Below are 72,089 nucleotides of genomic sequence, written 5' to 3'. Positions count from 1 at the left end.
GGACTTTACTATGAGTTTGTGTGTTTTTCTGTGATTTCAGGTAATTTCTGGCTGAAATTGAGGGACTTGAGTAAGACTCTGAAAAAGGCTGACAAAAGGACTGCTGATGCTGTTGGAATCTGACCTCCCTGTACTCGAAATAGATTTTCTGGAGCTAAAGAACTCCAAATGGCGCGCTCTCAACGACATTGGAAAGTAGACATCCAGAGCTTTCCAGCAATATATAATAGTTCATACTTTATTCGGAAATTGATGACGTAACTTGGTGTTGAACGCCAAGTACATGCTGTTGTCTGGAGTTAAACGCCAGAAACACGTCATGATCCGGAGTTGAACGCCCAAAACACGTTATAACTTGGCGTTCAACTCCAAGAAAAGCCTCAGCTCGTGAATAGATCAAGCTCAGCCCAAACATACATCAAGTGGGCCCCGGAAGTGGATTTATGCATCACTTACTTACTCACGTAAGGTTTATTACTTGGACGACCCAGTACACTTGCTGGTTAGTTGAACGAGATTGTGGAAAGAAAGTGCTGAGTTAATGTTTTTATGCACATGCTAAAGAGCCATTATTGTTGATCACAATTTTGTCCACCAAGTTTTTGGCGCCGTTGCCGGGGATTGTTGAGTTTGGACAACTGACGGTTCATCTTGTTGCTCAGATTAGGTAATTCTCTTTTCAAAAATCTTTTTCAAAATTTTTCTTTTCTTTTTTGTTTTTCTAAACTTTATTTTCGAAAAAATTAATAAAAATCCAAAAAATTCATAAAATCATAAAAACCAAAAATATTTTGTATTTCTTGTTTGAGTCTTGAGTCAATTTTTAAGTTTGGTGTCAATTGCATGCTTTAAAAATTTTTCTTGCATTTTTCGAAAATCTCGTGCATTCATAGTGTTCTTCATGATCTTCAAGTTGTTCTTGACAAGTCTTCTTGTTTGATCTTGATGATTTCTTGTTTTGTATTGTTTGTTGTTTTTCATGTGCATTTTTCGTTTGTTAGAGTCCATGCATTAAAGATTTCTAAGTTTGGTGTCTTGCATGTTTTCTTTGCATGAAAAATTTTTCAAAAATATGTTCTTGATGTTCATCATGATCTTCAAAGTGTTCTTGGTGTTCATCTTGACATTCACAGTGTTCTTGCATGCATCATGTGTTTTGATCCAAAATTTTCATGTTTTGGGTCATGTTTGTGTTTTTCTCTCTCATAATTAAAATATTCAAAAATAAAAAAATATCTTTTCCTTATTTTTCTCCAAATTTTTGAAAATTTGAGTTGACTTAGTCAAAAATTTTCAAAATTAGTTGTTTCTTACAAGTCAAGTCAAAATTTCAATTTTAAAAATCTTATCTTTTCAAAATCTTTTTCAAAATTATATATTTTTCATTTTTTTCTATTTCTCGAAAATTTCAAAATTTTTTTTCAAAATAATTTCAAAATCTTTTTCTTATCTTTATATCATATTTTTGAAAATTAGCTAACAATTAATGTGATTGATTCAAAAATTTGAAGTTTGTTATTTTCTTGTTAAGAAAGGTTCAATCTTTAAGTTCTAGAATCTTATCTTGTAGTTTCTTGTTAGTGAAGTAAGTAATTTAAAATTTTTGAGTTAAATCTTTTTATCTTTTATCTTATCTTTTTCAAAAATTTTTTTATCTTTTTCAAAAGTTGATTTCAAAATATCTTATCTAGCCTCTTATCTTCTTATCTTTTCAAATTTGATTTTAATATCTTTTTCAACTAACTCTTTGACTTTTTGTTTGTTTCCTATCTTTTTCAAAACCAACTAACTACCTATCCCTCTCTAATTTTCGAAAATACTTCTCTCTCTTTCAAAAATTCTTTTTAATTGTTTAAATTTTAATTTTAATTATATCTTATCTCTGATTTTCGAAAATCACTAACCACTTTTTCAAAATTATTTTCGAAATTCTCCATCTCTTTTCTTATTCTATTTAATTATTTATTTACCAACACTTCTCTTCACCTCTCTTCATCTAAAAATCCGAACCCATTCTTCTTCACTCTTATCCCCTTTCTTCTTCTACTAACATAAAGGAATCTCTATACTGTGACATAGAGGATTCCTCTTCTTTTCTTGTTTTTTTCTCTTTCATATGAGCAGGAACAGGGAAAAAGGCACTCTTGTTGAAATTGATCCTGAACCTGAAAGGACTCTAAAAAGGAAACTAAGAGAAACTAAATTACAACAATCTAGAAATAACCTTTCAGAAATTTTCGAACAAGAGAAGGAGATGGCAGCCAAAAATAGTAATAATGCAAGGAGAATGCTTGGTGACTTCACAAAGCCAACGTCCAAATTTGATGGAAGAAGCATCTCCATTCCTGCCATTGGAGCCAATAACTTTGAGGTGAAACCTCAGCTAGTTGCCTTAATGCAACAAACTGCAAGTTTTATGGACTTCCATCTGAAGATCCTTATCAGTTTTTAACTGAGTTCTTGCAGATCTGTGAGACTGTAAAGACGAATGGAGTTGATCCTGAAGTCTACAGACTCATGCTTTTCCCTTTTGCTGTAAGAGACAGAGCTAGAATATGGTTGGATTCACAACCCAAGGATAGCCTGGACTCCTGGGATAAGCTGGTCACTGCCTTCTTGGATAAATTCTTTCCTCCTCAAAAGCTGAGCAAGCTGAGAGTGGATGTTCAAACCTTCAAACAAAAAGATGGTGAATCCCTCTATGAAGCTTGGGAAAGATACAAGCAGCTGACCAAAAGATGTCCATCTGACATGTTTTCAGAATGGACCATATTAGATATATTCTATTATGGCCTATCTGAATTTTCGAAAATGGCATTGGACCATTCTGCATGTGGATCTATTCACCTAAAGAAAATACCGGAAGAGGCTCAAGAACTCATTGACATGGTTGCAAACAACCAATTCATGTACACTCCTGAGAGAAATTCCGTGAATAATGGGATACCTCAGAAGAAAGGAGTTCTTGAAATTGATGCTCTGAATGCCATATTGGCTCAGAACAAAGTGTTGACTCAACAGGTCAACATGATCTCTCAAAATCTGAATGGATGGCAACATGCATCCAACAGTACTAAAGAGGCAGCTTCTGAAGAAGCTTAAGTTTCTGAGATCCCTGCCATGGCAGAGGTTAATTACATGGGTGAACCTTATGGAAACACCTATAACTCATCATGGAGAAATCATCCAAATTTCTCATGGAAGGATCAACAAAAGCCTCAAAAAGGCTTTAACAATGGTGGACGCAACAGGCTGAGCAATAGCAAGCCTTTTCCATCATCTTCTCAGCAACAGACAGAGAATTCTGAACAAAACACTTCTAATTTAGCCAATCTAGTCTCTGATCTGTCAAAAGCCACTTTCAGTTTCATGAGTGAAACAAGATCCTCCATCAGAAATCTGGAGGCACAAGTGGTCCAGCTGAGTAAGAAAGTCATTGAAACTCCTCCCAGTATTCTCCCAAGCAATACAGAAGAGAATCCAAAAGGAGAGTGCAAGGCCATTGATGTGATCAATATGGCCGAATTCACAAGGGAGGAGGAGGACGAAAATCCTAGTGAGGAAGACCCCCTGGGACGTCCCTCAAGCAAGAAGGAATTTTCTATTAAGGATCCAAAGGAATCTGAGGCTCATATAGAGACCATAGAGATTCCATTAAATCTCCTTCTGCCATTCATGAGCTCTGAAGACTATTCTTCCTCTAAAGAGGATGAAGATGTGACTGGAGACCAAGTTGCTCAATATTTAGGAGCTATCATGAAGCTGAAGGCCAAGTTGTTTGGTAATGAGACTTGGGAAAGTGAACCTCCGTTGCTCCTTAATGAACTAGATACCTGGATTCAGCAAACTCTACCTCAAAAGAAACAAGATCCTGGCAAGTTTATAATACCTTGTACCATAGGCACCATGACTTTTGAAAAGGCTCTATGTGATCTAGGGTCAGGGATAAATTTTATGCCACTCTCTGTAATAGAGAAGCTGGGGATCATTGAGGTACAACCTGCCTTGTTCTCATTACAATTGGCAGACAAGTCATTGAGACAAGCTTATGGAATAGTGGAGGACGTGTTAGTTAAGGTTGAAGGCCTTTACATCCCTACTGATTTCATAATCTTAGACACTAGGAAGGAAGAGGATGAATGCATCATCCTTGAAAGACCTTTCCTAGCCACAGCAGGAGCTGTGATAGATGTCAACAGAGATAAAATAGTCCTTCAATTGAATGGGGACTACCTTGTGTTTAAAACACATGGCCATCCTTCTGTGATAAAAGAGAGTAAGCATGAAGAGCTTCTCTCAGTTCAGAGTCAAGAAGAGCCCCCACAGTTAAACTCTAAGTTTGGTGTTGGAAGGCCACAACCAAACTCTAAATTTGGTGTTAAGATCCCATATCCAAACTCTAAGTTTGGAGTTGGGACTATACAACATTGACCTGATCACCTTTGTGGCTCCATGAGAGCCACTGTCAAGCTATTGACATTAAAGAAGCGCTTGTTGGGAGGCAACCCAATTTTATTTATCTAATTTTTATTTTATTGTTATTTTGTGTTTTATTAGGTACATGATCATGTGGAGTCACGAAAAAAATATAAAAAGTAAAAACAGAATCAAAAACAGCAGAAGAAAAATCACACCCTGGAGGAAGCACAGACTGGCGTTCAACGCCAGTAAGGAGCATCTGGCTGGCGTTCAACACCAGAACAGAGCATGAAACTGGCGCTGAACGCCAGAAACAAGCAACATCCTGGCGTTGAACGCCAGGAATGTGCCTAGAGGAAAAGCTGGCGCTGAACGCCAGTAACAAGCATGAAATTGGCGTTCAACGCCAGAAACATGCTTTACATGGGCGTTGAACGCCCAGAACGTGCACCACTCGGCGTTTAAACGCCAGAATGGTGTGCAAAGGCATTTTACATGCCTATTTGGTGCAGGGATGGAATTCCTTGACACCTCTGGATCTGTGGACCCCACAGGATCACCTCAGGATCTGTGGACCCCACAGGATCCCCACCTACTATATTCCCACCTTACCTCCTAATCCTATTTTACTCTTCCCCATGTCACACTTCCCAAAAACCCTTCACCAATCACCTCAATCTCTCTTCCCAATCACCTATTCACCACTCACATCCACCCACTCTTCCCCATAAACCCCACCTACCTTCAAAATTCAAAAACATTTTCCCACCCAATCCCACCCTAAAATGGCCGAACCTACCCTCTCCCCTCTCCCTATATATACCCTTCCATTCTACTTCATTTTCACACAACACTACCCCCTCTACTATACCTTGGCCGAATCCATCTCCCCTCACTTCTCCTCCATATTCTCTTCTTCTTTTTTCTTCTATTGCTTGAGGATGAGTAGTATTTTAAGTTTAGTGTGGTCAAAGCACAATCTTTTTTGTTTTCCACTACCATCAATGGCACCTAAGACCGGAGAATCCTCTAGAAAAGGAAAAGGGAAGACAAAAGCTTCCACCTCCGAGTCATGGGAGATGGAAAGATTCATCTCCAAGAGCCATCAAGACCACTTCTATGATGTTGTGGCAAAGAAGAAGGTGATCACTGAGGTCCCTTTCAAGCTCAAGAAAAATAAGTATCCGGAGATCCAACATGAGATCCGAAGAAGAGGTTGGGAAGTCCTAACCAACCCCATGCAACAAGTCGGAATCTTAATGGTTCAAGAATTCTATGCCAATGCATGGATCACTAGGAACCATGATCAATGTATGAACCCGAGTCCAAAGAATTATCTCACAATGGTTCGGTGGAAATACTTAGATTTTAGTCCGGAAAATGTGAGGTTGGCATTCCACTTGACCATGATGCAAGGAGATGAACGCCCCTACACTAGAAGGGTCAACTTTAATCAAAGGTTGGACCAAGTCCTTACGGACATATGTGTTGAAGGAGCTCAATGGAAGAGAGACTCCAAAGGCAAGCCAGTTCAACTAAGAAGACTGGACCTCAAGCCTGTGGCTAGAGGATGGTTGGAGTTCATTCAACGTTCCATCATTCCCACTAGCAACCGATCTGAAGTTACTGTGGATCGGGCCATCATGATTCATAGCATCATGATTATAGGAGGTAGAAGTTCATGAGGTCATATCCAATGAAATCTACAAAATAACCAAAAAGCCCTCCACCATGGCTAGGCTAGCTTTTCCTCACCTCATTTGCCATCTATGTTACTCAGTTGGAGTTATCATAGAAGGAGACATCTCCATTGAAGAGGATAAGCCCATCACCAAGAAGAGGATGGAGCAAGCAAGAGAGACCCTCCACGGTTCTCAATAGATGCATGAGGAAGCTCATCATCAAGAAATCCCTGAGATGCCTCAAGGGATGCACTTTCCTCCCAACAACTATTGGGAACAACTCAACACTTCCTTAGAAGATTTGAGCTACAATGTGGAACAATTAAGGGTGGAACATCATGAGCACTCCATCATTCTCCATGAAATAAGAGAAGATCAAAGAGCAATGAGGGAGGAGCAACAAAGGCAAGGAAGGGACATAGAAGAGCTTAAGGACATTGTTGGTCCTTCAAGAAGAAGACGCCACTAAGGTGGATTCATTCCATATTCTTATTTCTTTCTGCTTTTCAGTTTTTATGTTGTATGTTTATCTATGTTTTGTGTCTCTACTTCATGATCATTAGTAGTTAGTAACTATGTCTTAAAGTTATGAATAATCCCATTAATCCTTCACCTCTCTTAAATGAAAAATGTTTTAATTCAAAAGAACAAGAAGTACATGAATTTCGAATTTATCCTTGAATTTAGTTTAATTATATTGATGTGGTGACAATACTTTTTGTTTTCTGAATGAATGCTTGAACAGTGCATATTTTTTATCTTGTTGTTTATGAATGTTAAAAATGTTGGCTCTTGAAAGAATGATGAACAAAGAAAAATGTTATTGATAATCTGAAAAATCATGAAATTGATTCTTGAAGCAAGAAAAAGCAGTGAAAAAGCAAAAGCTTGTGAAAAAAAAACAATTGGCGAAAAAAAATAAATAAATAAAATAGAAAAAGAAAAAGCAAGCAGAAAAAGACAATAGCCCTTAAAACCAAAAGGCAAGGGTAAAAAGGATCCAAGGCTTTGAGCATCAATGGATAGGAGGGCCCAAGGAAATAAAATCCAGGCCTAAGCGGCTAAATCAAGCTGTCCCTAACCATGTGCTTGTGTCATGAAGGTCCAAGTAAAAAGCTTGAGACTGAGTGGTTAAAGTCGTGATTCAAAGCAAAAAGAGTGTGCTTAAGAGCTCTGGACACCTCTAACTGGGGACTCTAGCAAAGCTGAGTCACAATCTGAAGAGGTTCACCCAGTCATGTGTCTGTGGCATTTATGTATCCGGTGGTAATACTGGAAAACAAAATGCTTAGGGCCACGGCCAAGACACATAAGTAGCTGTGTTCAAGAATCAACATACTTAACTAGGAGAATCAATAACACTATCCGAAATTCTAAGTTCCTAGAGAAGCCAATCATTCTAAACTTCAAAGGAAAAAGTGAGATGCCAAAACTGTTCAGAAGCAAAAAGCTACAAGTCTCACTCATCTAATTGAAATTAATATTCATTGATATTTTGAAATTTATAGTATATTCTCTTCTTTTTATCCTAATTGATTTTCAGTTGCTTGGGGACAAGAAACAATTTAAGTTTGGTGTTGTGATGAGCGGATAATTTATACGCTTTTTGGCATTGCTTTTAGGTAGTTTTTAGTAAGTTCAAGCTACTTTTAGGGATGTTTTCATTAGTTTTTATGTTAAATTCACATTTCTGGACTTTACTATGAGTTTGTGTGTTTTTCTGTGATTTCAGGTAATTTCTGGCTGAAATTGAGGGACTTGAGCAAGACTCTAAAAAAGGCTGACAAAAGGACTACTGATGTTGTTGGAATCTGACCTCCCTGCACTCGAAATGGATTTTCTTGAGCTACAGAACACCAAATGGTGCACTCTTAACGGCGTTAGAAATTAGACATCCAGAACTTTCCAGAAATATATAATAGTCCATACTTTATTCGGAAATTGACGATGTAACTTGGCGTTGGACGCCAAGTACATGCTGCTGTCTGGAGTTAAACGCCAGAAACACGTCATGATCCGGAGTTGGACGCCCAAAATACGTTATAACTTGGCGTTCAACTCCAAGAAAAGCCTCAGCTCGTGAATAGATCAAGCTCAGCCCAAACATACACCAAGTGGGCCCCGGAAGTGGATTTATGCATCAATTACTTACTCACGTAAGGTTTATTACTTGGACGACCCAATACACTTGCTGGTTAGTTGAACGAGATTGTGGAAAGAAAGTGCTGAGTTAATGTTTTTATGCACATGCCAAAGAGCCATTATTGTTGATCACAATTTCGTCCACCAAAAGTCAAAGCATAAGGGAATGCCATGAAGAGCATGTTGAGCATCAAGTTCAAACAAGAAAGAGTGGGTCATGAAAGACATTAAAAGTTCATGTTGATTCACCTTCGAAGGGCTGGTCTCAAAGTTGTAGCGTGAAGGTCGTCTGGGAATGAGGTTTCGCGACAAGAGTACAACTTCTTTCCTGCTTCCCGGCTGGCCTATCTTTTCTTTCTTTTTGCCATTGGAGATTGGAGCACGCCTTTCGCTAGGAAGGGATCTGTTACGAGTACGAAATGCTTTTCACATACAAGTTGGATAGCGCGATAAGACAGTTACACTCCTCCGCCTGGCATTCCAGTTCAAATACTAGTTTGCCTGAAAATGTGATGGATAAATGGGCTTTTGAAACTCGATTTGTCGCAACAAAACAAGAGGTATTGTCTCCGCTTTTTCAAGTAGGGATCATCTCTCAAGTGTTATGATCCTCCATTGCTGCTCGGTAGTGGCCTAAGGCTCAATGATTGATCTTTTGGGCTAGTCTTGGATCTTTCTGTCTCTAAGCGTGTGATAGATTGATTCTAAAAAGGCTTGGAAAAATCCCTCTATTCCAATCTCTCATGTTCTGGCATACTATCTCTCAACAATTTTCTTGCCGGCAAGTGCACTGGTTTATCGTAAAGTAAAAACTCACAATAGAGTGAGGTCGAATCCCAAAGGGATTGGTTGTTTGAGCAACTTTAATTGGAGAACTGTTCTAGTTGAGTGAAATTAGAAATTGAATTTGGGATCTGCAGAATGTAAACTTGGTGAGAAGCTTAAATTGCAAGAAATTAGACGTGCAGAAGATAAATTGCAAGAAATTAAATGACAGAAACTTAAATTGTGAGAAATTAAATGGGAATGGGGATTAAGCATGAAATTAAAGAATAGAATGTAAAGAGAATGGGTAGATCAGAGAATGGGGAGTTTATTGGGGTCAGGAGATGTCATAATTCTTTGGATCAAGTTCATTTTCATCTTTTCCTCAATCAGTGCATTCATTAATCTCCTTGGCAATCTTAGGTGATTAGATCCCAATTCCTTGGCCATCTAATCTCTATAAGCATGAACAAATTCCTAATTCTTTGATTTAATTGCTCATGGGAAGAGATGAAGTATGGTCACTGATTATACCACACATATTCATAGATCAAAGTGTTGGTAGGATTACATGTCACGATATCCATCCAAACCCCAATATAAGCCAATGTGAGAAAGCATTTCTAGCATGATCTGCTCATTTCTCTTCCAAGGTTCAGAGGAGATCCAATTATGAATAGCTTCTTTTCCAAGATAATTATCTAATTGGTTGAAGACCAAAAGCTTTCTAGCAAGATTAAGAGAAAAGAAAGAAGAAGATGAATGAAAACTAATATTGATCCATTGAATTACATAGAGCTCCCTAACCCAATGAAATGGGTTTTGTTGTTCATAGCTCTAAGAATAGAGAATGGAATTGAAAGATACATTGCAGAAGTGAAATTACAGAGAAAATGGAAATTGGCAGAGTTTCAAGATGAATCTCCGTCCTAGTGATCTGGAAAAGTTAACGTCTAAAAAGGTCCTTTAAAACTTGAATTCTAAGCTATTTATACACTTTCTTTCATTGATTCTTTGGTCCCTAAATTGGGCTTTTAGCCTTAATTGAATTGGGTTGAAGTTGCTCCAATGGGTTTCCTTCTTATTGAGAAGAGCTTTACTTGAGTGTGCCGAATTCTGGTGCTTCACGTTGGAGTCCACGTTTGATGGCCAATGTTGAATCAAACGTTTCTTTTGAAAATCAGTTCTGCTTGCTGTCATCAACATTTGACTCAACACTGGAGTGCTGGTGCACGAAATTGCAATCACACTTTTGCAACTCCGCACAACTAACCAGCAAGTGCACTGGGTCGTCCAAGTAATACCTTACGTGAGTAAGGGTCGATCCCACGGAGATTGTCGGCTTGAAGCAAGCTATGGTTATCCTATAACTCTTAGTAAGGAGTTTAATAATAAAAAGAGTTTTGTTTGCAAAAAAGTAAAAGAACATGAAATAAATGATACTTGTTATTTAGTAATGGAGAACAGGTTTGGGTTTCGGAGATGCTCTGCCCTCTGAATTTCTGCTTTTCTACTGTCTTCTTCTCCAAACACGCATGGCTCCTTCTATGGCAAGCTATGTGTTGGTGGATAACCATTGTCAATGGCTACCATCCGTACTCTTAGTGAAAATGGTCCGGCTACGGTTCTCACCGCAGGTCTAATCATCTGTCGATGACGATCGGATTTTCTATCGGTAAAGAAATATAAAAATAATCGCGTTGTAAGTATAGTTTCTAAATCAACAGAGAATCCTTTCATACAAATGTTTTGGTTGTCACAAGTAACAAACCCCTTTGAAATTGATAACCGAAGTATTTAAACCTCGGGTCGTCTTCTCAAGGAATTGCAGGGAGGTATGATTTATTATTGGTTATGGAAAAGGTATGTTTTTGGGGTGTTTAAAATAAGGAACAAGTAATGTAAAAAAACAAGTCGTTAAAATAATAATTAATAAAGCTCTTGGCAAGGTATGAGAACTGGAAGTCCCATCCTAGTTATCCTTATCAATGGTGATGAGAATTGGATTTTTCTCCCACTTTGTTAACCTATAACTATGAAGGTAAGTTAAGTGGATAAATTAATTTTGATTTCTCAGGTCATAGTCTTTCCTTGGGAAAGGCTAGAGTTATTGGAAATCGAATTTAATTCTTGAAGAATTCCAATTTTCAATCAACAATGAGTTTGATAACTCAAGTATCTCCAATGACTCAACCAAAGCCAAAAGAGAAAAATCTAAATTATTTATATCATAAATAAAAGAGAGCAATCATAAATCTGAAATACCTCAAATTATATTAAATTAAGATGTCAATTCTAACATGGAAAAGTTCATAAATTAAATTGGAAAAATAAATAAAAGGAACATTAAACCTGGAAATTGAGAAGAAGAAATCCTAATTCCTTTAAGAGGAATCCTAATCCTAAATCCTAAGAGAGAGGAGAGAGCCTCTCTCTCTAAAAACTACATCTAAATTATGAAAAGTGAATTATGAGTCATCTCCCTTCATTCCTCCACTTTGCAGCCTTTAATCTGTGTTTTCTGGGCTTGAAATTGGGCCGGAAATAGCCTAGAAATCGCTGGGACCGAATTCAAACACGTGCAGGTCGCTGGAATTTCTGCAAAACGATGCGTTCGCGTGATTCACGCGTGCGCGTCATTTTTCTGTATGGCCACTATAGAAAATTATATATCAAATCGAAGCCCCGAATGTTTTCTTTCCAATGCAACTGAAACCGCATCATTTGGATCTCTGTAGCTCAAGTTATGGTCGTTTTAGTGCGAGAGGGTCAGGTTGACAGCTTTGCAGTTCCTTCAACTTCTTGTATTCCTTCCACTTTTGCATGCTTCCTTTCCATCCTCTAAGCCATTCCTGCCCTATTGTCTCTGAAATCACTTAACACACATATCACGGCATCGAATGGTAATAAGAGAGGATTAAACATAGCAATTTTAAGGTCCAAAGAAGCATGTTTTCAATCATATCACAAAATCAGGAAGGAGAATGTAAAACCATGCAAATCATATGAATAAGTGGGCAAAGACTTGATAAAAATCACTCAATTGAGCACAAGATAAACCATAAAATAGTAGTTTATCAACCTCCCATCACTTAAACATTAGCATGTCCTCATGCTTAGCTTAAGGAGATTGATGATTGGATTTTTGATAGCTTAGAAATTTCACTAATGAAATCTTGTTGTAAAGTATAGTTTCTAAACCAACAATAACCCTTTCATACAAAAGATTGTTTGTCACTAAAATAAACCCCTAAATTTATAAATCAAAGTATTGAACCTCGGGTCGTTCTCCCTAGGAATTACAATAAAGTGTCTTGTTATTGGTTGTGAGTTATTTTGGGGTTTTTGAGATTTTAGACAAGAAATATAAATGGCAAAGGAAATAAACTAACAACTAACAAAGCTCTTGGCAAGATATGAGTACTAGAAGTCCTATCCTAGTTATCCTCCTCAATTGTGATAACAAATTGTCCATTACTCGCAGTTAGGTAACCTCTAACCATGGAGGAAAGTCAAGTGGATGAATCAATTTTATTCCTCAAGTCCTAATAAACTCCTAAAGGAAAGACTAGCGTTAGAGGTATTCAAATCAATTAGCAACTTCTAATTATCAATCAACAAAAGAATTAGATAATTCAGGAGTCACTAATTACTCTACCTAGGCCAAGAGGAACAAAACCTACACTAAAATCCAACCAAGCATTTCATCAAACACTTGGAAGGCATAAAAGAAAAGCATAGTAAATCAACAACAAGAACAAGATCTAACAACAATTATTGCAAAGAATTAACAACAACAAATCAAATGAACAATAAAGAAACATGAGTCATGAATTGCATTAAAGGAAAATAGAAGAACAAAAGTGCATCAACATAAAAGTAAAGAATTACAAGAATTAAATGCTAAACTAGAGAGAAGAGATATAGAAGTAGAAGAATTACAAAAGGAAAAGTAAATCAAAACATGAAATTAACCTAGATCTAAGAGATCCTAATCTATCTCTAACCTAATTCTAGAGAGAAGTGAGAGCTTCTCTCTCTTGAAACTAACTCTAACTACTAAACTATGGTAACTAACTTATAGAGTATAAAAGTATGTTGATTCCTCTTCAATCCTCGGCTTAAATAGCATCAGAAATGAGTTGGATTGGGCCCACAAGGCTCTAGAATTTGCTGGCCACGTATTGCTTTAAGTGGATTATATGGCAGCAACGACATGTGCGCGTACAGTGTGTGTACTCGTCACCATACGTGTAGCAACTATGGCAAATCTTATATTGTTTCGAAGCCCCGGATGTTAGCTTTCCAACTCAACTAGAACCGCATCATTTGGACCTCTATAGCTCAAGTTATGGCCAATTAAGTGCGAAGAGGTTGGCTTGACAGCTTTTGCGATTCCTTCATTTCTTCATGAGTTCTCCATTTTTACATGCTTTTCCTTTATTCCCTTTATCCAATCTTTGTCTCCTAAATCTGAAATCACTTAACAAACATATCAAGGCATCTACTGGAATCAAGGTAAATTACATTTAGCTATTTTAAGACCTAAAAAGCATGTTTTCACTCTTAAGCACAATTAAAGGAGAATATACAAAACCATGCTATTTCATTGAATAAATGTGGGTAAAAGGTGATAAAATCTCCAAAAATCAATACAAGATAAACCCTACAAATGGGGTTTATCAACCTCCCCACACTTAAACCAAGCATGTCCTCATGCTTAAGCCAAGAGAGAAACAAAGGGTATCAACATTTATTCAATGTAAATAAAGTATATGCAACCTAAACTATATGCAACTATCTAAACGAATGCAATTGCTTGGTCAAAATAAATCAATTACCAAGAAGCATATATGCACATGGGCTAAGGACTAGCAAGTCTAATCCACAATTGAATTGAGTTATTAAATATTTTTACAAACTTGCATGAGAAGAGATGATCATAGGTGGAAACATGTAATTGAGCATCAAACCCTCACCGGATGTGTTTGCGCTCTATTCACTCAAGTGTTTAGGGTTGATTCTCTCAATTCTCCTCTAATCATGCTTTCCAAGATTTGTTCTTCTTCTAACAATCAACAATTACTTCATGCATGCATACAATTATCATGAGGTCTTTTCTTTAGGTTGTAATGGGGTAAGGGTCAAGGTAGGATGCATATTTGGTCAAGTGAGTTTGAAGTTTGAATCTTTGATAAGTTTAGACTTCCCACCTAACCTATGACATCCTATACAATTTTAAAGCTAGCCTAACTACCCATCCTTCACTTTTTCACATACTCATGTATCCCTTTTCATTTTACAACACTTATGCATTGATTTTATTGAGCTTCACTTTGGGGCATTCTGTCCCCTTTTTACTTCTTTCCTTTTTTTCTTTTTTTTTCTATATTTTCTTTTTCTTTTCCATATTATTTTTCTTTTTCTTCTCCTTTTATTTTTTCTTTCTCATTTTTTTCTTTTTTTATATACAAAAGCATCTATGCATAAGGTTTTACATTTGATTAATACATGAGTATGTACCCAATTCCCAATATTTTCAATAAAAATACAAAACTACCCTTTTATTCACCTAATGTCCCAAGATTCCCACACTTGAATGATACTCACACACACTAGCCTAAGCTAATCAAAGATCCAAATTAAGGACATTTATTGTTTTTCGCTTTAGGCTTGTAATGTGCTAAAATTAAGAACAAGTGGGTTAATCGTAGGCTCAAATTTGGCTAACAAAGGAAGATAAAAGGTAGGATATATGGGCGAGTGAGCTAATGAAATGATGGCCTCAATCATATAAAATGCATAAACATACAAAATAATGGATATAAAGAATCAAACAAATCAAAGATTACTATCATAGAAAGGGAATAATGCGCACAAGAAGGAAAAATAAGTGGTTATAAGATGTAACCACACCATTAGGCTCAAAACTCACAAGCTTGTGTTCTTAGCTCAAAAACATGATCGAAAAGATATATAATTCAAGCAAGTTTAATGAGGAAGATTTTCACTCAAATCAATTGAGGTGCCCTATGGATAGAAATCCTTGAAAAATTTCATTATTTTGACTAAGCTTATTGTGTATATATATGCAAAATTTAGAAAATACAAGTAAAAATCCTGAAAACCTAGAATGAAACGCAAAAGTGTTGGGATTAGAAATTTGTCACCCAAAATTGCCGATCGGTCGGACGACCTCCCCACACTTAAAAGTTTGCACCGTCCTCGGTGCACTCAAAGATGAGCAAGGGGGTACGGCGAATCTCCGGATTGCTGCGTGTTCTTAGTCTTGCTTCCGTTATTGCTTGTGGTGTATCATTTATTAAAAACAAAAATATAACACCATAAGATGGGAAAATAAAAGCAAGGAAGCATAATTGTTGGAATGAGGTAAATCACTAGAATTGAGTGAGTGAATTAGTGTGACATTAAGAAATATTAGGTGTGTGAATTCTAAATTACGCGGTTTAGAACACACATTAGCATAAAAAGCTATGTCACAAAAGAAGCATGCACTTCACTTGTCCTAGTGTGCTTAAGATGCTTTAAGTAAACTTGTAAGGTAAAACAAGCATTAAAGAAGCATGAAAGCGTTCAAGTCAAACACATATGGATGCATATGATCATGAAATACAATGCATTAAGGTGAATGCACAACATCATCCATCAAGAGGTTGCCTAATACAGAATAAGGCTCAAACCACATGGTGGCCAAATCATGTAATTCAAGAAGAGTTACAAGCTCGAAGGCAATTCTCATCACTTGGTATTCTTAAAGGGTAAGCATGAAAAACTCAAAACCAAGTAGCAAAATATAACCTCAATCATAGAATCCAACAAAAATTATTCTCAAAACATTCATGCTAAAATAGCATTTAGGCAATAAAGGGGCAGCAATGCATAGTAAACAAAGTCAATAATCCAACACTTAGAATGAAAAGAGAGAAAATAAAATGAAAGCTAAACTAAAACTAACTAATTAACTAACTAACTGAAATAAATGGTTATCAATGGTGTTTGGAAGTGTTGGATGAGGGGTAGAAGGAGGGAGGAAGAAAGGAGAAGGAGAGAAATGGAGGGAGGAGAAGAAAGGAAATGTAGTGAAGGAAGGACATCCGCGCGTACGGACGCATGGCGCGCGCGCGTGGATGGTGGTGTAATGGATGCGACGCGTACGCGTACAGAGTGCGTCCGCATCGATGGATTATTCCGAGAGTGGCGCGTACGCGGCAGGTGTGCGTACGTGCGAGTTGGTTTGTGCCTCAGGCCTAATTTCTGCACAGTGCAGGCCTAACTCTCGGGTCAATGTAGGGAAGGTGGAACTTCTCAATCCACGCGTACGCGTCATGTGCGCGGCCGCGTGGGTAGGCAAAAATGCTTGATGCACGCGTACGCGTGCAGTGCGCGTACGCATGGATGGTGCTCTATTTTCAAAAATTTTCTATGTTTTTGCACCAATCCAAGCATTCTAAACCTCCAAACAGCTACCAAAATGCCATAAAACCTTATTTAACATATTATACTACCAATCAAACTCAACAAATCAACCAAAAACATGAATTTAAACTAATCACTAATATGTACAAAAAGAGAAAATGAAATGAATTTACCATGGTGGGGTGTATCCCACCTAGCACTTTTGTTTATTGTCCTTTAGTTAGACTTATGGGGAGCTCTTCTCAAGGTGGCTTGTGCTTGTACTCATCTTGGAACTTCCACCAATGCTTGGACTTCCAATAAGCTCCATCATTTAAGATCAATATCTCCAAGCTTTGATGGAGTTCTTCACAAACCATGGGCTCCCAATGTTGATCCTCTTCTTGTAATCCGGGATCCCACACTTTATTTTCATACCCATCTCCAAGTTGATTACCATTAGTCCATGTGGGTAGTGAGCAAAGTGAATTCTCAAAGAAATGACCAAACATCATCCTAGACCCAAGCAATCTAGTTCTACACCAACTCTTGCTGTTAAGCTTTGAACATGTAACCATGGTGAACCTAGAATGGCATTTCCAACCACTAACCATCTCCTTTTTACTCTTAAAGCCACAAATATATCTAAGTTGACCATCCATTTCAAGCAAACCATATTCAAGGGGAATAATAAAGCTTGAGTATAAGGAATTTACCCACTTGAATGAGAGAGTGGATGGTGGTGGCTTGGGGAGAGGTATTTCCAATGTGCTAGTAAGCTCCACTCCCTTGTTTTCTTCCTTGATTGCCTCCACTTCTTCACAAACTTCTTCACTTTCAATCCTTTGTTCATCATTTTCATCCCACTCTTCTCCATCACTCAAATCATAAATGGGAGGACGAGAGAAATCTACCTCCACATCACTTTCAAATTCATCGGGAGAAGGTTCTTCAAATTCAAAAGATTCTTCACCAAGAAGGTTGGATGCATGATCTTCATCACCAAGGGAACTCAATTCTTGCTTCACTCTCTCCAAGTCTTCTTATAGAATATGTCTCGGAAGTTGTGCACATTCCTCCTCAACATTAAATTTACTCTTCTTGGAGGGATTTTCTTTGATTTTAGCTTCCCATGGAGGTTCCGCATCTCCTAAGTCTTCAACCACTTCTTCCTTTTCTTCAATAATCATAGGCTTCTCCAATTATTCTAATACAAAGTGGCATTCCTCATTTTCCATCGGGGTTTCCAATCTCTCCTTCATGCTATGCTCTTTAATTGATTCTCCACATGTGACCATGGGAGTGCTTTGAGTGCTCAAGCATTGGGAGGCTAAAATGCTTACTACCTTGGTCAAGGTAGCCATAAATTCTAGTGTCTCCCTTTGCATTTTTCCTTGCCCTTGAAGTATAAGGCTAAGGATTTCATCCATTGAGGATTGGAGTGGATAAGAGGGTTCATTGTCTTGGAGAAAAGGGTTCATTATAGGAAGGTGGTTCTTCTTGGTAAGGTGGTGGTGTGTATTGAGGTGGTTCTTGGGAGTAGTAATCTTGGAATTGTGATTCCATGTATGGCTCATATGGTTCAAAAGGTGGTTGGTATGGTGGATAAGGATTAGGGTCATATGAAGGTGCTTGGTGGTAGAGGGCTTGTGAGCATGGTAGTTCAAAGCTATGTTGAGGAGGGGGTTCATAGGCATATGGTGGTGGTTCTTGAAAGTAACAAGGAGATTCACCATAGCCATTGGATTAGTATGCATCATAGAATGGCTCTTCTTCATAGTACATTGGTGGAGGTTGTTGCCAAGAGGATTGATCATTTGCATATGGCTCCTCCCACCTTTGGTTATCCCATCCTTGATACATCTCTTCATTGTAATCTACACTTCCTACAACATAGTTGTAATCACACTCATAGCCAAAATGAGAATTCATAATGGAAAGAGAAAACAAAAATCAAAAGATAATGGAAAACAAGAGAAATAAAATTCTACAACTAGCAAATAAAGCAAAAAGCAAGATATTCACACTATTCACATATGTACAATAACCAATAACACAACACCATTGCAATTCCCCGGCAACGGCGCCATTTTGATGATTGGATTTTTGATAGCTTATAAATTTCACTAATGAAATCTCGTTGTAAAGTATAGTTTCTAAACCAACAATAATCCTTTCATACAAAAGATTGTTTGTCACTAAAATAAACCCCTAAATTTATAAACCGAAGTATTGAACCTCGGGTTGTTCTCCCTAGAAATTACAATAAAGTGTCTTGTTATTGGTTATGAGTTATTTTGGGGTTTTTCAGATTTTAGACAAGAAATATAAATGGCAAAGGAAATAAACTAACAACTAACAAAGCTCTTGGCAAGATATGAGTACTAGAAGTCCCTATCCTAGTTATCCTCCTCAATTGTTATAACAAATTGTCCATTACTCGCACTTAGGTAACCTCTAACCATGGAGGAAAGTCAAGTGGATGAATCAATTTGATTCCTCAAGTCCTAATCAACTCCTAAAGGAAAGACTAGCTTTTGAGGTATTCAAATCAATTAGCAACTTCTAATTATCAATCAACAATAGAAATAGATAACTCAGGAGTCACTAATTATTCTACCTAGGCCAAGAGGAACAAAACCTACACTAAAATCCAACCAAGCATTTCATCAAACACTTGGAAGGCATAAAAGAAAAGTATAGTAAATCAACAACAAGAACAAGATCTAACAACAGTTATTGCAAAGAATTAACAACAACAAATCAAATGAACAATAAAGAAACATGAGTCATGAATTGCATTAAAGGAAAATAGAAGAACAAAAGTGCATCAACATAAAAGTAAAGAATTACAAGAATTAAATGCTAAACTAGAGAGAAGAGATGTAGAAGAAGAAGAATTACAAAAGGAAAAGTAAATCAAAACATGAAATTAACCTAGATCTAAGAGATCCTAATCTACCTCTAATCTAATTCTAGAGAGAAGTGAGAGCTTCTCTCTCTAGAAACTAACTCTAACTACTAAACTAAGCCAAACTAAACTAATGGTAACTAACTTCTAGAGTATGAAAGTATGTTTATTCCCCTTCAATCCTTGGCTTAAATAGCATCAGAAATGAGTTGGATTGGGCCCACAAGGCTCTAGAATTCGCTGGCCACGTATTGCTTTAAGTGGATCATATGGCAGCAACGACGTGTGCACGTACAGTGCGCGTACGTGTCACCATACATGTAGCAACTATGGCAAATCTTATATCATTTCGAAGCCCCGGATGTTAGCTTTTCAACCCAACTAGAACCGCATCATTTGGACTTTTGTAGCTCAGGTTATGGCCGATTAAGTGCGAAGAGATCGGCTTGACAGCTTTTGCAATTCCTTCATTTTTTCATGAGTTCTCCATTTTTACATGCTTTTCCTTTCTTCCCTTTATCCAATATTTGCCTCCTAAATCTGAAATCACTTAACAAACATATCAAGGTATCTACTGGAATATAGGTAAATTGCATTTAGCTATTTTAAGACCTAAAAAGCATGTTTTCACTCTTAAGCACAATTAAAGGAGAATATACAAAACCATGCTATTTTATTGAATAAATGTGGGTAAAAGGTGATAAAATCTCCAAAAATCAATACAAGATAAACCCTACAAATGGGATTTATCAGAGATAAAATAAATGAGTAGGGAAAAAAAGACTCATGCAATGAAACCTATGAATGTGAATGCAACTACATGCTAAGATGTTACTTGGTTAAAAGCGAACAAGTTCTTCAAGACAAATTCAAACCAAATTCCAGTAATTCAAATTGTACAATAAAAAGCAAGTAAACTTGTAAGAAGATAGCTCATGAAAGCAGCGAACATAGAATTAAGTACTGAACCCTTACTGGTACTGTATATCACTTTAACTCTCAAGTGTCTAGGGTCAATCAATCTACTCTTCCCTAGTCATTCTTTCTCAACCTTGTTCTTCATCTAACCAATCAACAAATATTTAGTATACCAATACAAACATCATGAGGTCTTTTCAAGGTTGTAATGGGGTTGAAATAAAAGTAAGGATGTATATATAAGGCTAAGTGAGCAAACAAAGTGAATCCTTGATTAGTCTAAGATCTCACCTAACATATACATACTTTATATAATTTAAAATGCTTTACCTAGCTACCCAAATTTTTCCCACTTTTGTATTACATGTTCATGTATCGAACTTATTTTTGAATTTTGTCCGATGTGCATTGATTCTTTTTATTTTGCATTTGGGGTAATATATTTTTTTTGTATTCCCTTATTTAATTACTTACATTTTTTTTTCAATGCACATGGTAATTTAATTATTTTAATTTCACATGAGCATGCTTCCCAAATTTTCAAATAACTTATTCAATTTAATTCCCTACTTTTTTTTATCATCCCATGTTCCCATAAAATTCCTCATACTTAAATTATACTCCGAGTTTAGATGATGCAAATTGGCGTTTAACGCCAGCTTTCTACCCTATTCTGGTGTTAAACGCCAAAAACAAGTTGCAAAGCAGAGTTAAACGCCAGAAACAAGTTACAAACTGGCATTTAACTCCAAGGAAGACCTCTACATGTGAAAGCTTCAATGCTCAGCCCAAGCACACACCAAGTGGGCCCGGAAGTGGATTTCTGCATCATTTACTTGTTTTTGTAACCCTAGTAACTAGTTTAGTATAAATAGAAATTTTTACTAGTGTATTAGATATCTTTGGATTATCTTTTGATCCTTTGATCATGTTTTGGAGGCTGGCCTTTCGGCCATGCCTGGACCATTATCACTTATGTATTTTCAACGGTAGAGTTTCTACACACCACAGATTAAGGTGTGGAGCTTTGCTGTTCTTCAAGTATTAATGCAAAGTACTACTGTTTTCTATTCAATTCATGGTTATTCTTATTCTAAGATATTCATTCGCACACAAGAACATGATGAATGTGACGATTATGTGACACTCATCACCATTCTCACTTCTGAACGCGTGATTGACAACCACTTCTGTTCTACATGAAGACAAGCTTGAATGTATATCTCTTGGATTTCTAATCAACGATTCACATCGACTCCCCTCTGACAATGGGGCATCTGAATCCGAGATTAGAATCTTCGTGGTATAAGCTAGAATCCATTGGCAGCATTCTTGAGATCCAGAAAGTCTAACCCTTGTCTGTGGTATTCCGAGTAGGATCTGGGATGGGATGATTGTGACGAGCTTCAAACTCACGACTGTAGGACATGGTGACAGACGCAAAAGGATAGTAAATCCTATTCCTACACGATCGAGAACCAACAGCTGATTAGCCATACGATATATGTGCATGGCATTTTTCATCCAATACGAGAAATCTGACAGTTGATTAGCCGTACAGAAATCGTAGAGGACCATTTTCACTGAGAGGACGGTAAGTCGCCATTGACAACGGTGACACCCAACATACAACTTGCCATGGAAAGGAGTATGAAGGATTAGATGAAGGCAGTAGGAAAGCATAGATTCAGAAGGAAAAATGGATCTCCATATGCTTATCTGAAATTCCCACCAATGAATTACATAAGTATCTCTATCTTTATTTTATGTTTTATTTATCTTTTAATTATTAAAACTCTATAACCATTTGAATCCACCTGACTGAGATTTACAAGGAGACCAAAGTTTGCTTCAAGCCAACAATCTCCGTGGGATCGACCCTTACTCACGTAAGTTTTATTACTTGGACGACCCAGTGCACTTGCTGGTTAGTTGTGCAAAGTTGTGAAAAAGAGTTGAGATTATAATTGTGCCTACCAAGTTGTGGCGCCATTGTGTATCATAATTTCGTGCACCAAGTTTTTAGCGCCGTTGCTGGGGATTGTTCGAGTTTGGACAACTGATGGTTCATCTTGTTGCTTAGATTAGGTAATTTTCTTCTTATTTTATTTTCAAAAAGTTTTCAAAAATCTTTCAAAAAATTTTTCTTCTTTTTCGGTTTTTCGCAATAATTTTCAAAAAATCCAAAAAAAAATTAAAATCATAAAACAAAAAAATATTTTGTGTTTCTTGTTTGAGTCTAAAGTCAATTTTTAAGTTTGGTGTCAATTGCATATTTTTATTTTTCTCGAAAAAATTTCGAAAATTCATGCATTGCATTTTTCATGATCTTCAAGTTGTTCTTGACAAGTCTTCTTGTTTGATCCTCATATTTTTTTGTTTTGTATATTTTGTTGTTTTTCATATGCATTTTTGAATTCGTAGAGTCTAAACATTAAAAAGTTCTAAGTTTGGTGTTTTGCATGTTTTCTTTTCTTGAAAATTTTTCAAAAATAAGTTCTTGATGTTTCATGATCTTCAAAGTGTTCTTGGTGTTCATCTTGACATTCATAGTGTTCTTGCATGTTTTCCTTGTTTGGATCTTAATTTTTCATGTTTTGAGTCATTTTAGTGTTTTTCTCTCTCCTCATTAAAATTCAAAATTCAAATAAAAAAATATCTTTTCCTTATTTTACTCATAAATTTCGAAATCTTTGGGTTGACTTAGTAAAAAATATTTAAAATAAGTTGTTTCTTGTTAGTCAAGTCAAAATTTCAATTTTAAAAATCTTATCTTTTCAAACCTTTTTCAAAAAACAAATCTTTTTCATTTTTCTTTTATATTTTCAAAAAAATTTTTTAAATTGATTTTCAAAATCTTTTTCTTATCTTTACTTCATAATTTTCGAAAACTTTACTAACAATTAATGTGATTGATTCAAAAATTTGAAGTTTGTTACTTTCTTGTTAAGAAATGTTCAATATTTAAATTCTAAAATCATATCTTTTAGTTTCTTGTTAGTCAAGTAATCAATTTTAATTTTAAAAATCAAATCTTTTTAATTTCCTTTTCAAATATTTTTCAAAATATCTTTTCAATAATATCTTTTTAATCATATCTTTTTCAAATCATATCTTATTCAAACTTTAACTTCAAAATCTTTTCTAACTTCTTACTTTTTCAAAATTGATTTTCAAATCTTTCTCAACTAACTAATTGACTTTTTGTTTGTTTTACTATTTCTTATCTTTTTCAAAACCACCTAACTACTTTTCACTCTCTAATTTTTCGAAAATCACCTTCCTCTTTTTCAAAAATATTTTTAATTAACTAATTATTTTAAATTTTGATTTTGATTTTATTTCTTCTCTTAATTTTCGAATACTAACTAATTTTTAAAACAAAAAGAAAAATATTTTTCTTCTCTTTTAATTAATATTCGAATTCCCTCTCTCTCTCTCTCATCTCTTTCTATTTATTTTATTCATTTACTAACACTTCTCTACATCTTAAAATTTCAACACTCTCTTTCTCTCTGTGTTCAGATTTTTCTCTTCTCCTTCTCCTATTCTTATATTCTTCTACTCACATAAAGGAATCTCTATACTGTGACATAGAGGATTCCTCTTCTTTTCTGTTCTCTTCTTTTTCCCATGAGCAGGAGCAAGGATAAGAACATTCTTGTTGAAGCTGATCCGGAACCTGAAAGGACTCTGAAGAGGAAGCTAAGAGAAGCTAAAACACAACACTCTAAATAGGACTTTACTGAAATTTTCGAAAAAAAAGCAGAGATGGCCAAACCCAATAACAATGGTGGAGATGCAAGGAAGATGCTTGGTGACTTTACTACACCCAATTCCAACTTCCATGGAAGAAGCATCTTAATTCCTGCCATTGGAGCAAACAACTTTGAGCTAAAGCCTCAATTAGTTTCTCTAATGCAATAGAATTGCAAGTTTTATGGACTTCCATCAGAAGATCCTTTTTTGTTCTTAACTGAATTCTGACAGATCTGTGATACTGTTAAGACCAATGGAGTTGATCCCGAGGTCTATAAGCTTATGCTTTTCCCTTTTGCTGTAAGAGACAGAGCTAGAACATGGTTGGACTCTCAACCTAGAGATAGCCTGAACTCTTGGGATAAGCTGGTCATGGCTTTCTTAGCCAAGTTCTTTCCTCCTCGAAAGCTGAGCAAGCTTAGAGTGGATGTTCAAATCTTCAGACAGAAAGAAGGTGAATCCCTCTATGAAGCTTGGGAAAAATACAAGCAATGACCAAAAAGTGTCCTTCTGACATGCTTTCAGAATGGACCATCCTGGATATATTCTATGATGGTCTGTCTGAATTGCCTAAGATGTCATTGGACCATTCTGCAGGTGGATCTATTCACCTGAAGAAAATGCATGCAGAAGCTCAGGAACTCATTGAAATGGTTGCAAATAACCAGTTTATGTACACTTCTGAAAGGAATCCTGTGAATAATAGGATGCCTCAGAGGAAGGGAGTTCTTGAAATTGATGCTCTGAATGCCAAATTGGCTCAGAACGAAGTGTTGACTCAGCAAGTCAATATGATTTCTCAGAGTCTGAATGGATTGCAAAATGCATCCAACAGTACTAAAGAAGCATCTTCTGAGGAAGAAGCTTATGATACTGAGAACCCTGCAATGGCAGAGGTGAATTACATGGGTTAAGCCTATGGAAACACCTATAATCCCTCATGGAGAAATCATCAAAATTTCTCAAGGAAGGATCAACAAAAGCCTCAACAAGGCTTTAATAATGGTGAAAGAAACAAGTTTAGCAATAACAACCCTTTTCCATCATCCTCTCAGCAACAGACAAAGAATTCTGAGCAGAGCCCCTCTAGCTTAGCAAACATAGTCTCTGATCTATCTAAGGCCACTCTAAGTTTCATGAATGAAACAAGGTCCTCCATTAGAAATTTGGAGGCACAAGTGGGCCAGCTAAGTAAAAAAGTCACTGAAACTCCTCCTAGCACTCTCCCAAGTAATACAGAAGAGAACCCAAAAAGAGAGTGCAAGGCCATAACCTTACTGGGTGTGACCGAATGCACAGAGGAGGAGGAGGACATGAATCCCAGTGAGGAAGACCTCTTGGGACGTCCTCTGGACAAAAAGAAGTTCCCAATTGAGGAACCTAAGGAATCTGAGGCTCATCTAGAGACCATAGAGATTCCATTGAACCTCCTTTTACCATTCATGAGCTCTGATGACTATTTATCTTCTGAAGAAGATGAAGACATTGTTGAAGGGCAAATTGCTCAGTATTTAGGAGCAATCATGAAGCTGAATGCCAAGCTATTTGGTAATGAGACTTAGGAGGATGAACCTCCATTGCTCATTAATGAACTGAATACCTGGGTTCAGCATACTTTACCTCAAAAGAAACAGGATCCTGGTAAATTCTTAATTCCCTGTACCATAGGCACCATGACCTTTGAGAAGGCTCTGTGTGACCTGGGGTCAGGCATAAACTTAATGCCACTCTCTATAATGGAGAAACTGGGAATCTTTGAGGTACAGCCTGCGAAATTCTCATTAGAGATGGCAGACAAATCCATGAAAAAGGTTTATGGACAGGTAGAGGACATGCTAGTAAAGGTCAAAGGCCTTTACATCCCTGCTGATTTCATAATCCTAGACACTAGAAAGGATGAGGATAAATCCATCATCCTTGGAAGACCCTTCCTAGCCACATCAAAAGCTGTGATTGATGTGGACATAGGAGAGTTGATCCTTCAATTGAATAAGGATTACCTTGTGTTTAAAACTCAAGAATCTCCATCTGTAACCATAGAGAGGAAGCAAGAAAAGTTTCTCTAAATACAGAGTCAAACAAAGCCCCCACACTCAAACTCTAAGTTTGGTGTTGGGAGACCACAACAATGCTTTGAATATATGTGAAGCTCCATGAGAGCTCACTGTCAAGCTATTGACATTAAAGAAGCGCTTATTGGAAGGCAATCCAATTTTATTTATCTATGTTATTTTATGTTTTCTTTAGGTAGATGATCATGTGGAGTCACAAAAACAACTGCAAAAATAAAAAATAAAAAAACAGCATTAAAAACAGCACACCCTGGAGGAGCAACATACTTGCGTTTAAACGCCAGTAAGGGTAGCAAAATGGGCATTTAACGCCCAGTCTGGCACCATTCTGGGTGTTAAACGCTAGAAACAAGCACCAGACTGGCGTTAAACGCCAGAAACAGGTTGCAGCCTAGCATTTAATGCCAGAAACAAGCAGCAGTCTAGCGTTAAATGCCACGATTACACAATAAGAGCATTTTGCACGCCTAAAAGGAGCAGGGATGAAATCCTTGACCCCTTAGGATCTGTGGATCCCACAACATCCCCACCTACCCTACCTCTCTCCCTCTCTCACTCACCAATCAAATCTTATCCTCTTCCCTATATTCTCTTCACCAGTCACCTTCATACCTCTTCCCCAAAAACCCCACCCACCTCACCTTCAAAATTCAAACACTTTTCCCTCCTAAACACAACCCTAATGATCGAAACCCAACCCTCCCCTCACCCCTATATAAACCCCTCACTACTCCTTCTTATTCACACAACACAAACACCTTTCCCACCTCTTGGCCGAACCTCCTATAACCCTCCACCTCCTCTACTTTCTCCTTATTCCCCTTCTTTCTTTCTTCTTTTGCTCGAGGACGAGAAAATCTTTTAAGTTTTATGGTAAAAGCATTGCTTTTTATTTTTCCATAACTATTTGTGGCACCTATGGCCAGAGAAACCTCTAAAAAGAGGAAAGAGAAGGCAAAAGCTTCCACCTCCGAGTTATGGGAGATGGAGAGATTCATCTCAAAGGTCCATCAAGACCACTTATATGAAGTTGTGGCCAAGAAGAAGGTGATCTCTGAGGTCCCTTTCAAGATCAAGAAAAATGAGTATCCAGAGATCCAACATGAAATCCGAAGAAGAGGTTGGAAAGTTCTCACCAAACCCATTGAACAAGTCAGAATCTTGATGGTTTAAGAGTTCTATGCCAATGCATGGATCACTAGGAACCATGATCAAAGTATGAACCCGAATCCAAAGAATTGGCTTACAATGGTTCGGGGGAAATACTTAGATTTCAGTCTGGAAAATGTAAGGTTGGTGTTCCACTTGCCAATGATGCAAGAAAACGCACGTCCTTACACTAGAAGGGTCAACTTTGATCAAAGGTTGGACCAAGTCCTCATGGACATATGTGTGGAAGGAGCTCAATGGAAAAGAGACTCAAGAGGCAATCTGGTTCAATTGAGAAGACCAGACCTTAAGCCTGTGGCTAGAGGATGGTTGGAGTTCATCCAACGCTCCATCATCCCTACTAGCAACCGATCTGAAGTGACTATGGATCAGGTCATCATGATCCATAGTATCATGATTGGGATGAAGTGGAAGTTCATGAGATCATACCTCTAGAACTCTACAAGGTGGCTGACAAGTCATCCACCTTGGCAAGGTTAGCCTTTCCTCATCTCATTTGTCACCTATGTAATTTGTCTGGTATTGACATAGAAGGAGACATCCTCATTGAGGAAGACAAGCCCATCACTAAGAAAAGGATGGAGAAAACAAGAGAGCTATGGACCTCAACAAGAGCATGTGGAAGATCTTCATCAAGAAATTCCTGAGATGCCTCAAGGGATGCAATTTTCTCCATACAACTATTGGGAGCAACTCAACACCTCTTTGGAAGGCTTGAGTTACAACATGGACCAACTAAGAGTGGAGCACCAAGAGCACTCCATCATTCTCCATGAGATTAGAGAAGATCAAAGAGCTATGAGGGAGGAGCAACAAAGGCAAGGAAGAGACATAGAGGAGCTTAGGCATTCCATTGGATCTTCAAGTGGAAGACGCCACCCTCACTAAGGTGGACTCATTCCTTAATCTCCTTGTCTATTTATTTTTCTGTTTTCGATTTTGAGCTTTATGTGTTATCCGTGTTTGTGTCTTCACTACATGATCATTAGTGTCTAGTGTCCATGTCTTAAAGCTATGAATAATTCCATGAATCCTTCACCTCTCTTAAATGAAAAATGTGCCTAATTACAAAAGAACAAGAAGTACTTGGATTTTAAATTTTATATTGAAATTAGTTTAATTATTTTGATGTGGTGGCAATACTTTTTGTTTTCTAAATAAATGCATGAACAGTGCATATTTTTTATAGTGAAGTTTATGAATGTAAAAATTGTTGGCTCTTGAAAGAATGATGAACAAAGAGAAATGTTATTGATAATCTGAAAAATCATGAAATTGATTCTTTAAGCAAGAAAAAGTAGTGAATGACAAGGCTTGCGAAAAAAAAAATAGCAAAAAAGTAAAGAGAAAGAAAGAAAAAGAAAAAGCAAGCAGAAAAAGCCAATAGCTCTTTAAACCAAAAGGCAAGAGCAAAAAGCCAATAACCCTTTAAACTAAAAGGCAAGGGTAAAAAGGATCCAAGGCTTTGAGCATTAATGGATAGGAGGGCCAAAGGAAATAAAATTCAGGCCTAAGCGGCTAAATCAAGTTGTCCCTAACCATGTGCTTGTGTCATGAAGGTTCAAGTGAAAAGCTTGAGACTGAGTGGTTAAAGTCGTGATCCAAAGCAAAAAGAGTATGCTTAAGAACTCTGGACACCTCTAACAGGGGACTTTAGCAAAGCTGAGTCACAATTTGAAAAGGTTCACCCATTTGTGTGTCTGTGGCACTTATGTATCCGGTGGTAATACTGAAAAACAAAGTGCTTAGGGCAACGGCCAATGTAACGACCCAATTTCTGGTACGTCATGATCATACTAGAAACTGACCGCTACCAACTTGTCTTCCTAATTATTATCTATTAATTATTATATGAGCTTGATTCGTTGTTAAAAACGTAGTTATTTTGTGAGGTACTTTTTTTTTAAAAACGTTTGGATTAAAAACAGAATCATTCATAATCAATTCACAGATAATAATAGATAAAACTGTTATAAATAACCACACATAAATACATCTCAAGCAGTTGGTAACATTCTGTGATCCAGCCTTTATTAGAGTATAGACTTTTAGTTATGACACCCCTAGATATAGCTAAATAATATCTATATACATATATATACATACAACATCCCAGGTCCTGACTTGTTCAAGAAGTCCCTAAGCTGGCGCCCAGGCTAGCCTAGACTCTATACTCACCTAGTCCATCTAAACTACTAAAGCGAGGGAAAGTACGTTCTAGGTCTTCAAAACTCAAGTCTGGTGGAACGTCATCAAAAGTTGGAAGGTCGTCTACTACTCCTCTGCACGATCATATGTCATCAAAGAGTGTCTGTCAAGTACTTCATCGAGTGGCCACATAACAACAACATCGTACAGAGGACTTAGGCTAAAGTTTGTAGATAAGCAGGGTGCAGACATTGGCTGGCCTCATAGTATATACATATAAACAGGTAACGGAGTTCACTTTAGACTCAGAAGACTACCTAGAGCAGAATCCTCTTTGCAGAATAGTCATCAGCAAACTACGGAAGGGTACTCATGCTTCCATCTGAAGGGAGAAGGGAGAGAGAATGGGTAAGAACTGGGGAGTTCTTAGTAGGGCCAGGGTTATTAGTTAAGTTCATTAATTCTGTGTTGTTTCACAGACGAATAGCAGAATACAGTGAAGTAGTAAACAGAAGATGCAGATAAATAGAGAAATTAGAGAAAACAGAAAGCAGAACACAAACAAAAGAATACAAGAAAATAAAACACAGACACAGATTATAGAATACAAACAAGAAAGCATACACTCATACAACAATCATAACCGAGGAAATGCACAACCAAATATAATGCATGTCTAGCCCTAGTGCAGGTAATGAGCTCATCTGTCGGTTACATACCCGCTCCCAACGTTACCCAGCAACCTCTATCTAGATAAGGCTTTCCTGTTGGCAATATCCACTGCAAGCAACCTTTGTCTTGCAGGGTAACCACTGCAAGCAACCTTTGTCTTGCAGGGCGGCACTTATTAGCCGATATACGCCCAACACACTCACTGTAAGCAACCTCTGTCTTACAGGAGCAACAACACACTCACTGTAAGCAACCTCTTTCTTACAGGAGCACAACACACTCACTGTAAGCAACCTCTGTCTTACAGGAGCAACAACACACTCACTACAAGCAACCTCTGTCTTACAGGAGCACCCTAATCTCGATATCTCTGTAAGCAACCTCTGTCTTACAACAAAGCATTATAGCAAGGTATCCCAGAAAAGTGTTCTCAATGGTCATACCACCATCTATCTGACTGCTTCTCTGCAGCAGATTCTTACATAATCATTCTCATTATTCATCATAACCTTCACATTCTTATGTATTACCACTTTCTTTCTCTGTTCAATCATGCTATACAAACTCTACAGCTTTTACTTTTACAACATCTTATCTCAAACCATTTCTCTTTATCACATTACTCTTTTCTCTATGTCTTTTTACTTTGCTCTAATTACTCTTTTCTCTGTATTCCTTTATTCTGCTCTGGTTACTCTGTTCTCTGTGCTTCTTTACTCTGCTCTGATTTCTCTGCTTAACATATGTATTTAAAGCTTATGTAAATTTCAGTATGAATAGTTCGTCTGTTCCAAGTATAGGTTCATTAAGTCTATACTGGAATAGTTTAACTTTTCATATTATACCTAACCCTAGTCGGAACACAAGAACTAACTATGTTGCCCGAGTTCATTCACTAATCTCTTTTTGATTTTCTGTCATTAAAATTTTACAGACTTTTTCTTTGGTTTTTATCTTTTCTTCAACCTCTTATCTTTCCTTTATCTTTGCCTCACTATCATGTTATTGCAACTCCTTAAGTGTTTTATGAAGGTAATTATGAGATTCTACGCTTTAAGTTGTCTTTCTAAACCTTTTACAGAAAACTGCCTTTTTTGCATTATTTTATTATTTTTATTAAAATATTATTTTTAATTAAATATTATTATTTAATATTTTATTATTATTTATTATTTTATCATTAAATTTTCGAAAATTACCATACTTTAAGTTTTAACCTTTAAAATTTACTTTTTACCACCCGTAACTTTTAATATTTTTACTTTAACCACCCTAACTTTTTGAAATTACTAAATAACCCCTCAAACACCAAAACAATTACAACCTTACCCATTTTAAGATCTAAAAGGTGTTCTTCATTGTTCTTCATCAAACTCAAAGTGTTATTCGTGTTCTTCATAAATTCTTCAGATTCTTTCTCTATTTTTACCCGTTTTCCAGTCTTTTCAGCAACCGATTTTTACCAAAATTAAAAATAAATTCCCAGCCACTAAAACCCCATCTTTTTCTACATGATTTTAACACAAATTGAACCCCAATTTAAGGCCTAGGGTTCGTTTTTCCAGTAGCCATCAAGAACAACATTCATAGCTTGAATATCAACAAATTTCATCAAAATTTCAACAAACTTTCACCAAGAATAACTCATATAAGCAATCAATTTCAAGCATAACCAAACCATATCATAATCACACATATCAAACACAATCAATCAATATTAAATTTGTCACACCCTACTTGGTTTTGCTGCTCCTAATTCGGTTAGACTTTCAGGTGGTCCTTAAACACTTTTTCCTCCTAAAACACATCAAGAACAACTTTAAATCCAAAAACCCTCAACTAACCAAATCTCACTCATCATGTTAGAAAGTGATTTCTAACCTTAGACTTGCTTTAAATTTACATTTCTTGGCCCTCAAGTCAAGTTAAGCATGATTCCTAAGGAAAAACATCAAGAAAACACATGTTTTGCATGGTTTTCCTTGAAAACCAAATTGAAGAGGGAGGGAGACAGCCATATCACCTTATTTCCAGCCTTGATATCTTATATGGTTATTTAGAGTAAGAAGAGAGGATCATTTTGGTGAAATCGGAATTTTGATTTGAGTTTTAATTCAGAAGAAATCAAGCTTTGAAGATTAAGTGTTCATGAAAGTTTCTCTCTTTTCTCTCTTGTTATTTTCGGCCAAAATGAAGAAATGAGACAGCCTTGGATGTCTTGAGGGTGTAAGGTGAGTTGTGATTGGTTGGCGTGGAGGTGAGTTAAAATAATATTAAAATATCTCAGGTGTATAACTACTAAAACTAGATGTATCGAAACACTTATAAAAACATCTCTAAAAATTCTTTTCTGAGCTACTCGCATAAATGACATTAGTAACATATTTATTATGAAAATAAAACATGTGTAATGAGGCCTTAGCATTGCTAAAGTCATCAGAGAGTGCTGGTGTTAACCTGCACCAGTAAACTGTGAACCCAGTTAAACCGATTTTCTGTTTTTAACTAATACTGACCAGGTAACCTTATAATATCATTCAAGAAGCTTCTAATACTAATATAATGATAATATTATCCTATTATCTCTCTTCTCTCATGAATCGAGTCCGGTTCATCAAATGGAGACTATTTACGAAAAATAGAATCAAAACTTCTAACCGATACGGTTCAAAAACTGGGTTCTTCGTGACTACGTTATCGAGCTTGCCTCAGAAAAGGTTCTATCTTAAAGATGACATAATGACAATGAGGATTGAGATACTTGGTGATATAGCAGAATTTCTCCCCTTACTGATCTTTCGGAGAAATTCGTATTTCCAAAAAAGATCTCACGTACACAAAAATTGGGGTTGTTACATTCTACCCTCCTAAAAGAAAATTTTGCCCTCAAAATTTCAGCCACGTGCAACAATCCATCTTCAAGTAGTTTATTGCCTTGAAGCCATCCTAATGAAGAAATCGGTCCGTTCTTTACTGCATCCAAATCTCACATAGTCATGGCCATGGAGATCATAACACATATGAAAATAGTTGTAGCTCACATCGATTCATTGTTCAGAGCTTGATTAAACCATGCCTATTCACAGTCATTGAGGTCTTATCCACACCAACCAATCAATATTAAGGTGATCAGTCTTAATATCTCATTTTAAGCAAGAACATTCCCAAAATGAGCACTCATAGACATTCATGCCAAATGTATCTTAAAGATACACTAACGGCATGATACACATAAGCAGAGTATATAGTAAAGCATAGTCATTCCACTCCCCAGGTTCTACTGGGAACGAACTGCTCTGATACCAAATTCTAATGACCCAATTTCTGGTACGTCATGATCATACTAAAAACTGAGCGCTACCAACTTGTCTTCCTAATTATTATCTATTAATTATTATATGAGCCTGATTCATTGTTAAAAACGTAGTTATTTTGTGAGGTACTTTTTTTTAAAACGTTTGGGTTAAAACAGAATCATTCATAATCAATTCACAGATAATAATAGATAAAACAGTTATAAACAACCACACATAAATACATCTCAAGCAGTTGGTAACATTCTGTGATCCATCCTTTATTAGAGTATAGACTTTTAGTTATGACACCCCTAGATATAGCTAAATAATATCTATATACATATATATACATACAACATCCCAGGTCCTGACCTGTTAAAGAAGTCCCTAAGCTGGTGCCCAGGCTAGCCTAGACTTTATACTCACCTAGTCCCTCTAAACTACTAAAGCGAGGGAAAGTACGTTCTAGGTCTTCAAAACTCAAGTCAGGTGGAACGTCATCAAAAGGTGGAAGGTCATCTACTACTCCTCTGCACGATCATATGTCATCAAAGAGCGTCTCTCAAGTACTTCATCGAGTGGCCACATAACATCAACATCGTACGGAGGACTTAGACTAAAATTTGTAGATAAGCAGGGTGCAGACGTTGGCTGGCCTCACAGTATATACATATAAACAGGTAACGGAGTTCACTCTAGACTTAGAACACAACCTAGAGCGGAATCCTCTTTGCAGAACAGTCATCAGCAAACTATGGAAGGGTGCTCATGCTTCCATCTGAAGGGGGAAGGGAGAGATAATGGGTAAGAACTGGGGAGTTCTTAGTACGGCCAGGATTATTAGTTAAGTTCATTAATTCTGTGTTGTTTCACAGACGAATAGCAGAATACAGTGAAGTAGTAAATAGAAGATGCAGATAAATAGAGAAATTAGAGAAAACAGAAAGCATAACACAAAAAACGAATACAAGAAAATAAAACACAGACACAGATTATAGAATACAAACAAGAAAGCATACACTCATACAACAATCATAACCGAGGAAATGTACAACCAAATATAATGCATGTCTAGCCCTAGTGCAGGTAATGAGCTCATCTGTCGGTTACATACCCGCTCCCGACGTTACCTAGTAACCTCTGTCTGGATTAGGCTTTCCTGTTGGCAATATCTACTGCAAGCAACCTTTGTCTTACAGGGTAACCACTGTAAGCAACCTTTGTCTTGCAGGGCGGCACTTATTAGCCGATATACGCCAAACACACTCACTATAGGCAACCTCTGTCTTACAGGAGCACAACACACTCACTGTAAGAAACCTCTGTCTTACAGGAGCAATAGCACACTCACTGCAATCAACCTCTTTCTTACAGGAGCACACTAATCTCAATACCTCTGTAAGCAACCTCTGTCTTACAACAAAGCATTATAGCAAGGTATCCCAGAAAAGCATTCTCAGTGGTCGTACCACCATCTATCTGACTGCCTCTCTGTAGCAGATTCTTACATAATCATTCTCATTATTCATCATCATCTTCACATTCTTATGCATTACCACTTTCTTTCTCTGTTCAATCATGCTATACAAACTATACAGCTTTTACTTTTACAACATCTTAACTCAAACCATTTCTCTTTATCACATTACTCTTTTCTCTTTGTCTTTTTACTTTGCTCTGATTACTCTTTTCTCTGTATCCCTTTATCCTGCTCTGGTTACTCTGTTCTCTGTGCATCTTTACTCTCCTCTGGTTACTCTTTTGATCCTTTGATCACATTTTGGAGGCTGGCCTCTCGGCCATGCCTAGACCATTATCACTAATGTATTTTCAACGGTGGAGTTTCAACACACCATAGATTAAGGTGTGGAGCTCTGCTGTTTCTCGAGTATTAATGCAAAGTACTACTGTTTTCTATTCAATTCATGCTTATTCTTATTCTAAGATATTCATTCATACACAAGAAAATGATGAATGTGATGATTATGTGACACTCATCACCATTCTCACTTATGAACGCGTGATTGACAACCACTTCCGTTCTACATGAAGACAAGCTTGAATATATATCTCTTGGATTTATAATCAATGATTCACATCGACTCCCCTCTAACAATGGGGCATCTGAATCTGAGATTAGAATCTTTGTGGTTGATGAGCGGATAATTTATACGCTTTTTAGCATTATTTTTATTATGTTTTTAGAATGTTTTAGTTAGTTTTTATTATATTTTTATTAGTTTTTAGTTAAAATTCACTTTTCTGGACTTTACTATGAGTTTGTGTGTTTTTCTGTGATTTCAAGTATTTTCTGGCTGAAATTGAGGGACCTGAGCAAAAATCTGATTCAGAGGCTGAAAAAGGACTGCAGATGTTGTTGGATTCTGACCTCCCTGCACTCGAAGTGGATTTTCTGGAGCTACAGAAGCCCAATTGGCGCGCTCTCAACTACGTTGGAAAGTAGACATCCTGGTGGCAATACTTTGACTTCTGAATGTATGCTTGAACAGTGCATATGTCCTTTGAATTTGTTGTTCATGAATGTTGGCTCTTGAAAGAATGATGAAAAAGGAGACATGTTACTGAGGATCTGAAAAATCATAGAAATGATTCTTGAAGCAAGAAAAAGCAGTGAATTCAAAAAAAAGAAGAGATAGTACATGAAAAAAAAAGAGAAATAATAAAGTTGTGATCCAAGGCAAAAAGGGTGTGCTTAAGAACCCTGGACACCTCTAATTGGGGACTCTAGCAAAGCTGAGTCACAATCTGAAAAGGTTCACCCAGTTATGTGTCTGTGGCATGTATGTATCCGGTGGTAATACTGGAAGACAAAGTGCTTTGGGCCACAGCCAAGACTCATAAAGTAGCTATGTTCAAGAATCATCATACATAACTAGGAGAATCAATAACACTTTCTGGATTCTGAGTTCCTATAGAAGCCCATCATTATAAATTTCAAAGGATAAAGTGAGATGCCAAAACTGTTCAGAGGCAAAAATCTAAAAGCCCCGCTCATCTAATTAATACTGATCTTCATAGATGTTTTTGGAATTCATTGCATATTCTCTTCTTTTTATCTTATTTGATCTTTAGTTGCTTGATGACAAGCAACAATTTAAGTTTGGTGTTGTGATGAGCGGATAATTTATACGCTTTTTGGCATTATTTTTAGCATGTTTTAATTAGTTTTTATTATATTTTTATTAGTTTTTAGTTAAAATTCACTTTTCTGGACTTTACTATGAGTTTGTGTGTTTTTCTGTGATTTCAGGTATTTTCTAGCTGAAATTGAGGGACCTGAGCAAAACTCTGATTCAGAGGCAGAAAAAGGACTGCATATGCTGTTGGATTCTGACCTCCCTGCACTCGAAGTAGATTTTCTGGAGCTACAGAAGCCCAATAGGCCCGCTCTCAACTGCGTTGGAAAGTAGACATCCTGGGCTATCCAGCAATATATAATAGTCTATACTTTTTCCGGGATTTGATGGCCCAAATAGGCGTTCCAAGTCCGCTCAAGAATTTTGGCGTAAAACGCCGAACTGGCACAAGAATGGGAGTTAAACGCCCAAACTGGCACAAAAGCTGGCGTTTAACTCCAAGAAGAGTCTCTACACGAAAATGCTTCAATGCTCAGCCCAAGCACACACCAAGTGGGCCCGGAAGTGGATCTTTATGTCATTTACTCATTTCTGTAAACCCTAGCTACTAGTTCTCTATAAGTAGGACCTTTTGCTATTGTATTAGAGGTCTCTTGATCACTTAAATCTTTTGATCATGTTTTTATGATTGAACCCTCTTTGGGAGGCTGGCCATTCAGCCATGCCTAGACCTTGTTCTTATGTATTTTCAGTGGTGGGGTTTCTACACACCATAGATTAAGGTGTGGAGCTCTGCTGTACCTCGAGTATTAATGCAATTACTATTGTTCTTCTATTCAATTCAGCTTATTCTTGTTCTAAGATATTCATTCGCACCAAAGAACATGATGAATGTGATGATTATATGACGCTCATCATCATTCTCACTTATGAACGCGTGCCTGACAACCACTTCCGTTCTACAAGCAAATAAGGCTTGAATGTTTATGTCTTGGATTTCTTAATCGGAATCTTCGTGGTATAAACTAGAATTGATGGTGGCATTCAAGAGAATCCGGAAGGTCAAAACCTTGTCTGTGGTATTCTGAGTAGGATTCAAGGATTGAATGACTGTGACGAGCTTCAAACTCGCGATTGTGGGGCGTTTGTGACAAACTCAAAAGAAACACTGGATTCTATTCCGACATGATCGAGAACCGATAGCTGAATAGCCGTGCTGTGACAGAGCGCGTTGAACATTTTCACTGAGAGGATGGGAGGTATCCATTGACAATGGTGAAACCCTACATACAGCTTGCCATGGAAAGGAGTAAGAAGGATTAGATGAAGATAGTAGGAAAGCAGAGAGACGGAAGGGACAAAGCATCTCCATACGCTTATCTGAAATTCTCACCAATGAATTGCATAAGTATCTCTATCTTTACTTCATATTTTATTATTCCTCCATAACCATTTGAATCCGCCTGACTGAGATTTACAAGATGACCATGGCTTGCTTCATACCAACAATCTCCATGGGATCGACCCTTACTCGCATAAGGTTTATTACTTGGACGACCCAGTGCACTTGCTGGTTAGTTGTGCGAAGTTGTGATAAAGAATTGAGATTGCAATTGAGCGTACCATGTTGATGGCACCATTGATGATCACAATTTCGTGCACCAAGTTTTTGGCGCCGTTGTCGGGGATTGTTTGAGTTTGGACAACTGACGGTTCATCTTGTTGCTTAGATTAGGTATTTTTCAGAATTTTTAAGAATGAATTCTAGTGTTTCAAGGTGATGTTCTTATCATCACCAAAGCTGATTGATCTTCATCAATTTAGCTCTTGAATGCAATGTCCTGCTGAAGCTTGGCTAGCCATGTCTAATTCCTTTAGAGTGAAGCTTTAGACTAACATTGCATGATTCTTGGAATTCTTATTAAAAATTTTGAATCTCTTTATTTTCTTCTCCATATAATTTTCGAAAAATCCAAAAAAATTACAAAATCATAAAAACCAAAAATATTTCTTGTTTGAGTCTAGTGTCTCATTTTAAGTTTGGTGTCAATTGCATGTTTCTGTTCTTCTTGAATTTATCATGTGTCTTCATTGATCTTCAAGTTGTTCTTGATGATTTCCTTGCTCTGATCTTTAAATTCTCTTGTTTTGAGTGTTTTGTTGTTTCTCATATGCATTCTCAATTTATTAGTGTCAGTAGTATACAAACTTCTAAGTTTGGTGTCTTGCATGCATTGTTTATTTGATTTTAGTTGCATTTTGATTTCTCCTCATCATTAAAAATCCAAAAAATTTTAATTTGTGTCTTTTCAAGTCAATAATACAGAGAATTGAAGATTTAGAACATACAGCAGAGGAATTACACAGAAAAAGTTGGGCGTTCAAAACGCCCAGTGAAGAAGGAAAACTGGCGTTCAAACGCCAGCCAGGGTGCCTGGCTGGGCGTTTAACGCCCAAAAAGGTAGCAATTTGGGCGTTAAACGCCAGAATGTATACCATTCTGGGCGTTTAACGCCAAGATACAAGAGGGAAGATTTTGTTTTTAATTCAAATTTTTTTTCAAGTTTTCAAAATTTTTCAAAATCAAATCTTTTTCAAATCATATCTTTTCAATCATATATTTTCAAAATCAATTTCTTTCCATTTTCAAAAATACTTGCTAACAATTAATGATTTGATTCAACATCTCAATTATGTTTCCTTTTTTGTTGAGGAAGGTTTAATGTTTGAATTATATCTTTTCTTGTTAGCCAAGTCATTAATTTTAAAAATCAAATCTTTTTTTATTGTTTTCCAAATCATATCTTCTCAATCATATCTTTTTAAAACTATATATTTTCAATCATATCTTTTTAATCACATCTTTTTCAAAATGTTTTCAATCATATCTTTTTGATTTCTAATTTCAAAATCTTTTTCAAAAATCACTTAATTTCTTTCTTACTCTTAGTTTTCGAAAATCATCAATCAATTTTCAAAATGTTTTTTTTAAATCTTTTTAATTTATTTCTTCCCCTCTTCTCACATCCTTTTATTTATGGAATAACATGTACAGTTCAAACTCTATCTTTCTAAGTTCGAATTCTTCTACCTATTCCTTCTATTTTTCTATTCCTCTGACACCTCAAGGAATCTCTATACTGTGACATAGAGGATTCCATATTTTCTTGTTCTCTTCTCTTTCATATGAGCAGGAGCAAAGACAAAAGCATTCTTGTTGAGACTGACCCTGAACCTGAAAGGACCTTGAAGAGAAAGCTAAGAGAAGCTAAAGCACAACTCTCTGTAGAGGACCTAATAGAAGTCTTCAAACAAGAGGAAGACATGGCAGCTGAAAACAACAACAATGCCAACAATGCAAGGAAGGTGCTGGGTGACTTTACTGCACCTACTCCCGACTTCTATGGGAGAAGCATCTCTATCCCTGCCAATGGAGCAAACAACTTTGAGCTTAAGCCTCAGTTAGTTTCTCTAATGCAACAGAATTGCAATTTCCATGGACTTCCATTGGAAGATCCTCATCAGTTTTTAGCTGAATTCTTTCAAATCTGTGACACTGTCAAGACTAATGGGGTTAACCCTGAGGTATACAGACTTATGCTATTTCCTTTTGCTGTATGAGACATAGCTAGAATATGGTTGGACTCACAACCTAAAGAAAGCCTGAACTCTTGGGAAAAGCTAGTCAATGCCTTCTTGGCAAAGTTCTTTCCACCTCAAAAATTGAGTAAGCTTAGAGTGGAAGTCCAAACCTTCAGACAGAAGGAAGGAGAATCCCTCTATGAAGCTTGGGAAAGATATAAATAATTGATCAGAAAGTGTCCTTCTAACATGCTTTCTGAATGGAGCATCATAGGTATCTTCTATGACGGTCTGTCTGAACTGCCCAAGATGTCATTGGATAGCTCTGCTGGAGGATCTCTTCATCTGAAGAAGATGCCTACAGAAGCTCAAGAACTGATTGAAATGGTTGCAAATAACCAATTCATGTACACTTCTGAAAGGAACCCTGTGAACAATGGGACGAATCAGAAGAAAGGAGTTCTTGAGATTGATACTCTGAATGCCATATTGGCTCAGAACAAAATATTGACTCAGCAAGTCAATATGATTTCTCAAAGTCTGTCTGGAATGCAAGCTGCACCAGGTAGTACTAAGGATGCTTCATCTAAAGAAGAAGCTTATGATCATGAGAACCCATCAATAGAAGAGGTAAATTACATGGGAGAACCCTATGGAAACACCTATAATCCTTCATGGAGAAATCATCCAAATCTCTTATGGAAGGATCAACAGAGACCTCAAAAAGGTTTCAACAATAATAATGGTGGAAGAAACAGGTTTAGCAATGGCAAGCCTTTTCCATCATCTTCTCAGCAACAGACAGAGAATTCTAAGCAGAGCCACTCTGACTTAGCAACCATGGTCTCTGATATAATCAAAACCACTTAAAGTTTCATGATTGAAATAAGGTCCTCCATTAGAAACTTGGAGGCACAAGTGGGTCAGCTGAGTAAGAAAGTTACTGAACTCCCTCCTAGTACTCTTCCAAGCAATACAGAAGAGAATCCAAAAGGAGAGTGTAAGGCCATAAACATGGCCGAATTTGGAGAGGAGGAAGAGGCAGTGAGCGCCACTGAGGAAGACCTCAATGGATGTCCACTGGCCTCCAATGAGTTCCCTAACGAGGAACCATGGGTATCTGAGGCTCACACTGAGACCATAGAGAGTCTATTGGATTTACTTCTGCCATTCACAAGCTCTGATGAGTATTCTTCTTCTGAAGAGGATGAAGATGTCACTGAAGAGCAAGTTGCTAAGTACCTTGGAGCAATCATGAAGCTAAATGACAAGTTATTTGGTAATGAGACTTGGGAGGATGAACCCCCTTTGCTCACCAAAGAACTGGATGACTTGACTAGGCAGAGATTACCTCAAAAGAGACAGGACCCTGGAAAGTTCTCAATACCTTGTACAGTAGGCGCCATGACCTTTAAGAAGGCTCTGTGTGACCTAGGGTCAAGCATAAACCTCGTGTCTCTCTCTGTAATGGAGAAGCTAGGGATCTTTGAGGTGCAAGCTGTAAGAATCTCACTAGAGATGGCAGACAATTCAAGAAAACAAGCTTATGTACTTATAGAAGATGTTCTGGTAAAGATTGAAGACCATTACATCCCTGCTGATTTCATAGTCCTAGAGACTGGGAAGTGCATGGATGAATCCATCATCCTTGGCAGACCCTTCCTAGCCACAGCAAAGGCTGTGATTGATGTTGACAGAGGAGAATTGATCATTCAAGTGAATGAAGAATCCCTTGTGTTTAAGGCTCAAGGATATCCCTCTATAACCATGGAGAGGGAGCATGAAGAGCTTCTCTTAAAATAGAGTCAAACAGAGCCCCCACAGTCAAACTCTAAGTTTGGTGTTTGGGAGGTTCCAACATTGCTCTGAGTACCTGTGAGGCTCCATGAGAGCCCACTGTCAAGCTAATGACATTAAAGAAGCACTTGTTGGGAGGCAACCCAATGTTATATTTATCTATTTTTCCTTTGTTATTTTATGTTTTCTGTAGGTTGATGATCATGGGAAGTGACAAAATCAATGAAAAAGTAAAAACAGAATGAAAAACAGAAAGAGAAACAGCACACCCTGGAGGAAAACCTGCTGGCGTTTAAACGCCAGTAAGGGCAGCAAGTGGGCGTTTAACGCCCAGTTTTGCACCATTCTGGGCATTTAACGCCAAAAAGGGGCACCAGACTGGCGTTAAACGCCAGGAAAGGGCAAGAAGCTGGCGTTAAACGCCAGAAATGGGCACCAGCCTGGCATTTAACGCCAGAATTGGCATAAAGAGCATTTTTGCTTGCCACTTAGTGCATGGATGAATTTTCCTTGACACCTCAGGATCTGTGGACCCCACAAGATCCCCACCTACCCTACCACTCTCTCTCTTCTTCACCCATTCACCAATCACCTCAACACCTCTTCCCCAAAAACCCCTCACCTATCAAATGCCACTATTCTCTTCACCACTCACATCCATCCTTCATAAAACCCCACATACCTTACCATTCAAATTCAAACCACTTTCCCTCCCAAACCCACCTATAATAGCCAAACCATACACCCCCTCTCCACTCCTATATAAACCCATCTTCACTCCTTCATTTTCACACAACCTAAACACCACTTCTCCCCCTTGGCCGAACCACATAGCCACCTCCATCTCCTCTATTTCTTCTTCTTCTACTCTCTTCTTTCTTCTTTTGCTCGAGGACGAGCAAAACTTCTAAGTTTGGTGTGGTAAAAGCATTGCTTTTTGTTTTTCCATAATCATTTATGGCATCTAAGGCCGGAGAAACCTCTAGAAAGAGGAAAGGAAAGGCAAAAGCTTCCACCTCCGAGTCATGGGAGATGGAGAGATTCATCTCAAGGGTGCATCAAGACCATTTCTATGAAGTTATGGCCAAGAAGAAGGTGATCCCCGAGGTCCCTTTCAAACTCAAAAAGGGTCAACTTTGATCAAAGGTTGGACCAAGTCCTCATAGAAATTTGTGAAGAGGGCGCTCAATGGAAGAGAGATTCAAGAGGGAAGCCGGTTCAACTGAGAAGGCATGACCTCAAGCCCGCGGATAGGGGATGGTTGGAGTTTATCCAACGCTCAATCATTCCCACTAGCAACCGGTCCAAAGTTACTATAGACCGGGCTATCATGATTCATAGCATCATGATTGGAGAGGAAGTAAAAGTTCATGAGGTTATATCCCAAGAACTTTATAAGGTGGCGGACAAGTCCTCTACCTTGGCAAGGTTAGCTTTCCCTCATCTTATTTGTCACCTCTGTTATTCAGTTGGAATTGACATAGAGGGAGACATCCTCATTGATGAAGACAAGCCCATCACTAAGAAGAGGATGGAGCAAACAAGAGATCCCACTCACCATGAAATCCCTGAGATACCTCAAGGGATGCACTTTCCTCCATAAAACTATTGGGAGCAAATCAACACCTCCCTAGGAGAATTAAGTTCCAACATGGGATAACTAAGGGTGGAGCACCAAGAACATTGCATTCTCCTCCATGAAATTAGAGAAGATCAAAGATTCATGAGAGAGGAGCAACAAAGGCAAGAAAGAGACATTGAGGAGCTCAAGCACTCCATAAGATCTTTAAGAGGAAGAACAAGCCGCCATCACTAAGGTGGACCCGTTCTTTAACTTCATTGTTCTTTAATTTCCTGTTTTTAGAATTTTTTATGCCTATGTTTATCTATGTTTTTGTCCTGTGATCATTAGTGTCTTAGTGTCTATGCCTTAAAGTTATGAATGTCCTATGAATCCATCACCTTTCTTAAATGAAAAATGTTCTTAATTGGAAAGGATAAGAATTGCATGAATTTTGAATTTTATAACAGATTAATTATTTTGATGTGGTGGCAATACTTTGACTTCTGAATGTATGCTTGAACAGTGCATATGTCTTTTGAATTTGTTGTTCATGAATGTTGGCTCTTAAAAGAATGATGAAAAAGGAGACATGTTACTGAGGATCTGAAAAATCATAGAAATGATTCTTGAAGCAAGAAAAAGCAATGAATTCAAAAAAAAAGAGATAGTACATGAAAAAAAAGAGAAATAATAAAGTTGTGATCCAAGGCAAAAAGAGTGTGCTTAAGAACCTTGGACACCTCTAATTGGGAACTCTAGCAAAGTTGAGTCACAATCTGAAAAGGTTCACCCAGTTATGTGTCTGTGGCATGTATGTATTCGGTGGTAATACTGGAAGACAGAGTGCTTTGGGTCACAGCCAAGACTCATAAAGTAGCTATGTTCAAGAATCATCATACTTAACTAGGAGAATCAATAACACTATCTGGATTCTGAGTTCCTATAGAAGCCCATCATTCTGAATATCAAAGGATAAAGTGAGATGCCAAAACTGTTCAGAGGCAAAAAGCTAAAAACCCCGTTCATCTAATTAATACTGAACTTCATAGATGTTTTTGGAATTCATTGCATATTCTCTTCTTTTTATCTTATTTGATCTTCAGTTGCTTGAGGGCAAGCAACAATTTAAGTTTGGTGTTGTGATGAGCGGATAATTTATACGCTTTTTGGCATTATTTTTAGTATGTTTTAGTTAGTTTTTATTATATTTTTATTAGTTTTTAGTTAAAATTCACTTTTCTGGACTTTACTATGAGTTTGTGTTTTTTTCTGTGATTTCAGGTATTTTCTGGCTGAAATTGAGGGACCTGAGCAAAAATCTGATTCAGAGGCTGAAAAAGGACTGCAGATGCTGTTGGATTCTGACCTCCCTACACTCGAAGTGGATTTTCTAGAGCTACAGAAGCCCAATTGGCGCTCTCTCAACTGATTTGGAAAGTAGACATCCTGGGCTTTCCAGCAATGTATAATAGTTCATACTTTACCCGAGATTTGATGGCCCAAACAGGCGTTCTAATTCAGTTCAAGAATTCTGGCGTAAAACGCCGGAACTGGCACAAGAATGGGAGTTAAACGCCCAAACTGGCACAAAAGCTGGCGTTTAACTCCAAGAAGAGTCTCTACACGAAAATGCTTCAATGCTCAGCCCAAGCACACACCAAGTGGGCCCAGAAGTGGATTTTTATGTCATTTACTCATTTCTGTAAATCCTAGCTACTAGTTCTCTATAAGTAGGACCTTTTGCTATTGTATTAGAGGTCTCTTGATCACTTGAATCTTTTGATCATGTTTTTATGATTGAACCCTCTTTGGGAGGCAGGCCATTCGGCCATGCCTAGACCTTGTTCTTATGTATTTTCAACGGTGGAGTTTCTACACACCATAGATTAAGGTGTGGAGCTCTGCTGTACCTCGAGTATTAATGCAATTACTATTGTTCTTCCATTCAGTTCAGCTTATTCTTGTTCTAAGATATTCATTCGCACCCAAGAACATGATGAATGTGATGATTATGTGACGCTCATCATCATTCTCACTTATGAACGCGTGCCTGACAACCACTTCCGTTCTACAAGCAAACAAGGCTTGAATGTTTATCTCTTGGATTTCCTAATCGGAATCTTTGTGGTATAAGCTAGAATTGATGGCGGCATTCAAGAGAATCCGGAAGGTCTAAACCTTGTTTGTGGTATTCTGAGTAGGATTCAAGGATTGAATGACTATGACGAGCTTCAAACTCGCGATTGTGGGCCGTTAGTGACAGACGCAAAAGAATCACTGGATTCTATTCCGACATGATCTAGAACCGATAGCTAAATAGCCGTGCTGTGACAGAGCGCGTTGAACATTTTCACTGAGAGGATGGGAGGTAGCCATTGACAATGGTGAAACCCTACATACAGCTTGCCATGGAAAGGAGTAAGAAGGATTAGATGAAGACAGTAGGAAAGCAGAGAGACGGAAGGGACAAAGCATCTCCATACGCTTATCTGAAATTCTCACTAATGAATTGCATAAGTATCTCTATCTTTACTTCATATTTTATTATTCCTCCATAACCATTTGAATCCGCCTGACTGAGATTTACAAGATGACCATAGCTTGTCTCATACCAACAATCTCCGTGGGATCGACCCTTACTCGCGTAAGGTTTATTACTTGGACGACCCAGTGCACTTGCTGGTTAGTTGTGCGAAGTTGTGATAAAGAATTGAGATTGCAATTGAGCGTACCATGTTGATGGCGCCATTGATGATCATAATTTCGTGCACCAGTGGTATAAGCTAGAATCCATTGGCAGCATTCTTGAGATCCGAAAAGTCTAAACCTTGTCTGTGGTATTCCGAGTAGGATCTGGGATGGGATGACTGTGACGAGATTCAAACTCGCGACTGTAGGGCGTGGTGACAGACGTAAAAGGATAGTAAATCCTATTCCTACACAATCGAGAACCAATAGCTGATTAGCCATACGATATCTGTGCATGGTATTTTTCATGCTAGACGATAAATCTGACAGTTGATTAGCTGTACAGAAACCGTAGAGTACCATTTTCACTGAGAGAACGGGAAGTAGCCATTGACAATGGTGACACCCAACATACAGCTTGCCATGGAAAGGAGTATGAAGGATTAGATGAAAGTAGTAAGAAAGCAGAGATTTAGAAGGAACAATGCATCTCCATACGCTTATCTGAAATTTCCACCAATGAATTACATAAGTATCTCTATCTTTATTTTATGTTTTATTTATCTTTTAATTATTAAAACTCCATAACCATTTGAAACCATCTGACTGAGATTTACAAGGTGACCATAGTTTGCTTCAAGCCGACAATCTCCGTGGGATCGACCCTTACTCATGTAAGGTTTATTACTTGGACGACCCAGTGCACTTGCTGGTTAGTTGTGCGAAGTTGTAAAAAAGAGGTAAGATTACAATTTTGCATAGCAAGTTGTTGGCGCCATTGTGTATCACAATTTCGTGCACCATCCACGTCATCATTCTCCTTGCCAGGTCGGGTTTCTGGAGAACTTGTCGGATGGCTTGGTCAGTTCTCAGAATGACTGTGTGCCTTTGAAAGTATTGTTTTAGCCTTCTGGATGAGATTAGTAGGGCGTAGGCTAACTTTTCCAACTTGGAGTACCTCATCTATGCCCCTTGAAGTATTTTGCTGATGAAGTATATTGGCCGCTGGGTCTTGTCCTCCTCCCGTACTAGGACTGCTTCCATTGCCTACGTTGTCATGGCCAGGTACAAGTATAGGGGTTCACCCTCTCTGGGTTTGCTAAGTACAGGAGGTTCCGAGAGTATCCTCTTGAAATGGCCGAATGCTTCTTCACATTCCGGGGTCCATTCGAAGGTGATTCCTTTCTTCATTAAATTGAAGAATGGGATGGCCCTTTCAGCTGAGGCCCCGAGGAATCGAGATAGTACCGTGAGTTTCTCGGTGAGTCGCTGCACATCTTTGATGCATCCTGGGCTTGCCATTTTGAGGACAGCTTCACACTTGTCTAGGTTGGCTTCTACCCCTCTCTGTGTGATCATGAATCCCAGGAATTTCCCTGCTTCCATGGCGAATGCACATTTAAGCGGGTTAAGTCTCATGTTGAATTTTCTTAGTGCTTTGAAGACAGCCTGGAGGTCGTCCATTAACTTGCTTGGCTCTGCAGTTTATACCAGGATGTCGTCAACATACACCTCTACTGTTTTGCCAATGAGGTCATGGAAGAATTTGCTCATTAGCCTTTGGTAGGTGGCTCCTGCGTTCTTCAGTCCGAAGGGCATTACCTTGTAGCAATAGGTGCCCCCGGGTGTTATCAATGCTGTTTTGCCTTCGTCAGGTCGGTGCATCGGGATTTGGTTGTAGCTGGAATAGGCATCCATGAAACTGAGGAAACGATACCCTGCTGCTGAGTCAACTAGGGTGTCAATGTTTGGGAGGGGAAAGGAGTCTTTTGTACATGCTTTGTTATGGTCGGAGTAGTTGACGCACATCCTCTATTTTCCAGTGGCTTTTTTTACTAGGACGACATTGAACAGCCACATTGAGTACTCGAGTTCCTTGATGAACCCTGCTTCAAGCAGTCCTACTGTTTGTTTGGCGACTTCTTCTGCTCTTTCTTGCGACATCTTTCTTCGCCGCTAGGCTACCGGTTTGGCCTCGGGTTTTATGGCCAGCTGGTGAGTGATGAGCGGATAATTTGTACGCTTTTTGGCATCGTTTTTAATATGTTTTTAGTATGATCTAGTTAGTTTTTAGTATATTTTTATTAGTTTTCAGTTAAAATTCACTTTTCTGGACATTACTATGAGTTTGTGTGTTTTTCTGTGATTTCAGGTATTTTCTGGCTGAAATTGAGGGACCTGAGCAAAAATCTGATTCAGAGACTAAAAAGGACTGCAGATGCTGTTGGATTCTGACCTCCCTACACTCGAAGCAAATTTTCTGGAGCTACAGAAGCCCAATTGGCGCGCTCTCAACGGCGTTGGAAAGTAGACATCCTGGGCTTTCCAGCAATATATGATACTCCATACTTTTCCCAAGATTTGATGGCCCAAACCGGCGTTCAAAGTCACCCTCAGAATTCCCAGCGTTATACGCCGGAACTGGCACAAGAATGGGAGTTAAACGCCCAAACTGGCATAAAAGCTGGCGTTTAACTCCAAGAAGAGTCTCTACACGAAAATGCTTCAATGCTCAGCCCAAACACACACCAAGTGGGCCCGGAAGTGGATTTTAATGTCATTTACTCATCTCTGTACACCCTAGGCTACTAGTTCTCTATATATAGGACCTTTTACTATTGTATTTAGAGCTTTTGATCATGTCTTTATGATTGAACCCTCTTTGGGAGGCTGGCCATTCGACCATGCCTAGACCTTGTTCTTATGTATTTTCAACGGTGGAGTTTCTACACACCATAGATTAAGGTGTGGAGCTCTGCTGTACCTCGAGTATTAATGCAATTACTATTGTTCTTCTATTCAATTCCGCTTGTTCTTGTTCCAAGATATCACTTGTTCTTCAACTTGATGAATGTGATGATCCGTGAAACTCATCATCATTCTCACCTATGAACGTGTGCCTGACAACCACCTCCGTTCTACCTTAGATTGGGTGAATATCTCTTGGATTCCTGATACACGATGCATGGTTGATCGCCTAACAACCGAGTGCTCGCCTGACAACCGAGCCAGCCATTCCGTGAGATCAGAGTCTTCGTGGTATAGGCTAGAACTGATGGCGGCATTCAAGAGAATCCGGAAGGTCTAACCTTGTCTGTGGTATTCTGAGTAGGATTCAATGATTGAATGACTGTGACGAGCTTCAAACTCCTGAGGGCGGGGCGTTAGTGACAGACGCAAAAGAATCACTGGATTCTATTCCGGCCTGATTGAGAACCGACAGATGGATAGCCGTGCCGTGACAGGGTGCGTTGAACATTTCCACTGAGAGGATGGGAGGTAGCCACTGACAATGGTGAAACCCTTGCATAAGCTTGCCATGGAAAGGAGTAAGAAGGATTGGATGAAGACAGTAGGAAAGTAGAGAGATGGAAGGAACAAAGCATCTCCATACGCTTATCTGAAATTTCCACCAATGAATTGCATAAGTATCTCTATCTTTATCTTTATGTTTTATTCGTATATCACCCATATCCATTTGAGTTTGCCTGACTAAGATTTACAAGGTGACCATAGCTTGCTTCATACCAACAATCTCTGTGGGATCAACCCTTACTCGCGTAAGGTTTATTACTTGGACGACCCAGTACACTTGCTGGTTAGTTGTGCGAAGTTGTGTTTATGCCATGGTATTGAACACCAAGTTTTTGGATTCATTACCGGGGATTATTTGATTTGTGAAAAGTATTGATCACAATTTCGTGCACCAAGTTTTTGGCGCCGTTGCCGGGGATTGTTCGAGTATGGACAACTGACGGTTCATCTTGTTGCTTAGATTAGGTATTTTTTTTCTTTAGAGTTGTTAAGAATGAATTCTAAAGTTTCATGATGATCTGTTGAAATCTGGCTGGCTGTGAAGCCATGTCTAATTTCATTGGACCAAGGTTTCAACTTATCATCACAAGAGCTTGTTGATTTCTATCAATCTTGCTATTGGAGCAGTGATCTGCTAAGGCTTGGCTGGCCTTTGGCCATGTCTAGTGTTTTGGACCAAAGCTTTCTTTGAAAGCTTAGCTGGCTGTGAAGCCATGTCTAATCCCTGGACCGGAGTCTTAGACTAAACATTGCATGATTCCTGGAATTCCCATTAAGAATTTTGATACCTTCATTTTCTTTTTCCACTTAATTTTTGAAAAAGCACAAAAAAAATTTAGAAAATCATAAAATCCAAAAATTTCTTGTTTGAGTCTAGAGTCTCATTTTAAGTTTGGTGTCAATTGCATGTTTCTGTTTTTCTTGCATTCATTCATGTGTCTTAGTGATCTTCAAGATGTTCTTGATGATTTCATTACTCTGATCTTTAATTCCTCTTGACTTGAGTGTTTATGTGTCTCATATGCATTCTCATTAGTGTCAGTAGTATACAAACTGCTAAGTTTGGTGTCTTGCATGCATTATTATTTGATTTTAGTTGCATTTTGATTATTCCTCACTATTAAAAATCCAAAAATATTTTTAATTTGTGTCTTTTCAAGTCAATAATACAGAGAATTGAAGATTCAGAACATACAGCAGAGGAATTATACAGAAAAAGCTGGGCGTTCAAAACGCCCAGTGAAGAAGGACAGACTGGCGTTTAAACGCCAGCCAGGGTGCCTGGTTGGGCGTTTAACGCCCAAAAGGGTAGAGTTTTGGGCGTTAAACACCAGAATGTGCACCATTCTGGGCGTTTAACGCCAGGATGGCACAAGAGGGAAGATTTTGTTTTCAATGCAAATTTTTTTTCAAGTTTTCAAAATCTTTTCAAAATCAAATCTTTTTCAAATCATATCTTTTCAATCAAATCTTTTTCAAATTCAATTTCTTTCTATTTTCAAAGATACTTGCTATCAATTAATGATTTGATTCAACATTTCAAGTATGTTGCCTTTTCTGTTGAGAAAGGTTTAATGTTTGAATCATATCTTTTCTTGATAGCCAAGTCATTAATTTTCAAAATCAAATTTTTTAAAAAATATATTTCAAATCATATCTTCTCAATCACATCTTTTTAAAACCAATCATATCTTCTTAACTACATCTTTTTCAAAATCACTTTCAATCAAATATTTTTGATTTCTAATTTCAAATTCTTTTTCAAAAATCACTTGATTTCTTTCCCACTTTTATTTTCGAAAATCAATTAGTGTTTTCCAAAATGTTTTCAAAATCTTTTACTTGATTTTCGAAAATTACTTCCCCTCTTCTCACATCCTTGTATTTATGGACTAACACTATTCCTTAATGCAAAATTCGAACTCCATCTTCTTTGATAAGTTCGAATTTTCTACTTCTGCCTTCTATTTTTCTTTTCCTCTGACACCTCAAGGAATCTCTATACCGTGACATAGAGGATTCCACATTTTCTTGTTCTCTTCTCTTTCTTATGAGCAGGAGCAAGGACAAAAGCATTCTTGTTGAGGCTGATCCTAAACCTGAAAGGACCTTGAAGCGAAAGCTAAGAGAAGCCAAGGCACAACTCTCTGTAGAGGACCTAACAGAAATCTTCAAAGAAGAAGAACCCGTGGCAGCCGAAAACAACAACAATGCCAACAATGCAAGGAAGGTGCTGGGTGACTTTACTGCACCTACTCCCGACTTCTATGGGAGAGTCATCTCTATCCCTGCCATTGGAGCAAACAACTTTGAGCTTAAGCCTCAATTAGTTTCTCTAATGCAACAGAATTGCAAGTTCCATGGACTTCCATTGGAAGATCCTCATCAGTTTTTAGCTGAGTTCTTGCAAATCTGTGACACTGTCAAGACTAATGGGGTTGACCCTGAGGTCTACAGACTTATGCTATTCCCTTTTGCTGTAAGAGACAGAGCTAGAATATGGTTGGACTCACAACCTAAAGAAAGCCTGAACTCTCGGGAAAAGCTAGTCAATGCCTTCTTGGCAAAGTTCTTTCCACCTCAAAAATTGAGTAAGCTTAGAGTGGAAGTCCAAACCTTCAGACAGAAGGAAGGAGAATCCCTCTATGAAGCTTGGGAAAGATACAAACAATTAATCAGAAAGTGTCCCACTGATATGCTTTTTGAATAGAGCATCATTGGAATTTTCTATGATGGTCTCTCTGAACTATCCAAGATGTCTTTGGATAGCTCTGCTGGAGGATCTCTTCATCTGAAGAAGACGCCTACAGAAGCTCAAGAGCTGATTGAAATGGTTTCAAATAACCAATTCATGTACACTTCTGAAAGGAATTCTGTGAACAATGGGACCAATCAGAAGAAAGGAGTTCTTGAGATTGACACTCTGAATGCCATACTGGCTCAGAATAAAATATTGACTCAACAAGTCAATATGATTTCTCAAAGTCTGTCTGGAATGCAAAATGCACCAAGCAGTACTAAGAAAGCTTCATCTGAAGAAGAAGTTTATGATCCTGAGAACCCTTCAATAGAAGAGGTGAATTACACGGGAGAACCCTATGGAAACACCTATAATCCTTCATGGAGAAATCATCCAAATCTCTCATGGAAGGATCAACAGAGACCTCAACAAGGTTTCAACAACAATAATGGTGGAAGAAATAGGTTTAGCAATAGCAAGCCTTTTCCATCATCTTCTCAGCAACAGACAGAGAGTTCTAAGCAGAATACCTCTGACTTAGCAACCATGGTCTCTGATCTAATCAAAACCACTCAAAGTTTCATGACTGAAACAAGGTCCTCCATTAGAAATTTGGAGGCACAAGTGGGTCAGCTGAGCAAGAAAATTACTGAACTCACTCCTAGTACTCTTCCAAGCAATACAGAAGAAAATCCAAAAGGAGAGTGTAAAGCCATCAACATGGCCGAATTTGGAGAGGAGGAAGAGGCAGTGAACGCCACTAAGGAAGACCTCAATAGACGTCCACTGGCCTCCAATGAGTTCCCCAATGAGGAACCATGGGAATCTGAGGCTCAAAATGAGACCATAGAGGTTCCATTGGACTTACTTCTGCCATTCATGAGCTCTGATGAGTATTCTTCCTCTGAAGAGGATGAGTATGTCACTGAAGAGCAAGTTGCTAAATACCTTGGAGCAATCATGAAGCTAAATGACAAGTTATTTGGGAATGAGACTTGGGAAGATGAACCTCTTTTGCTCACCAAGGAACTGGATGACTTGTCTAGGCAGAAACTGCCTCAAAAGAGACAGGATCCTGGGAAGTTTTCAATACCTTGTACCATAGGCACCATGACCTTCAAGAAGGCCTTGTGTGACTTAGGGTCAAGTGTAAACCTCATGCCTCTCTCTGTAATGGAGAAGTTAGGGATCTTTGAGGTGCAAGCTGCAAAAATCTCACTAGAGATGGCAGACAATTCAAGAAAACAAGCCTATGGACTTGTAGAGGATGTTCTGGTAAAAGTTGAAGACCATTACATCCCTGCTGATTTCATAGTCCTAGAGACTGGGAAGTGCATGGATGAATCCATCATCCTTGGCAGACCCTTCCTAGCCACAGCAAGGGCCGTGATTTATGTTGATAGAGGAGAATTGATCATTCAAGTGAATAAAGAATCCGTTGTGTTTAAGGCTCAAGGATATCCCTCTGTCATCATGGAGAGGAAGCATGAAGAGCTTCTCTCAAAATAGAGCCACACAGAGCCCCCACAGTCAAACTCTAAGTTTGGTGTTGGGAGGCCACAACCAACTTCTAAGTTTGGTGTTGAACCCCCACATTCAAACTCTAAGTTTGGTGTTGGGAGGTTCCAACATTGCTCTGAGTATTTCTGAGGCTCCATGAGAGCCTTCTGTCAAGCTACTGACATTAAAGAAGCGCTTGTTGGGAGGCAACCCAATGTTATATTTTATCTATTTTCCTTTGTTATTTTATGTTCTTTTGTAGGTTGATGATCATGAGAAGTCACAAAATCAATTGAAAAAGCAAAAACAGAATGAAAAACAGAAAGAAAAACAGCACACCCTGGAGGAGAGCGTGCTGGCGTTTAAACGCCAGTAAGGCTAGCTGTTGGGCGTTTAACGCCCAGTCTGGCACCATTCTGGGCGTTTAACGCCAGAAAGGGGCACCAGACTGGCGTTAAACGCCAGAAAAGGGCAAGCATTCGGCGTTAAACGCCAGAAATGGGCACCAGCCCGGCGTTTAACGCCAGAATTGGCTCAAAACGCATTTTTGCTTGCCACTTGGTGCAGGGATGACTTTTCCTTGACACCTCAGGATCTGTGGACCCCACAGGATCCCCACCTACCCCACCAATCTCTCTCTTCTTCACCCATTCACCAATCACCTCAACACCTCTTCCCCAAAAACCCTTCACCTATCAAATCCCATCTTTCTCTTCACCACTCACATCCATCCTTCATAAAACCCCACCTACCTCACCCTTCAAATTCAAACCACTTTACCTCCCAAACCCACCCATACATGACCGAACCATGAGCCCCCCCACTCCTATATAAACCCATCTTCACTCCTTCATTTTCACACAACCAAACCACCACTTCTCCCCCTTTTTGGCCGAACAAAAAGCCATTTCCTTCTTCCTCATTTCTTCTTCTTCTACTCTCTTCTTTCTTCTTTTGCTCGAGGACGAGCAAACCTTTTAAGTTTGGTGTGGTAAAAGCATTGCTTTTTGTTTTTCCATAACCATTTATGGCATCCAAGGCCGGAGAAACCTCTAGAAAGAGGAAAGGGAAGGCAAAAGCTTCCACCTCCGAGTCATGGGAGATGGAAAGATTCATCTCAAGGGTGCATCAAGACCACTTCTATGAAGTTGTGGCCTTGAAGAAGGTGATCCCCGAGGTCCCTTTTTCACTCAAAAAGAGTGAATATCCGGAGATCCGACATGAGATCCAAAGAAGAGGTTGGGAAGTTCTTACCAACCCCATTCAACAAGTCGGAATCTTAATGGTTCAAGAGTTCTATGCCAATGCATGGATCACCAAGAACCATGACCAAAGTGTGAACCCGGATCCAAAGAATTGGCTTACTATGGTTCGGGGGAAATACTTGGATTTTAGTCCGGAAAATGTAAGGGTGGCATTCAACTTGCCCATGATGCAAGGAGATGAACATCCTTACACTAGAAGGGTCAACTTTGATCAAAGGTTGGACCAAGTCCTCACAGTCATATGCGAAGAGGGCGCCCAATGGGAGAGAGATTCAAGAGGGAAGCCGGTTCAACTGAGAAGGCATGACCTCAAACCCGTGGCTAGAGGATGGTTGGAGTTTATCCAACGCTCAATCATTCCCACTAGCAATCGGTCCGAAGTTACTATAGACCGGGCTATCATGATTCATAGCATCATGATTGGAGAAGAAATAGAAGTTCATGAGGTGATATCCCAAGAACTTTATAAGGTGGCGGACAAGTCCTCTACCTTGGCAAGGTTAGCCTTTCCTCATCTCATTTGTCACCTCTGTTATTAAGTTGGAGTTGACATAGAGGGAGACATCCCCATTGATGAGGACAAGCCCATCACTAAGATGAGGATGGAACAAACAAGAGACCCCTTTCATCATCAAATCCCTGAGATGCCTCAAGGGATGCACTTTCCTCCACAAAACTATTGGGAGCAACTAAACACCTCCCTAGGAGAATTGAGTTCCAACATGGGACAACTAAGGGTGGAGCACCAAGAACACTCTGTTCTCCTCCATGAAATTAGAGAAGATCAAAGAATCATAAGAGAGGAGCAACAAAGACAAGGAAGAGACATTGAGGAGCTCAAGCACTCCATAGGATCTTCAAGAGGAAGAACAAGCCGCCATCACTAAGGTGGACCCGTTCTTTAATTTCCTTCTTCTTTATTTTCCTGTTTTTCGAATTTTAGTGCTTATGTTTGTCTATGTTTGTGTCTTGTGATCATTAGTGTCTTAGTGTCTATGCCTTAAAGTTATGAATGTCCTATGAATCCATCACCTCTCTTAAATAAAAAATGTTCTTAATTGAAAAAGAGTAGAATTGCATGAATTTTGAATTTTATAACAGTTTAATTATCTTGATGTGGTGGCAATACTTTTGTTTTCTGAATGTATGCTTAAACAGTGCATATGTCTTTTGAATTTGTGGTTCATGAATATTGGCTCTTGAAAGAATGATGAAAAAGGAGACATGTTACTGAGGATCTGAAAAATCATAAAAATAATTCTTGAAGCAAGAAAAAAGCAGTGAATACAAAAATTTTCGAAAAAAAAAAGAGAAAAAGAAAAAGAAAGAAAAAGAAAGAAATAAAGTTGTGATCCAAGGCAAAAAGAGTGTGCTTAAGAACCCTGAACACCTCTAGTTGGGGACTCTAGCAAAGCTGAGTCACAATCTGAAAGGGTTCATCCAATTATGTGTCTGTGGCATGTATGTATCCGGTGGTAATATTGGAAGACAGAGTGCTTTGGGCCACTGCCAAGACTCAATAAGTAGCTGTGTTCAAGAATCATCATACTTAACTAGGAGAATCAATGACACTATCTGGATTCTGAGTTCCTAAAGAAGCCAATCATTCTGAATTTCAATGGATAGAGTGAGATGCCAAAACTGTTCAGAGGCAAAAAGCTAAAAGCCCCGCTCATCTAATTAATACTGATCTTCATAGATGTTTTTGAAATTCATTGCATATTCTCTTCTTTTTATCTTGTTTGATTTTCAGTTGCTTGAGGACAAGCAACAATTTAAGTTTGGTGTTGTGATGAGCGGATAATTTGTACGCTTTTTGGCATTGTTTTTAATATGTTTTTAGTATGATCTAGTTAGTTTTTAGTATATTTTTATTAGTTTTTAGTTAAAATTCACTTTTTTGGACTTTACTATGAGTTTGTGTGTTTTTCTGTGATTTCAAGTATTTTCTGGCTGAAATTGAGGGACTTGAGCAAAAATCTGATTCAGAGACTAAAAAGGACTGCAGATGATGTTGGATTCTGACCTCCCTGCCCTCGAAGCGGATTTTCTGGAGCTACAGAAGCCCAATTGGCGCGCTCTCAACGGCGTTGGAAAGTAGACATCCTGGGCTTTCCAGAAATATATGATACTTCATACTTTGCCCAAGATTTGATGGCCCAAACCGGCGTTCAAAGTCACCCTCCGAATTCCCAGCGTTAAACGCCGGAACTGGCACAAGAATGGGAGTTAAACGCCCAAACTGGCATAAAAGCTGGCGTTTAACTTCAAGAAGAGTCTCTACACGAAAATGCTTCAATGCTCAGCCCAAGCACACACCAAGTGGTCCCGGAAGTGGATTTTTATGTCATTTACTCATCTCTGTACACCCTAGGCTACTAGTTCTCTATATATAGGACCTTTTACTATTGTATTTAGAGCTTTTGATCATGTCTTTATGATTGAACCCTCTTTGGGAGGCTGGCCATTCGGCCATGCCTAGACCTTGTTCTTATGTATTTTCAACGGTGGAGTTTCTACACACCATAGATTAAGGTGTGGAGCTCTGCTGTACCTCGAGTATTAATGCAATTACTGTTGTTCTTCTATTCAATTCCGCTTGTTCTTGTTCCAAGATATCACTTGTTCTTCAACTTGATGAATGTGATGATCCGTGACACTCATCATCATTCTCACCTATAAACGTGTGCCTGACAACCACCTCCGTTCTACCTTAGATTGGGTGAATATCTCTTGGATTCCTGATACACGATGCATGGTTGATCGCCTGACAACCGAGCCAGCCATTCCGTGAGATCAGAATCTTCGTGGTATAGGCTAGAACTGATGGCGGCATTCAAGAGAATCCGGAAGGTCAAACCTTGTCTGTGGTATTCTGAGTAGGATTCAATGATTGAATGACTGTGACGAGCTTCAAACTCCTGAGGGCGGGGCGTTAGTGACAGATGCAAAAGAATCATTGGATTCTATTTTGGCCTGATTGAGAACCGACAGATGGATAGCCGTGCCGTGACAGGGTGCGTTGAACATTTCCACTGAGAGGATGGGAGGTAGCCACTGACAACGGTGAAACCCTTGCATAAGCTTGCCATGGAAAGGAGTAAGAAGGATTGAATGAAGACAGTAGGAAAGCAGAGAGACGGAAGGAACAAAGCATCTCCATACGCTTATCTGAAATTCCCACCAATGAATTGCATAAGTATCTCTATCTTTATCTTTATGTTTTATTCGTATATCACCCATATCCATTTGAGTTTGCCTGACTAAGATTTACAAGGTGACCATAGCTTGCTTCATACCAACAATCTCTGTGGGATCGACCCTTACTCGCATAAGGTTTATTACTTGGACGACCCAGTACACTTGCTGGTTAGTTGTGCGAAGTTGTGTTTATGCCATGGTATTGAACACCAAGTTTTTGGATTCATTACCGGAGATTATTTGATTTGTGAAAAGTATTGATCACAATTTCGTGCACCAGTGAGACATGACCTCGGGATCTAATCCCGGCATGTCTGATGGGGTCCATGCGAAGAGGTCGCTATTTGCTCTTACGATCTCTCTGAGGGGGCCTTTGAGTTCATGGGGTAGGTTCTTATTTATGAAACTGAGTTGATCTGCCAACTTCCCTATTTGGAACTTTTCCATGTCCCCTTCTGGTTCAGGTCTTGGTTTGTCCTCCACCCTAACATCCAGGTATGCCAGGAATACGCCAGCTGCCTTCTTAGATTCTTTTCTTAAAGAGAGACTGGCATTGTCGTAGGCGACTGCCGTCTCTAGGTCTCCCCTTATGGAACCAACTGTTCCCTTGTCCGTTATGAACTTCATTTTTAGGAACTTGGTGCATATCACAGCTGAGAATTCATTGATAATTTTCCTCCCAAGGATGATGTTATAAGAAGTGGAGTCTTTAAGGACTACGAAGTCTGCCATAACTGATTTCCTAGTGTCACCAGTTCCCAGGCTAATTGGGAGAGAGATCGTCCTGTCGAGTTTGATATAGTTGTCACCAAGTCCCATAACCCCGTGTTGGTGGTTTTTGAGGTCGGATTCCTTAAGTCCCATGGCGTCGAAGACATTTTTGAATATGATATTAGAGTCTGCTCTTGTGTCGACGAGGATGCGCCTAACCAGCCCTGTCCCAACCATGGCTGTAACTACCATGGGGCCGGAGGGTTTTTGAGGAGGTCATTGAACCATTTATCTTCTGGTCCAATGGATATTGTGGGGTGCCTTTTGCAGGTGGTAAGGCCATCTGTTGATATGGAGAGCACTCGGGTGTCTCTTCTTACTGCCGACTTGGATTTGGGGTGGCTGTCCTGTCTGACTACGATGTTGAAAACAAAAGTTGGGGGGTTAGTGGCATCCCCTGGGGGTTCTTGCCTTGGCTTGACAGTTTGGCTCCGATCTTCCTCGGAGCGCTCTCTTTCCCGCCTCCTCGGCTCTCTGATGAGCCGGGAGAATTCGCTCAGTTTTCCTTCTCTAATGGCTTGTTCCAAGGCATCCCTGAGGTCGAAGCAGTCTTGTGTTTTGTGACCAAACCCCTTGTGGTAGTCAAAATAAAGGTTTTTGTTGCCTCCCGTTCTCTCTTTCAGAGGTCTAGGTCTGGATAGGATTCCTTTGTCTGCAATTTGTTGGTAGACTTTTACTATGGGTGCCGTAAGTGGCATGTAGTTTGTGAACCTTCCTACTTGTGGAGGGAGGTTTGGCTGAAGTTCCGTCCCTAGGGGGCTCCTTATATCTGTCGACCTGGGGGGTTTGCCGAGGTGGTGGGTTAGGGGGCGATCGTTTGTTGGCTGCTACGACCTGACTTACTTCACCATCATTGATGTATTCCTTGGCGATGCTCTAGATTTCCTGCATGGTCCACACAAGCTTGGTCGTGAGGTGTTTCCTGAAATCCTCATTTAGCAAGTCGTTTGTCAGGCAGAGGCTGGCGAACGAGTCTGTGAGACCGTCAATTTTCAAGCATTCGTCATTGAACCTGTCCAAGAACTTTCTGGTCGGTTCCCCGAGTATCTGGGTGACTCCCAACAAGTTGATCGGGTGTTTGGCCTTAGCTATGCGTGTTGTGAACTGGGCTAGGAAGCTTTGGGAGATATCTGCGAAAGCCGTGATGGACTCTTGCGGGAGGGTGTTAAACCACCAAATCACTGGGCCGGCTAGCGTTACACGGAATGCCCGGCATCTCACTGCGTCGCCTACCCCTTCTAAATTCATTCTTGCTTCAAAGGAGGTGAGGTGTTCCTGAGGGTCTTTGGTCCTGTCATACCTCATGTCCGTTGGCTTATCGAAGTTCTTCGGAAGCCGAACCTTGAGGATTGAGGGATGGAAAGGGGTGGATCACATGATGATGGGTTCTTGCCGTCCCTTGGCTTTCCCCTTCTGGATTCCCCTCGCCCTTCGGGAGGTTGCTTGTGTGTATGTCTTATCACGCTTCATTGGACTCCCTTCCTGGCTTTCGCATCCTCGGGGGGAAGATCGGGTTCGCGTGCGAGATCAGCTGGCTTCGCCACAGAAGCAACTGGCGTCTCCGTGGGGTTGGCTTCTCGCTGCTAGCTCTCGCTCTAAGTTTTGTACTCTGTGCCTGAGTTCTTGCATAATCTTGGCGCTATCAGCTCCTGTTCCTCCGAAAGGATGCCTTTTAGTGGTCTTAGTGTAAATTTGTTGGTCGGGCTGAACGGAGGAGCGAGGGCGTTCGGCGGTGCAGGCCGTCGAACTCGCCCGGCTCAGGCGAGCCCCGCCACCTTCGCGAAGCTACTCCGACGTAGGGGGTCCTCCATATCTACAGGGTCCCCACAAACGGCGCCAATGTTCGTCACCTAGAGACTTTGGGTCCTAGGTAGGTCGGGTGCTTAGACACGGGGGAACGGATGAGACCCTGTATTGAAATATTCGTCACCTGGAGACTTCAGGTCCTAGGTAGGACGGGTGATTAGACACGGGGAAACGAATAAGACCCTAGATTGACGTGGAGCGAGAATTCGGATGTCGATGACGTCATAGGAAGCGTGTGGAGTGGGAAGCGTTGGCAGTCCTAACCGTCGGGTCGGGGATTCGGGTCCAATTCCGATGACTCCCACCCGACCGTTTTAGCTAGGTGGGGGTTTGGTCCGCACAGAAAGTGTGGCCGTACGCTGCCCGGGTCGGGTATCTGAGAGCCGACCCATCAGGTTCCCTTATTTCTGGTTTAGGTTCGGGTCGGAGGTGCTTCTCCGACCCGACGAGTAGGTGGACTGGGCCTAGAGCGGTCCTAACTCGGATCAAAATGACAATGCCTTGATTTCTATCAAACTGGAGATACGCTTGCTGGCGTGAGTTGAATAAATTAAGTGTATGTCACTGTACAAGAAATTACTAAAGGCTCCAACATATAAAGGGCGGCTATATATATATGTTAGTAGTATTAATGCTATATTATTAGTTAATTCCGAAAGGATTGCGTGGCCTTGCCGGAAAAAAAAATGGTGATCCTGGATCAAAATGACAATGCTATATTATTAGAATGTGTTCAAAAGTTTTTGCAAAAACGTTTCTTATATTGTTTAGGTTTTTTCATGATAAACGGATAGAATTACTAAGATCATAATTGAATAAGCTACCTATTTGTATTCACAAATATTCACTCATAAATTTATCTTTAAAAAAGGCAATATTGACAATATATTTATTAAAATTAAGATTTAACGGACAAAACTATCCAAATTTTTATTATATTATCTTTATTTGGATGGTGATACTATTTCCACGTTTCTTTTATTACTGATAGGGGCCAAGACAACTGTAGTAGACAGCAAGAGGCCAATGGACATGCATCTTGCAAAAATGTGTATGGGTTGCGCACCCGAGATGAATTGGTTTCTCGAAAGCGGAGATCAGGATGATCGAAAGTGAGCTTGGCGAGCTTGTTTTCTAGTACGAAACGAAATCAATAAATACAAAGTAGTATGCATGGTGAAACTATATATAATATAATATGTCACATGTTTTCTAAATTCTTATTAGAAAATTTTCAAAAATAATTTGGCACCTGTACATGATCGCGGTTCAATGGAAGGATCGCTGCTGTTTAGATGTATAAAAGGATAACCAAAGCGAAAGTTAAATGCATATTTTCATGTTTATCATTTTCTAATGGCCTGACCGATCCGATATAGTTACACTATAAAAAATTACTAAAATAGTGACCGATTTTAACGATTGAAAAAGCGGGTTGCTAATAACGACTGATTTAATTATCGATATAAGATTTCTAAGACTAAGAAAAAATTCGAAAGAGTTGCAGATTCAATTCTGTCAAATCTCAGTCACTAAAACTATATTTAATGATCGATTTTATGAATTCGTGGTCACTGTATTGGTTGAAAATTTAATCCTTAGCAACTGAATTAGTGACGAATAAAAAATACTGTTAAAACTAATCAGTCGCAAAATCGGTTGCTAATTTAAATAAAACAAAATAATTACTGAATTAATCTACCTCACCTAACCATAATTCACCCACAACACTCCCATCTTCTCACACAGTTACCGATGTAACCACCGCCAGAAGCACCTCTCCACGCAGGGTCTCCATCGTCGACTGAGTTCGCTGTACTGCCGCCTTCATCTTTGAGATCTCGGTGCCATCGTTGTTGTTCTCTATGTCATCACTGTCATCGTCGTCTTTAGCTTGCAACGCCATTGCCTTCGTCTTCTAGTATCTCGGCGTTGTCGCAGTCGTCTTCATCAATTTCTCAAGCAGGTACTTTTCCCTAATCCAAATTCCGATCAATTTTCATCTACTCTATTAGGGATTTTTCACCTATTACGATCAATTTAACCTATTCTAAACAAAATGAACAATTAGAGCTTGGAGGTAATAGTTGTAATATTATTCTACTCTCTTGCTCCTTGCGACCGTCGCTTCTTTGCTCTGCTCTCTCTTGTTTGTGGTTCTGCTCTCTCAGTCGTCCTTGTGCCTCCTCTCTCTCTCTCTCTGTCTCTCTCTTTCCGCCATCGCTGTTCTAGGCAGGTACATTCTAAAAATATCCTTAAAATTTATATTTGTTAAAGGTTAATTGTTAGTTTGATATATTTATTAGGTGGTTGTTTTGATGTTAAAAAACTTGATAATAAATGACACTTTAATATATCTATTTATAGCTATTCAAAAAATTTGTTATTAAAGGTGCACGGATTTCGCTCCAACCAAATAACCTTATTATATGCATGTCAACATAAGCATTTAGAATTATTTTGGTAGTTAGAGCTAACAAAATGTCCTTGGTTCTTTTTATCTTAAATCAAAAGAAAGAAGTGTAATTTTGGTTGCAACAGTTAATCAGTTAGTTATTCTTTGCTTATGCATTTTCATGCATCTTGGAGTTGTAACTTCTTTCCTTATGTTGGTGGGATGAGCTGGTGTTATTCAAATCTTGACCTAGAGAGCTTGCATGCACTTTTACTAAACACAGTAATGAGGTTGATGAACCCTTCAAGGTCAAAGAAGCTGAAACGGTAAACATACCTCTGCCCCCAACAGACAAGGTCTTCATTCTATTCTACTATGAACATTTATTTTCACTCTATTTTACTTAATTTTGTGTGTAAATGTAACCTAATATGTATTCAATGGAATTAAAGTTGCTTATGTTGGGAGGCAATGGATTTGTTGGCTCACATATTTGTAGAGAAGCCTTAGATCGTGGTTGCCAGTCTTAGTAGGTTCAAAATCCCACTTTCATTCCCATTAGAATTTTTTGTTTGGTGCAATTTCATGCCACTCATTTTGTCCTTTGTTTCATTAGTTTAACTTCTTTTTTGTTGTGTAGACCAACTAACTTTATTAATTGGCATTAGTGGCATTCTGCCCACTTGTGGCTTGGGTGTGTCTTTTATCTATTCTTAATCTTCATTACTTTGTAAAAGTGTTTCTTTCTTAATATATTGTAGTCTGTTTTGTAATCTAGTGTCTATGAGATTGCCCTTTGTCATTATGAAGTCTTGGTCGTTCTTTATATATTTTCTTCTCTGATGTGTAGTGATAAGTTGTGCACACATTTATGCCATCCAAACAACTTTTGTGCCTTTGACAATTCGTTATTTCATTTCAGTGTAGTGATAAGTTGGGTTTAAGTCTCGAACTTCGTTCCTTTGTTGCGGGTGTGATGATATCAACAACGGATCTTGGTCAACATACACTAGAACAAGTAACACCTCTCCCATCCTCTGTATTATATGAGCATACATGCCCCTTTTCTTCTAATGAATTGTTATTATTACAGGGTGGCTATGATTATATAATGGGTACCTCTGAGCATGGTCAAATTATTAAGTCACATGAGCTTAAAATACCTTCTTTCAGGTATACTTCTGTTATAGCATAAGGTTTTAGTTAACATGGCTTATTAATTCTAACTTCTTAGAGCTGGGTATGTAAAGCCATTGCTTTTCTTATCGTTGTTGTTGTTTATGTTCCAAATTAAACTTTTGAATATGATTTATTAACTTCATTCTTTTTCTTTCTTCACCATATTGTTAGACTTTTGTTGATTGCCTTTGGTGGATTGACTAGGTTGGAAGAGAGTATTGAAGACGATGATAACTTGAAGGTATTGTTCAATTACTATTTTGTACATTGTTACCATTGTGCTTACTCTTGAGACTACTGCTAATCAAATATTTGATCAATCAAAATTTATAATGTGTTTAGTTGATTCATTAGTTCGTATTCAATAGGTGAACGGTGAGCATTTAAGATCAGAATGATTAAATATTGTGATTTGATTAATATAATTACTGATTGAATTTGTGGTTTTAGATAACTGTGTTTAGATGCATTATAGTTTTGTTTAATAACCTGAGTAACTTTGTCTTTAGCTCAAGTGACTATCTATTATTAGTTATGAATAAAATATTTCATTAGATAATGCTGCAATATTGTGTTGATTATATGCCCAAAGTTCTAAGCTTATACTCTTTGATGCTAATCATTCCCAACCTCACTGTTTATCGCTATCTTCTTCTTTTCCTCCATGGCATATCAGTTAATCGAAAACCAAATAGTTGTGATGTTCTGAGGTATATATTTATCTGCAAATAGAAAAACTTAGACCCAAATTTATCTGAGTGACAGATCATTGTACATGAGTCACTACACTAAGAGCAACTCAAGGTATATTTCAGTCTTAATTATAAACTATCTTCAATATGTGATTTGCTCTTATTCATTGTTTGCTCTTATTATTTTAGAGGGTTTACAGTGAAGAACAAAAGAAGTGTGCAGCAACAAAATAGACCTAACATTGAAGCTATCACCTTGTGGTGATGAGAAAGAAGAAGAAAGGAGGAGGAAACTGAAGAGGTTATTATTAGTGATCAAAGATTGCAGTATCACATATATGTAGTATACATAAATATAAATTTGTTGTATTTGTGTGGATTTGTTTCTGCCTTTATTTTTTTTTCAATAAATATATGTAGTATCAAAAGGTTTAATGCTTCTGGTGGCTCCGGTTAGAATTGACGATACGAGTATCAAAAGATTGCATGGAAAAGAGGTTTCATTAGTCAAAGTGGCATGGAGCCAAGCCGGTGTTGCGGAGCACACTTGGGAACTTGAGTCAGAGATGCGAACTGCCTACCCACACCTATTCTCATGTAACTGAATTCAAATTTTGTGAGCAAAATTCCCAATTATGTGGGTAGAATGTAAAACCCAGTTAATTAATGACTAATTAACCCATAAACTAGAATTTATTCTAAAGGGTTAAAAATGAGATTTTATGGCTTAATATGATAGAAAAATTAAAATGAGAATTTTTATACCAATTTTAAGGAAATCGGCCCAAGATTGGACCGAAATGGGTCAAACCAGGCCAACCGGACCCATATTGAGCCCTTAGCCCAGCCAAGCTCAACCTAACCTAAACAACACACTCTCTCCCCTCTTGAACCCAAGAACACGCTGAAATGAGATGAGGAAGGGGAAGAACACTCTTCCAAAGTTCTAACCCTCACTTGATCTTTAAACCACCATAACTTTTGATCTGGAGCTCCAATTGCCACACCGTTTGCGGCCACGCTTTCACTACGTCGAGCTCTACATAACCCACAACTTTGTTCTTGAGGTAAGCCACGTTTTCTGATCTGAAAATTCAGAGTTAATTTTGAATTTTCGTGGAAAATGTGTTGAAATTTTGGGCTCTTTGATGTTATAGGGTCCAACAAGCTTGAAGGATGGGCTTAGTCTTCTATCTTTGTTACTTGGGTGTGGTAAGATTCTCAACCCTAGTGGAATTAGTTGGTTTATGATGTTTGGGTATTGAGTTATTGTGTTTAGATGTGATAATTGTGGCTTGGGTAGTGTGTATGTGAATATTGAAGATTGATTGAGGTCTTGGAAAGTTTGAAATAAACTTTTGTGTGCTAAAAATCTGTTCTTAGGAGTGTTAAATCCTTGAGAGCTTGTGAAAATGTGATTTGGAGGTGTTCCGGGTTCAGCGGGGAAGCAGCTAAGGTATGGTTTCGGATTCCTGTATCTAAAATGTAATGGGTGTGAAAACGTAGGTTAGAGACCCATAAGATAGGATTTTAACTATTGATGTTGTTGATTGGTTGAGATGAATTGTGTTGTCATGTATGTGATTAGTGGATTTTGGATGTTTTGATGGTATGATGCATGAGAGATATGCATGTTTTGATATATACTTTATGATTGGTTGAGATTGAATTGTGTTTGGAACCATGTTGATGGTGAGGATGATATTGATTGTATGTATTGATGGTTGATAGGAAGGTTATTATTAGAAATTGGGATGAGGAATGACATATGACATGATATTGTGTTTGAAATTGAGCATTTGACTGGGATTGGTTAAAATGGTGGATTGGTGGATTGCAAATTTGATAAAAATGTTAACATATGAGTTGAAGAGGCTTGAGGTTGATTTTTGGTATGTTTTGGTTGGTTTTGAAAATGGTTGAAAATGGTTTATTTTGGAAATGGAACTTTGTCGTTTTGTATGAAAATGTGATTTTTGGGTTCACTTTGACGGAGTATAACTTGGTCTCCGGATCTCCGATTTATGTCAAAATTGTTTAGAAATAAAATTGGATCCGGGATGTTTATGTCGTTCAAAAAATGGATGAAAAATGATTTTAAACGAAGAAGTTATGCTTGTTGGAAGATTGGGATTTGAAACTATAATTCTGCAACTTTTTAACTTAGTAAAAATTTTGGTAGATCGTACTCCCACGCGCACGCGTGGCCGACGCGCATGCGTGGCCGACACACACGCGTGGCCGACGCGCACGCGTCACTTTCAAAATTTCACTCCCTCAAGCATGCGCCTGGCCAACGCGTACGCGTCGATGTACTGATTCAAGTGCCAAGCCAAAAATTCAGAGAGTTGCGCTGGTATTGTACTGGTTTTGTGCGAGGAACACAAAACGCACTGAAGAACGAAACTCTCACGCAATCTAGAATTTTCACAAATAAATTTCCGTTGTAAGTACATCTTCTAGACTGACAAGAATTCCTTTCTTACAAAAGTTTTGGTTGTCACAAGTAACAACCCAATAAAATTTATAAACCGAAGTATTCAAACCTCGGGTTATCTTCTCAAGGAATTGCAGGGAAGTATGATTTATTATTGGTTATGGAAAAAGATATATTTTATTTTGGGTTTTTAAAATAAGGAACAAGTAATTTAAACCAACAAGTTGTTAAAATAATAACTAATAAAGCTCTTGGCAATGTATGAGAATTGCAAATCTTGTCCTAGTTATCCTTATCACTAGTGATGAGAATTGTTTATTGCTCCCACTTAGTTAACCCTTACTAATTAAAGGAAAGTCAAGTGGACTAATCAGTTTGATTCCTCAATTCCTAGTCAACTTCTATAGAAAGACTAGCATTAGCGGGATTCAAACTAATCAGCAAATTCCAATTATCAATCACAAAGGAGTTTGTTAACTCGAGTGTTACCAATTACTCAACCAAAGCCAAAAGAGAAAAATCTAAATTATTTATATAAATAAAAGAAAGCAATCATAATTCTGAAATACCTCAAATGATATTAAATGAAGATATCAATTCTAACAAGGAAAAGTTCATAAATTAGATTGAAAAAATAAATAAAAGGAATATTGAACCTGAGATAAAGAAGATGAAAATATTACTAAATCCTTTAAGAGGAATCCTAATCCTAATCCTAAGAGAGAGGAGAGAGCCTCTCTCTCTAAAAACTACATCTAAATCCTAAAACTATGTATGAATGTATATTGTGTGAAGTCTATGATGAATGAATGGATTTCCCCACTTTATAGCCTCTAATCTGTGCTTTCCGGGCCGAAAACTGGGTCAAAAACAGCTATGGGAAATTATATATCGTTACGAAGCCTCGGATGTTAGCTTTCCAACACAACTGAAACCGCATCATTTGGACCTCTGTAGCTCACGTTATGGTTGTTTTAGTGCGAGAGGGTCAGGCTGACAGCTTTGCAGTTCCTTCAACTTCTTGTATTCCTTTCCATCCTATGGGCTATTCCTGCCCTGTAATCTTTGAAATCACTTAACACATATATCAAGGCATCAAAATAAAAGAGAATAAAAGCCAAAGAAGCATGTTTTCAATCATAGCACAAAATCAGGAAGGAGAATGTAAAACCATTCAAATCATATGAATAAGTGGGCAAGGACTTGATAAAAATCACTCAATTGAGCACAAGATAAACCATAAAATAATAGTTTATCAATCTCCCCACACTTAAACATTAGCATGTCCTCATGCTAAGCTCAAGAGAAGCAATAAAGGAGTGAAGAGGAATGATAGAGAGTTTGCAATGCAACCTATCTATGCGGATGCAACTACATGCAAAATGTTTCTACCTACTTGGTTAAAAGAAAATAAGTTCTCCAAGACAAAAATAATTCAAATTCCACTAATTCAAATCACACAATAAAAGACAAGTAAACTTGTAAGAAGATAGCTCATAAAAGCAGGGAACATAAAATCAAGCATTGAACCCTCATTGGTAGTGTATGTGCACTCTAATATCTCTAATGTATAGGGTAATTCACTATACTCTTCTCTAGTCATGCTTTCTAAACTTTGTTCTTCATCTAACCAATCAACAAATATTTAGTACACCAATGCAAACATCATGAGGTCTTTTCAAGGTTGTAATGGGGCTGAGGTAAAGGTAAGGATGTATATATAAGGCTAAGTGAGCTAACAAAGTGAATCCTTGATTAGTCTAAGATCTCACTTAACATACATACTTTATATAAATTCAAAGTTCTTTTACCTACTTACCCAAATTTTCCCCACTTTTGTATTACATGCTCATGCACGAAATTTAATTTTGAATTTTGTCCCATGTGCATTGATTTTTTTTATTTTGCATTGGGAAAATTTTTGTATCCCCTTATTTAATTACTCAAAATTTTTTTTTTGCACATGGTAACTTAATTTATTTTGATTTCACATGAGCATGCTTTCCAAATTTTGAAATAACTTATTCAATTTAATTCCCTTTTTTATTTTATTTTTCTTTTCATCCCATGTTCCCATAAAATTCCCCACACTTAAATTATACACAATATCTATCTTAAGCTAACCAAGGATTCAACTTGGGATTTTTATTTTGTTTTTCTGCTTAAGACTAGTAATGTGGTTATAGAATAGAAGGGGATTAAAAGGCTCAAGGGGGATAACAGAGATAGCATAAAAGGTAGGTTTATTTGGGATAAGTGAGCAAAAATACAATTAATAGCCTCAATCATATGCGAGCATGTAAATATACTAAACAATGGACATATAAACTGAAACAAAATCTAGATTGTAGTTATAGAGAAGAAAACACACAAGAATAAAATATTATGGTTAAATAATGTAACCATGCAATTAAGCTCAAATCTCACAGGTTTTGTGTTCTAGCTTTTAACTGTGTTCCAAATACAACTACCAAACAAATTTAACACAAAAGTTTTTATTTAAGTTAGTGAAAATTTTTTTCAAAAATAGGGTCTTAAAAAGAAACTTATTATTTTTCAACCAAGTAGTATTTAAATGCAAACAATCAACTACACATGCAATCTATTATACAATGCAATAATGAACTAATAAAGAAAATAAGACATTGGTATTGAGAAGAGAATAACTAACCTATGGAGATCGGTATCGACCTCCCCACACTTAAAGGTTGCACCGTCCTCGGTGCATGCTAAGATGTACAAATGGATGGGCTGCTCCAACTGATGCCTTTCTTTATAGATTGTTCAGATTGACTTGCCTGTCTCCCCATATAGAAGTTCTTCCTTTTCCCTTCCTCGGTGGCCATCCTGAAAGAAGAGGAAAAGGAAGAAAAGTAACCCATAAATAAAGATAAGAAAATAAATAAAATATGGATGTTAATGCCAAATAATAAAGGTCTCAAGTACATGGTAGCTACAACATGCAAGTGTGAAAATAGTGGAAGCAAATGGCATATCAATAGTGCAAAAGTTGCAACAATGGAAAAGAAAGTGTGGGTAATGCAAGATAGTGTAAGTGCATATCAATGCAAAAGGAATATTAGTATTATAAAAATTAGTATTGACTTATGAATAATAATACCCAATTAGAAAGATAAGATATTTGGCTGATTTGGATAAGCTGTGCGCAGCTTGTGACGCGGACGCGTGAGTGACGCGTTCGCACGGATAGCGCTTCTATGAAATAACGCGGACGTGACATCCATGTGGTCGCGTGGATCGATTTGTGCCATTAGCGCGAGGGTAGCCTCGCGGTCATGCAACTCTCTGTTTGAAACTCATATTGCCAAATCTTTGGGTGTCGCGGTCGTGTTGTTGATGCGATCGTGTGGATGGCCTAAATTTGAAAATGGCGCGGACGCGTGGAGCACGCGTACGCGTGGGACACGCGTTCGCATGGGGCACGTGTACGCATGGCAGGGCTTGTGTGGTTAGCACAGGTTCAGCCCAGCTCCAGTGCAACTCACTGCCATACACCCTGTTACGTTGAATTACGGGGCCACGCGTTCGCATGGCGGACGCGGACGCGTGGGGAGGCCATTTCACTAATGATGCGATTGCGTTAGCCACGCGGTCGCGTTGGTCAAATGGTGCCAGAGGCACTCCTCCAGCCACACTTTCATGTGACTCTCTATTCATGTTATTTTCTTCCCAACGCACATATGACGCGGACGCATTGGCGACGCGGTCGCGTCGCGTGCGATTCTTTTTGATGCAGTATGCAGAATGCAATGCTAATATGAATGTTATGTAAAGTTCCAGGTTCAATCAAAACTCAAAAACAAACAAAACAGACAAGAATTAAAACTGAAAAAGGAACGATCATACCATGGTGGGTTGTCTTCCACATAGCACTTTTAGTTAAAGTCCTTAAGTTGGACATTTGGCGAGCTCCTTGTCATGGTGGCTTATGCTTGTACTGATCCAGGAATCCCCACCAATGTTTGTACTTCCAATAGCCTTTGGGATCCCAAATTAGGCGTATGGAGCCGTCAAGCAAGTTGAAGCAAGTGACAAGGCCCCAAGAGTGTTGATTGCTGGACTGAATTCTGGGGTCCCAAACCTTGCTTTTGCACCCGTCTTCTTGTTGATCATAATGATTCCATCTGGGTAGCACGCAATCTGAATTCTCACTGAAGTGGCCAAACAACTTCCAAGACTCATTCAGTTGAGCTCTACACCAACCTTTACGTTTAAACTTAAAGCTTCCAACCATAATGAACCTTGCAGGACAATTCTTACCACTGACCATCTTCCTCTTACTCTTAATGCCACAAAGAGCTCTAAGCTGACCATCTGTCTCAAGTAAAGCATTTTCAAGTGAGCTAATTAAGCTTAGAGATGAGAGATTTACCCACTTGAATGAAGGAATGGACGGTGATGGCTTTGGGGGAGAGGTCTCCAACAACTTTGGCAAGGTGATTTCCAGCTCCATTCCCTTGGGCTCTTCTTTGACAACTTCCACCTCCTTGCAAGCTTCTTCAACATCAACCTCTTCCTCTTGGTAGCTTTCTTCTAATTTGATCTCTTCTTCATTGCTCACCAAGGGCATGGGAGGTTGTGCTTCTTCTTCTTCTTTAAACTCCATATCAAGTCCAATGGAAGAGGATTCAAATGTAGATAAGAATTCATCAATGATTGAATCCATCT

General features: G+C 38.4%; 1 protein-coding gene and 2 non-coding genes across 3 annotated transcripts; all 3 read right to left on the bottom strand.

Moving 5' to 3' along the window:
• Positions 1 to 40,197: 40,197 nt before the first annotated feature.
• On the bottom strand, positions 40,198 to 40,305 carry LOC112700413 (small nucleolar RNA R71). The gene has a single exon (XR_003153320.1). It is a non-coding gene; the product is annotated as a small nucleolar RNA R71 (small nucleolar RNA).
• Positions 40,306 to 52,007: 11,702 nt separating this feature from the next.
• Positions 52,008 to 52,115, bottom strand: LOC112700451 (small nucleolar RNA R71). The gene has a single exon (XR_003153359.1). It is a non-coding gene; the product is annotated as a small nucleolar RNA R71 (small nucleolar RNA).
• A 7,652-nt stretch (positions 52,116 to 59,767) lies between these two features.
• On the bottom strand, positions 59,768 to 60,196 carry LOC140173674 (uncharacterized). The gene has a single exon (XM_072198184.1). It carries the CDS (start codon positions 60,194 to 60,196, stop codon positions 59,768 to 59,770), a length of 429 nt encoding a protein of 142 aa, XP_072054285.1.
• Positions 60,197 to 72,089: the final 11,893 nt, after the last annotated feature.

This window comes from Arachis hypogaea, chromosome 6, assembly GCF_003086295.3.
Source record: "Arachis hypogaea cultivar Tifrunner chromosome 6, arahy.Tifrunner.gnm2.J5K5, whole genome shotgun sequence".
NCBI lineage: Eukaryota > Viridiplantae > Streptophyta > Magnoliopsida > Fabales > Fabaceae > Arachis > Arachis hypogaea.
The sequence above is the reverse complement of the archived record's forward strand: the minus strand, read 5'-3'. Positions and strand labels throughout refer to the sequence as shown.

Coding starts and splice junctions, on each gene's coding strand:
- LOC140173674 (XM_072198184.1), bottom strand. CDS start 60,196: ATGAGGTATGACAGGACCAAAGACCCTCAGGAACACCTCACCTCCTTT.